The sequence below is a fragment of the Malaclemys terrapin genome, chromosome 2 (genome assembly GCF_027887155.1).
Source record: "Malaclemys terrapin pileata isolate rMalTer1 chromosome 2, rMalTer1.hap1, whole genome shotgun sequence".
Taxonomy (NCBI): Eukaryota; Metazoa; Chordata; order Testudines; family Emydidae; genus Malaclemys; species Malaclemys terrapin.
Window position 1 is genome coordinate 68,514,968 of NC_071506.1, and position 55,913 is coordinate 68,570,880.

At 40.4% G+C, this 55,913-nt stretch overlaps 1 protein-coding gene and 1 long non-coding RNA gene across 4 annotated transcripts; one reads left to right on the forward strand and one right to left on the reverse strand.

The window, feature by feature from the left end:
- Positions 1-2,663: 2,663 nt before the first annotated feature.
- On the reverse strand, positions 2,664-5,764 carry LOC128831682 (uncharacterized). Its single transcript, XR_008443841.1, has 2 exons — positions 4,035-5,764; positions 2,664-3,216 (listed from the first exon to the last, which is right to left on the reverse strand). It is a non-coding gene; the product is annotated as an uncharacterized LOC128831682 (long non-coding RNA).
- A 289-nt stretch (positions 5,765-6,053) lies between these two features.
- Positions 6,054-51,593, forward strand: TCEA1 (transcription elongation factor A1). 3 transcript variants are annotated; one of them, XM_054018338.1, is made up of 11 exons: positions 6,192-6,258; positions 8,043-8,194; positions 17,569-17,631; positions 22,871-22,976; positions 29,835-29,922; positions 35,597-35,745; positions 38,440-38,496; positions 40,035-40,189; positions 43,320-43,466; positions 45,227-45,298; positions 50,554-51,593. In XM_054018338.1, exons 3-11 carry the CDS (start codon positions 17,611-17,613, stop codon positions 50,560-50,562), a joined length of 804 nt encoding a protein of 267 aa, XP_053874313.1. In that variant the 5' UTR covers positions 6,192-6,258; positions 8,043-8,194; positions 17,569-17,610; the 3' UTR covers positions 50,563-51,593. The 3 variants fall into 3 exon arrangements, with proteins under 3 accessions (XP_053874311.1, XP_053874313.1, XP_053874312.1); XM_054018336.1 differs by lacking the exon at positions 8,043-8,194 and having other exon boundaries at positions 6,054-6,258; XM_054018337.1 differs by lacking the exons at positions 6,192-6,258; positions 8,043-8,194 and adding an exon at positions 9,113-9,195.
- Positions 51,594-55,913: the final 4,320 nt, after the last annotated feature.

A 55,913-nucleotide genomic window follows, 5' to 3' on the forward strand; every position in this document is an offset into this window, starting at 1 on the left:
TAGTCAATATTCATAACTTCAGATACAAAAATGATACATGCACATGAATAGGACAATCATATTCAGCAAATCAACTTTTCCAATGATACCTCACATGGCTCATCATAATCATATTGTATCATAATCATACCCCCATGATGAATATGGGGTGTAATGTCACAATATTTTCTCCACTGATTTCTTTTTTAAACATAAAGCTTTATAGGAAAAGCTGTTTGTAAAAATCTTGTGTTACACACTGAAGTGCTCAGAAGTGAGAAAGTGCCAAAATTGCATGTAACCATAACTAGACCACCTTCTGTATATAAATTGATATAGTCTTTCATTACAAAGCCACATACTACTCCCTTAATACAAAACATTATTGTATACAATGTAGATACCATTTGTTGTACTATGTATTTCTCTGTATGTCAGATTCTGTGATGCTCAGATGAAAAGTATACAGTAAATCATATATACCAACATTTGACAGACTAAGGCTTGATCTTGCAAAGAGCTCTCTGTCTTTTCAGGTATTTACCTTTGCAGGCATTTACCTGTGCAGAGTAAGTGGTGGGAGCAGAGTTTTAGCTTTGTATTTAAGTTTCTCATCCCATTAATTGTATCTAACAAAATCTGTTCTGCTGGGGAGAAAAAGATAGTGTAATTTCTTTTAAAAAAATACAGTGATTAATAGTAAGAAGAGAGCTTACATCAAGGCCAGATCAGTAAGCATAAAGTGGACAATTGACAGTTAAATTGTTATATGAAAAAAAAATCCCTAGATTGTTGGAAAAATGGCATAGGATAATTCTGAGATATGATCATGCAATTAGACTTATTAACATAGATGCACATGGGAGGAGAATTAGTTTCATGTGCAACCAAATTTTGGAGTTTGCCTTCAGTGCTGAACAGTTGTCCTATTAAAGTAGTTTTTCATACATACAGTCAGTCAGTCGTGAGGAAAGTGAAACTAATGGATTTAGCCATATCCATGATCATTCTTAAAGCATCTTCTGTTTGACATCCCTAGAATCAAATCTTTTACATACTGAGATGAAACTGCACTAATTCTTCAGTATGCTGTCTTTGTAGCAGCAGGGACAATTCATTGGAAGTTGGTCATAGAGTTTAAGACTAAAAATGACCATCAGATCATCTAGTCCAGGGGTGGCCAACCTGTGGCTTCGGAGCCACATGTGACTCTTCAGAAGTTAATATGCGGCTTCTTGTATAGGCACCAACTCTGGGGCTGGAACTACAGGTCCAAACTTTCAAATGTGCCGGGGGGGGGGGGGGTGCTCACTGCTCAACCCCTGGCTCTGCCACAGACCCTGCCCCCACTACACCCCTTCCCACCCTGAGCCTGCCATGCCCTGGCTCCTCCCCCTCTGGCTCAGGTTGGCCACCCCTGATCTAGTCTAACCTTCTACAGGCTATTAAATGACACCCAGACATGCTGTACCAAGCCCAGCCAAAGTAGGGAATTTTACCCTACTTGATCCTTAGTAAGTCTTCTCCTATCAGCGAAATTTGGATCTGCTAAGTCAGGAAGTTTGTCTACACTGCACTTCAAAAAACACCCTCCTGAACAACAAAAGTTTTACCAACTAGTTTATACTAGTTTTATTTTTTGTTTCTCACTAGTGCTGCATTGGTAGCCCCGGCATAGACTGGCTGCCAACATTTTAACTGTCTCATCTAATGCTGGTTGGGAAAATGGCAGCAGCTGCCAGCAGTCTGTCTACACTAGAGCTGCTGCTGGTGGAACTGCAGTGGGGGGTAAAAATGAGCCATTTTAAGTAATAAGTCTAGAACAGACACAGCTCATTAAGACAGCAAGTGGTTTCTACCTAGACTAGGTCATAGTTTCCCAAAAGGTTTGGCCCCATCCACATTCAAAGTTGAGTTAAACCTGAATCAGTCCAAAACAATGTTTTAAAGGGTTTCAGCAAACATGGTAAAAAGAAGAACAGGAGTACTTGTGGCACCTTAGAGACTAACAAATTTATTAGAGCATAAGTTTTCGTGGACTACAGCCCACTTCTTCGGATGCATCCGAAGAAGTGGGCTGTAGTCCACGAAAACTTATGCTCTAATAAATTTGTTAGTCTCTAAGGTGCCACAAGTACTCCTGTTCTTCTTTTTGCGGATACAGACTAACACGGCTGTTACTCTGAAGCAAACATGGTGTAAGCCTCAGCCATGCTTGCTTACTTTTCAAAATCTGGCCCCTTTCTCAGACAGGCCACTCGACTGTTTTTCTTAAAAATTCCCACCTTTGCTACCACTGGTGGAAAAACAAAGTCAACTATAGGCACAGCCTCAAAACTATTTCCTATTCCTGTAACTGCACAAGCAGTATCCCCACTGTAGCCTAGCTGCTGTCATTTGAACCAATGTATCATTTCACCTGTCTTAGGCCATGTCTACACTACAAACTTATGTCAACTCAAGTTACGTCTCAGTACATTGCTTGTGTGCGTGAATATTTGGCTCCTTGCATCAGTGGTGCGTGCACTCACCAGGAGTGCTTGTATCAGCGTAGTGCTATGCCCCAGGGATAGGTATCCCACTGCGTATGTTGTGACCTAACAAAGATGAATTATGTTCCAAATAATAGAACTTTATTCTGCAACAAAATCAGTGCAAAAAAGGGGACAATTTGAAAACAGATATTAAAAACTTAATTTAGCAAATTTTATTAAGAAAACAGAAATTACAACAGGGAAAACATTCATATTTATTTCAGCTATACATACACCAACCTGTGGGAGCCACGGTTGGTGTATCTGAAGCTCTGTTTGTCTTTAATTTCCCCTGGGGTGGAGGGTTAGGGGTAATGCAACAATCTCTGATGCCCCACAAAATGTGTGTGTGTGGGGGATGTAGGGAGGTCCCGATATTGAGTTCTCAATGGGCTGCAGAAGGAAGCAAGCCAAGGATCTATCGCATTTGTGTTTGCTGCCTGAGAAGCCCCATTATGTCTTGGTGCACCTCCCTCTGCTTTTCCCGCTGGGACTCCTGAGCCTTTCTTTCTCCTCTCCACTCTTTGCTTCTCCAAGCTGCCTGCAATGTTCATCCTGCAGGCCCTGTGCTCATGGTTCAATGTTGCACTGGCTTTGAAGATCTCACTGAACTTGTCATCCCAAGTCCTCTTCTTTCTCCTCATCTGACTCGGGTGTTCTGTGGGTGTGAAGGGGGAGACCTTACATGCTGCAATGGCAGCTGCTGAAGATAAAACACAGAGGTACCATTGTCAGTGTATACACTAAAGAAAGCAAAACTTAAGATGCTGATCTCATTCTTCTTGCTCCCCTAAAGTTTTAAGCACTACATTCTCACTTCTTCTTGGGATTGTTTGTGCACTGTTTCAGTCACAGCTCCAGCCAGTGTCTGTGGCCTGCCTGGAGTTGGGGAAATGAGAGGGGAATTGCTCAGTTGCATGATTCTAATAGTAAAGGGAAATGGGACTGAAAATTGGCACTGTTTGCCACAGGTAGTGGTGATTTATCTCACACCTGAGGGTAATAAAGGCAGAGAGAGCACAGACCTGTATGCTGTTAGTCTGTGTACTGCAGTGGTGCCTGCTGAACTTATTGCTGAATGGTGTGGGAAAGCATCTTACCACGGAGGAAGAAATAAGGCAGCCTCCCCTACAAACTTTTGGCAGAGGATTGCAGAGTACCTCTATGAACGTTTCATTGAGACCTCTCAGGAGGATTCAAGGGCATCCTGTGCCCTGTGTATGTAAACAAACTGCTCCGCGTGGCCACCCCCTGCCGAAACCTACAAGGGAATGAGAAGCAGATAGCAACTCTACCTCTCTTGATTGTACCACTACCTTTTCTAGCAAAATGAAAGGTCAAAAGATGTATCCTGCTACTTTGGGAATGCCATCTCTGTAGCTGAAAATCTAGCTATCTATATATTTACTCTTCCCTTACATTGGGCTTGACTGGTGAACTGGCTAGACTGCAGTGGGGTCAAAAACAGGTCCTGGATCCCCTGGACCCCCCTGGGGTCAAAAACCAGGATCCCCTGGTCACCTGTCTCCCGTTCTCCTCCTTCTCCCTGTTCACAGCAGGCGTCTGTGACTCCGGCTCCTTGAAGGTATCCATGCTGCTGTGAGGGTTGGGAGTGATGTCTCTGCTGAGTACAGCACGCAGCATGACACACGTAGTAAATGTGGCAGGTCTGTGGCTTGGTATCACATCCATTTGTTGTCCTCCCTGGCCTTCTGGTATGCCTGCTGCAGCTCCTTAGCGACATTGCTGCTAGTCCCTGTTGTACCCCTTTTCCTGCATCTGCTGAACAATCCGCTCATAGATGTTGTTGATTTGGAGCTGTGCCTTCATAGCCTCCTCTCCCCACAGGCCCAGAAAATCCAATATCGCATGTCTACTCCAGACACGAGTGTGGCTAGAGCGTGTAGCCAGCATAATCAGCTGGGCAGTTGCACTCAACAATGGAGAGCTGCTAGGTGTGCTTGCCAAGCTGGGCAATCAGGAAAAAAGGAGTTTCAAAAATTTGTGGGGCTTTAAAGAGGCAGGGGTAATTCTGGTCTCCATGACCCCTGAGCAATGGAATTCACATTGATGACCAGAGCAGTTCATGAGAGGCACTGTGGGACAGCTGTAGAGGACAGTTAGGGTCAAAATAAATAACACAGTGTCTATGCTTGCATTGCATCCACCTAAGTACGTTGATTGTGGCTTTATGCTGCTTGGGGAGATGGTGTTACTATGTTGGAGTAAGGGGGCACTTACATGGGTGGGAGACCAATTTAAGTGTACATGTACAACTAGGTTGACGTAAGATGCCTTGAGTTGACCTAACTTTGTAGTGTAGAGCAGGCCTCTGTGCAGCTATGGACAAGAGGAGAATTAAAACACCGTGTGGCCAGTCTACACAAGAGCTAAGGTTGGCAATTTCCAGACTAGTGTGGACACAAGCTCCAGTCGCAGGTTTGGTCAATACTGCAGAATTAGGTCAATGTAAGGCAGCTTACATCAACCTAATTATGTCAGTGTCTACACCATAGCCTTGCTCCCACTGATGTAAGTGCCCTACTACACCACCAAAATGACAAAATAACTCCACCTCCACGAGAGGCATAGGGTTTACGCTGCTGTAGTTAGGGCAAGGCAGTGTCCATGTATACATTAAGGGTTACTTACATCAGCTGTTGGCTGCCATTCTTGTGAATTTCATGGCTCCAGCAGGGAGCCATGAAATTGACAAAAACAAACAAACAGGCGCCCAGCTCTGGTGTCACCCTGAGGTGACTGGGGGCTCCAGCTAGAGCCCTGCTGCTCCCAGCTCCCCCCTCCGAGCCAGGCTGCTGCCCAGGCTCGCCTCTCTCCACACTACCCTTTTTAAGTAGTGAAAGCACTCCTAGCAAGGACGGGCACCAGGGACAGAAGGAGGGTAGTGTGGACACGACCGCAATGACTGCTGTGGCTGTAGCTAGACTTAAGTTTGTACTGTAGGGATGCCCTCAGTGAAGTGAAACCAACAAGGGGAGCAGAAAGTGGCTTGTTGGGAATCCTGTTCCCGACCAATCAAGAAGCAAGGCGGCGTGGGGCTTGTGGGGAGCCTCCTTCCCCTCCAGGCAGTAACAGCGCTTCAGGGAGAGACGCGGAGCAGCTGCTCGTCCTTACAAGCGGTCGGTGTGACGAGCCGTCAGGGAACCACGGTCTGGAGACTGCAGCTCCCGCACCTGTCCGGGCCCAGCAATTAGCGCACCGCAGGGGCGGGGGAACTGGCTCCCCACCGCCCTGAGGAGCGGGGTGCGGAGCTGCCGCGGTGTAGCGCGGGCCTCTGCGCGCGGCGCCGCCCGGCGGACGCACCTAGCGAGCCGGCGGCAGTCCCAGCCCCAGCTCGCTGCTTCCGGAGTCCCGGGCACCTCCCGCCCGTGGGGGCAGGGCCCGCGCCGCTAACCCCGCCTACCCCAGCTCCCCCCCCGCGCGGGTGGATGCTCTCGGGCTGCCTCAGTGAGGTCTGTCTCCCGTGGCTGGTGCTTGATGAGCGCTGCCTGGCGCCGGCGCCGCCGCTCGGGCTGCTGGGTTCATTTGTTATCCGGCGGCCTGGCTCCATTGCTGCACTGAGGGCCCTGAGCGGCTGCGTCCGCGGCCGGTCCCCTCTCGTCTCTATTGTGTGTCCCGCAGGCCCAGCCCGCGCCCCGCTCGGGCCTCAGCAGCCATGAGCACAGAAGACGAGATCATCCGCATCGCCAAGAAGATGGACAAGATGGTGCAGAAGAAGAACGCGGTGAGCGGCCGGGCGGGGGGAACAGCGCCCCGCTCTCCTCCCGCGCGGGGCCAGCTGGGGCCTCCGCCCTGTTGCCTGTCAGCGCTTGGGGTCCCGGCGCTCGTCGCGCGCCGCTCTCTGCCCCTCCCCCCTCGCAGGGTGCCTCGCGCCCAGTTGGGAGGTGTGACGACAACCGTCCCCCGAAGGTGCCCGGCGCTCGGCGGGACGCGCTGTCTGGGCCAACTCCGCCTGCTCCCGGTGCCCCTTCGGCCAGCGGAGAGCCGGGTTGGGCCGTGAGCCGGGGCGCCGCAGCGGTCCGGCACCGGGTCTCCTCTTGTCCGGGGTGGGCTTGTTCCAGTGAGTGCGCGCCGGGGTCTCTTCTCCCCTGCCCCGCGTGGGCTGTGCCCGGGACCTGCTGGGCTCGGGGAATACGAGCCCCTCGCTAGGTCCCCAGCAGCGAGCGAGTCGCCGACGTGACCGGAGCGGGAGCGAAGCAGCGGGCTCGATGGGCTTGGGGAGGGGACGCTCAGCAAGTGGCGGGTTGGCCGGGGAGCCCCGGTAACGCCCCGCAGCCCGGGCTGGCAGACAGGTCCGGTTACACACGTTGCCTTCAATCGCTAGCATGAAGTTGTGTCACGTGAGAGTTAAAACCCGAACTGAACAATGGAGAGTAGCTCCGGCGCTGGGGATTAGCTGTACCAACCCTCTGAAACGGCCCCCAGCACCGCATACGCTGTCAGCTGGGACCGTTCATAGTTGTTACTCTAGGCAAATGATCAAGCCAGGCGCATTTACTATGTTAATAAATACAAGTAGCAGCTGGTGCCGTATGAATGGAGGTGGAGTTTTACAGAACACTTGGATCCCGATGGTTGGTTAGTTCAAATAGAAAGCAAGGTTCTCTAGTGTTAAAGACCTCAATTTGTTCATGTGAAGCAACACGTAACTTGGGCAGTTAACACAGAATGCTTATCCCATCCTCTGCGTATCTCCTCCTTACAAATATGTCACTGCAAGAGTCCAGGGACAGTCTGTTAACCTGTTCAGGTGAATTATGAACCAATGAAGCTTTGAGAAACAATACCATCATTGCTATTTCATTTATTGGTATCTTCTGTATGGACTAGTAATTCAGACAACTGTATTTAAAGTTAGATTTTTCAGTGTTTTAATGAGGTTGTTAAATCCTAAATCTCATTGAGTCTTTAGGAATGAGCTGACTGGGAATCCACTCTAGAGAATTTTTCTTAACTAAATGCAGTGTGGAAAATTTTGTTTTCTGTCTAAGGTGTAATCTTTCTATGGCTGGTCTTCCTAGACTTAGGGACTGTTAGAAAAAATTACTTGTTACGGTTTGGCTGGTGCTGAACCCAGTCTAATTATGATCGTAGACCAGGACAAACTATATTGAACACTGTTTCAGAAACCTTGGTACATCTTAATCAGCCCTATCAGTTAAACCAGGTTCAGCACCAGTGTAGCTCAACCTGTTGCTGACACCCATTGGTGGCAACAGGTAGCTTTCCTACTCTACATAAGGTTCTTGGGTCTGACTGACATTTTTCTAAGAGGATGAATATTCTCAGTTTTTCTCTTTCCCCCTTGTTTATTCATTTGATGTTCTCTTTTTTTTTTCTGCTCCCTGCTTATGTCATTCTACATGCACATGTGCATACCAAGGATAGTAAGCACAGATAGATACAATACTACCCTCAATTACAGGAAGAGCACCTGAATTCAACTCAGTGGATTTTTCTTTTCTATGTTTTCTTTAATAATTTTTTGCAAATAATTTTTTGCCTTAGAGACAACCTCTGAACAGAGATCACCTGTCACGAGTGACTACTTGCAGAATCCACAGAAAACCACCATGCTCTAATGTAAAAACCTTTGAAGAGAGACCATCTCTTAGAAGAGGCCACTTTTACTAACTCCGATGAGTGGTTGCTCTTGACTGGTATTACTATATTTCTTTTCAAATCTTGCAGTACGTTCTCACTTGACCCTGCAATATAATCAGAATACTAAATTAATGACATACTATACAGACCATTCCTGAAATTTACCAAGCTATCACACACAAGATTATAATTTTATTGGAGGATGAAGCTGAATTGATAAGTGATCTCTCTCTCTCACACAAATAACAAAGTTTCTGACAGCAACTTCATATTTACCTAGTTTTCCACAGTATGAACTGCTCCTTTTGGAAAATCTTTTAGTCAGTTTTTGTTTTTTATGCTGACAAATACCCTTTTTAAAAAAACACTGCCTTGGAGCATTTGAATAAAATCTTGATGCATTGCTGCAACTGAAAATGATTTGACTGACGTATATGTCTATGTGCAAACATTTCCAAGGACACTTTTTGAGCCCTAATTTGTCAAAGAACAGATGGGAAGGGATGATTTTATTTAACCTTCCATTGAAAATCTTTCTCCATGGCTCATAACAGAACATTGAGCTGTAGTATCCCAGTTGTCTGGAATTTGACTTGTGATGAATTGAAAAGTATAACATCAACATGGACATCCATTTTTTTTCATGGGTAGACTATTGGTGCTCTGTAAATAATAAATTGGCTTGTTAAATTGCTGCTGTGCTGAACTAATATACTGAGCTTAATCAAAAGTAATAATACGTAGTTTTGTTTCAACAGGCAGCGATCACACAAGATTGTATTGAAATACTACACTTTATAACATACAACACTTGACACGTCTCAGATACGTTATATTGTTCCTCCAATAAGATTGTAATTAAATTGAAATGTACTATTCATTATTCAGTTGCACCTTACCTGTAGCCTTAGTTAAAAATGTGTACCTTTTATTTTATATTTTCATCAGTGTAATGAATGTCCTTATTGAAATGCGTAGGAGCATGTGGGCAGAGGTAATGTTGCACATATGAATTTTCAAAAACCAAGGACAGCTCAGTAAGTTTAGAGAAGAAAAGGTAAGAGGAAGTATTTAATCTTACTAGATTTAAATTTAGCTCCCCTTAATAGAACAGACCATTACTGTGTAACTGACTTTACATTTCAAGTATCAGAGGGGTAGCCGTGTTAGTCTGGATCTGTAAAAAGCAACAGAGAGTCCTGTGGCACCTTTAAGACTAACAGGTGTATTAGAGCATAAGCTTTCGTGGGTGAATACCCACTTCGTCAGACCCATGCCATTACATAGGTATTACTTTAAAAAGTTACTTTGTTTTATAACCTATAACTTTTAAATTAGTCAATGCAGACATTTTCCCTCAGATTGTGATTTGATTAATCTGGGTGAGTTGTGTGAGGATATTTTTTTGTTTTGTTTGTAAACTGCACTAGCTAGATATTGAGACTTGTTTCTCAGTTATTGAGGGTGTCAACAAATCAATTGTGAAAAGGGAGTATGGTTTTTAAGGATTTTATATAGGAATAAAGTTACTTTAAAAGTTTATTTGCCGTTTCAAGTGGATGGCTGTACATGTCTGAGATGAGATTGTAAGTGTAGGTCCTTTCACCAGTTATCAAAGCCAACTGAAATACTGAACTACTGCTTTTTTTTGTGCAGAAAATTGTGTGACTACTTCACAAAATAGTTGCTGTGACAAAGTGGTTTTTGACCTCTTTCGTATATTAGCTCTATGTTAAAACAGAAATAGTGTTGGGTTTTTCCTGTCACGGAGTCCCCGGGGTGTAACCTGGACTGTGGGACCTCTGAGCCCTCCAAACCCAACAACCTGGGGTGTCCCTATCACACTGTGATGCTGTGACACGCTACAAACCTCTGGCAGGTACTGCACTTACATAGCCATCCACAGCAGGGACACACCCAACTGAGTTATATGAATGATCTCCCAGCCACTCATGAACCATCAGTAGAGAGGCTTCAGCCAATTTCCCCCCAGCTCTAGCCCCATCCCAGAACTGAACAGTCTTTCACTGCTCAAAAGCCTGACCAATGTACACTCATTACTTAGTTCACCACTTCTTCATAGGAAAGTGGACCTGCACCAGCCATTGTAATTTGAGCTGAGATTCCCAAAACACTTCAACCAAAAGCACACTGTTTTAGGTAAAATACAAAACAGATTTATTAACTACAGATAGATTTGAAGTGTTTATAAGTAGCAGACATAGAGATTAAAGTTGGTTACCTAAGAAATAAAAATAGAAATGCAATCTAAATTCTGATTTTAGCAGACTAAGCAAAATTTGAATCCTAACAGATGTTACAGGCACTTTACAGTTCCTTAATACTCAGACTAGACTTCCTTCCAAATGATCTTCGAGGTGTTGAGATGGGGTCGAGGGGAAGAGAGACCAAGTGATTATGTCACTGTCACTCTTTTATACTTTCTTCTAGCTGCTAGAAAGATCCTTGCTGTGACATGGGTTAGTCCACCCCCATGGCATATGAGCAGAGCCAGATTAACTCTCCTGTGGGCCCGGGGCTATTAAATTTTGTGGGGCCCCTATATACAAGTCTTTTTCCTAATTTAAAACAAAATGATCACAATTATGGCATCGAGGCTATTAATGCTATACTAAACTTGCCTTTTAATTAACGTAAAGATGTTCTGTGGTTACATTTCAGTCTTAAAACATGTAGATTATAGTTAATTCAAAACAGCCAACTACTTACCTTAGAACAGCTGTTATGTTAGTTTCTGTCTGGGAGGGAGTTTGGGTGGAGGAGGGGGTGCGAGGTACAGGCTCCGTCCAGGAGGTGCTTACCACAGGCGGCTCCCGGCTGGTGGCGCAGCAGGGCTCAGGCAGGCTGCATGCCGTGGCCCCACGCCACTCCTGGAAGCAGCTGGCTGCTGGCACGTCTCTGCGTGCTCCTGGGGGGAGGGGGACAGCGTGTCTCTGTGTGCTGCCCACAAGCACCACCCCCGCAGTTTACGTTGGCCAGATCCCGGCCAATGGGAGCTGCGGGGATGGGGGTGGGGGTAGTGCTTGGAACCCGCCAGGGCCACAGAAACGTGCCAGCAGCTGGCCACTTCCAGGAGTGGCATGGGGCCACGGCATGCAGGCAGACTGCCTGAGCCCTGCTGCGCTGGGGCTCCCCTTAGCCTGGGGCCCTGGATTACAGCCCCTAAAGCCTCTGCATTAATCCAGCCCTGCGTATGTCCCTTCTCTGAGTAACCTCTGGGATACTGGATTCTTTTTGATGGGCTGCCAAGGTCTTTCTGGCTCTCCTTTGTTACAACTGAAAGGCTTGCTGTGGGTATCTCCCAACCTCACAACATTTCAGCAATATGTATAGCAATACTTCATAAATTCACATACAGTGGTAGTACATACAATCAACAGAATATTAATGTTCAAGTGATCAAGACTTAAAATGATACCTCAGAAGGTATACTTTGTACAAAACATATCATAATGATCTGACAGTGGTGAATATGGGGGTTCCACAGTGCTACTTGGAGGTACAGTGTTACAATCCCCTCTTTCCCCGACCTCCAGTCTAGCCATAAAGAAAGGAAGGGTTGTAGTGACTTCATGCTATAGTAATTTCCAAGAAATTGTTGAATAACTCTAACAGTACAGCACTAACATACATCTTAATACCAGAAGAAGATGCTGATGACTCTTACTCAGACTTTTGCCTCAAGTATAATTCAACAAATTACATTATTTTTGTGAAAACGTGTATGAAGCTAGACCTTTCAGTGCTATTTGAAATACCAACAGGCCAGGGTAGAACTTCACCTCCAATTTTGCTCATCCCCAGCCTATGAAAAATGTCTAAAGTTGGCCGGAGGTGACATACCTTGGGGGGGGGGGGGGGGGGGGAGGGAGAAGGAATTGAGTTGTGACCCTCCGTTGTGCTTCAAATCAGAAAAAAGGCCTGTAAAGATTTAAAAAAAAAAAAAAAAAAAAAAACCTAAAAGTTCAAGGATTTATACGCTACCCTGTATTTCTTGGAAGACCAGTCCTATGGGTGACTGAGCAGCAAGCTCTGTTATAGAACAGATACCAAGGCAGTGAAACCTGACAAGAATGTTTTTATTCAATTCTCAAAAGACTTTGATTTTTGTTTTCTTTTGTTAACGCTTAATACTAATCAAAGAGTTGGGGGGGGGGAGAAGGGGGATTCAACATCCCTGCCCTTTCAAAGCCCGGGTCTGAGAAAGCTCTCAATTGATATTTGTGGGCCTTTCAACTGAGACCTTCAGCAAAAAAACAGGCCCTGGCCCTGAGCCTCACCACACCCAAACTCCTGCTGTGGGGGGACGGAGACTGAGACTCCCCCAGCAGTGGCCAATGCGCCTGGCCAAGAGACTGCCCGAGCTGCTCAGGTGACCCCCAGGCCAGGTGCACTGGCCACTACAGAAGTCACGGAGGTCACGGAAAGTCACAGAATCTGTGCCCTCTGTGACAAACACGAAGCCTTAATCATCATCACTAAATAAATCGTCAGTCAGAACTTAGCTGACCATTTTGTTGATAATGGGTAGATGCAAACTAAAACCCAACTTACTCTTCTATAGTTATATTGGTTTTGCTGCACTAAGAAGTAAACTTTTACTTTTGTAAGCAAAGAGATGGTGTAAAAAGTTAAATGTTCAGTTAAACATGTCAATATTATTTTTGCAGGCATCACTGTAATAAAAGTAAACAAACTCAAAGTGGGAAAGGGAGATTTGGGCTGAGAGAAGAGTGGGATTGTGCTAATGAGCTAGGAGGAGAGCATGCTGTGGGATACAGCTCTGGATGGCTATGGTCTGGGAGCAGTGGGAAGGTGATGTACTTGGCCTTGTAGAACAGCCACTGTCTAACCACACCACACAGGAGCAGAGTAAGCTATGCTTGATAAAGGTTTGCTTAAATGCAGGGAGGAGATCTAAACAGTCTAAGGCCTACACTACAAACTTACATCAGTACAACTACGGTGCTCAGGGTGTGAAAAATGCACACTCCCCGAGCGACATAGTTATACCGACCTAACCCCAGGTGTAGAAACTACAACTACACTGACAGGAGAAGCTCTTCCATCGATATAGTGGTGTCTTCGCTACAGCATTGTACAGGTAGACAACCCCTTCTTTCTTTATTTCTTGGTGTCTAGAAAGGAGGAGACTTGCAGAAGTATATAGGATCAAAATAAATGGCCCATAATCCAAAGGGGATGAGAAATAACGAGGGTATAATGTAAAAAGTGAATTGTTATAGGGACTGGGTAGCTGTACATCCAGGTTATTAGTGACAGTTGTTAGAATCTAATAACTGTTCAGTCTTTGAAATTAATTGATCTGTCTAGTACCTAGTGGACAGGTGTCTACATCACAGACTACAAATTGCACTAATTGGCTGTTTGTCTTAGCCAAAAACAAAACTGAATAGACCCCGAACTACATAGGAAAACTCAAGTACACTTAAATTCCTGGAGATCTTTCAGGTTCAGGAAGGAGGTACAATGAGAGGGCATGGGAGACAGACTGCACTTTGCTACCTCTGCTGTGTTGTAGCCACAGAAAAAGTCTTTTGGCCTCCAAGCCAGCCAATCTGGCATTTCTTAGCAGCAAAGAGTTCATTTTAAAACACTGAATTGCTTAGAGATGGTGGTTAAGTGTATAGGTGGACAGAATCAGAAGGCTGCTTCTTTAAAGCTTCTGAATCATGAGTATAGAGGTGAGATACAGTCTGGCCTTCTCTCCCCTTCTCTCCTTTCCCTGTGCTCCCTTCCCCCCCTCAAAAAAAATGAAACACATGGAATTTAGGATAATTAGTAATAAATATAAAATCTGTATCACAAGAAGTTTGTTAGAGGATTTGTTAATGAATGTTGGCGGCTGATTATCATACTTTACATGTAAGAACAGGGATAGGCAACCTATGGCACGCGTGCCGAAGGCAGCACGCGAGCTGATTTTCAGTGGCACTCACACTGCCTGGGTTCTGGCCACCAGTCCGGGGGGCTCTGTATTTTAATTTAATTTTAAATGAAGCTTCTTAAACATTTAAAAAACTTTATTTACTTTACATACAACAATAGTTTAATTATATACTATAGACTTATAGAAAGAGACCTTCTAAAAACGTTAAAATGTATTACTGGCACACGAAACCTTAATTTAGTCACTCCGATTTAAGACTCAGCACACCACTTCTGAAAGGTTGCCGACCCCTGTGTAAGAACATAAGAACGGCCATACTGGGACAGACCAAAGGTCCATCAAGCCCAGTATCCTGTCCTCTGACAGTGGCCAATGGTAGGTGCCCCAAAGGGGATGAACAGACAGGTTATCATCAAGTGATCCACGCCCTGTCACCCAATCCCAGCTTCTGGCAAACTGAGGCTAGGGACACCATTCCTGCCCATCCTGGCTAATAGTTATTGATGGCCCTATCTGACATGAATCTATCTAGCTCCCTTTTGAACCCTGTTATAGTATTGGCCTTCACAACACCCTTTGGCAAGGAGTTTCAGAGGTTGACATTACATTGCATGAAAAAATACTTCCTTGTGTTTGTTTTAAACCTGCTACCTATTAATTTCATTTGGTGGCCCCTTGTTCTTGTATTATGAGGATTAAATAACACTTCCTTATTTACTTTCTCTATACCACTCATGATTTTATAGACCTCTATCATATCCCCCCTTAGTTGCCTCTTTTCCAAGCGGAAAAGTCCTAGTCTTATTAATCTCTCCTCATATGGAAATCGTTCTATACCCCACCAATCATTTTTGTTGCCCTTTTCTGAACCTTTTCCAATTCCAATATATCTTTTGTGAGATGAGGCGACCACATCTGCATGCAGTATTCAAGGTGTGGGTGTACCATGGATTTATATAGAGGCAATATGATATTTTCTGTCTTATTATCTATCCCTTTTTTGATGATTCCCAACATTCTGTTCGCTTTTTTGACTGCTGCTGCACACTAAGTGAATGATTTCCGAGAACTATCCACAATGACGCCAAGATCTTTCTTGAGTGATAACAGCTAATTTAGACCCCATCATTGTATATGTATAGTTAGGATTATGTTTTCCAATGTGCATTACTTTGCATTTATAAACATTAAATTTCATCTGCCATTTTGTTGCTCAGTCACCCAGTTTTGTGAGATCCTTTTGTAGCTCTTCGCAGTCTACCTGGGACTTAACTATCTTGAGTAGTTTTGTGTCATTTGCAAATTTTGCCACCTCACTGTTTACCCCTTTTTCCAGATTGTTTATGAATATGTTAAATAGGACTGGGCCCAGAACGGGACTGGGCCCTGGGGGACACCACTATTTACCTCTCTCCATTCTGAAACCTGCCCGTTTATTCCTACCCTTTGTTTCCTATCTTTTAACCAGTTACCAGTCCATGAGAGAACCTTCCCTCTTATCCCATGACTGCTTATTTTGCTTAAGAGCCTTTGGCGAGGGACCTTTTCAAAGGTTTTCTGAAAATCTAAATACACTATATCCACCGGATCTCCTTTGTCTGCATGCTTGTTGACCCCCTCAAAGAATTCTAGTAGATTGGTGAGGCATGTACGTAGCCTTTTCCATCCTGAGGAAAATGCAAGACTTTATGGAAACATTCAGGTATTTGGGGGGTTGTATCACTGGGAGATCCATTTCTATGAAGCTTCTTTTCAACAATACAGAGCTTCTAAACTTCACAGGACAGGCGTCCTCCTTTGTTAGGAACCAGGGGAGACTAGGCAGAGATACTTGCTCAGGATCCACCTTGCATGCTTTTCCTTTGCAGTGCCAATTAAGAGCTCATAAGCATACAGGGTATCGCTGGATAAAATAAATGACTTTGGTTAACCACAATTTTGGTAGCTGAAGTTTGCTTGTATATAGAATACTAGTCAAACGCAGCCATTCTGGGATGGGAGCCACCAGCACAGTGTACAGTACACTGCATTAGGGTGAGGGGGGAAGATTTTGTCCAAGATGTTTGGGCAGACACACAACCTTGATAAAACTGCAACGGGATCCTTAATGTCCATGCATCTCAGAGAACTTTTTTTTTTCTTCTCTTCCTCGGAGTGTGACTAAAAGTGACACCTTATTCAGCCAATCTTGCTTCCTGAGTGTATTCAGAATAATATCTGTTTACAGTATTGACTAAAGTTTAGGTTTTTTTTTGTTTTTGTTTTTTAATCTGTTGTTAGTTGGCCTAACCTCAGTGCAGCTTAGTTGAGTGATTCTGTTCTGGATCATGCATCAACTACAAAATTAACTAGGTGATGAAACAGGGCTTTGGAGCTGTGTTCCGATTGTGGAGTAAACTCCAGGCAAAAACCTGCAGCTCTACTGCTCCGGAGCTGCTCTGCCCTTCAGCTCTGGGCTCTGCTCCAAAGCCCTGGAATCTACATCAGTGATACATGAACCAGAAAGAACTCAGATCCCAGGTTGAGTTTACATTGTTGTCCATTAGAGAGAGAGAGTTTTCACATGTAAACTGATTAGATTTGAGTTAGTGGGATTAAGACAAGTATGGATCCATGCCCCGCAATTTATAACTTTTAGGTGCAGAACCTCATTTTAAGGTCTCATATGAAAGATCCACTTGCAGTACATGCATGGGATTCTGTGTATTAGATTGGAGATGAATGTAGTGATAAGTGGTTGCAGATAGATGTAGCTTGAAAGCCTTCATTCAACTTTTTTCACTTGCAGAACTTTTGAGTGATTTAGAAAAATAAACACCATCCCAAGGGGAAAACTACACCTGTGTGTAGTAAAATACTGTAATCTGGCTACCTGTGTAGGATACCTTTAAAGAAATATATATAATTTCATGTTCTACCCATGCCAACATAAATCCAGTTAAAAATAGTTCTGGTAGAGGAACTGGTTACCTAAGGATTGGTAATGGGATATATAGAGCCTTTCATCTTCAGGTTTCTTATTCTAATCTAGCCCAGGTCATTACGGGCTCAAACATGCTGCTGTGTGATGTCTGTCTGGTGAACTGGAGTGAAATGAGTCTGCTGTAAATCCACTTTCCAAGGTATAGGTATTGATGTGACTGTAACCACCCCCACAAATAGCATTACTTGGCAATCTTAGTAGAGAGACCAAAAACTAAATGGTGTGGGACTAAACTGCTCTCATCCCCAAGATAGTACCTCCAGATTGAGGCTGAGGCAGACCCTTGATTTTAAGAGTCTGGAAAAACTTGCAGTGTCACTTCTTGTGCTAAGCTTGTTCCATGGATAAACAGTATTTAAGTCTTCAGAGTTATCAGTCTGGAACCTTTCACAGAACTAAAACTTATACTGTGGGGTTTTAAAGAGATATCACTTGTTTTCTGCTAAATGTTCTAAAAGTTAACTGTGTAGGAAATAAAATATATTTTGAATAATACTTTTATGCATGTTTTACAGGCTGGGGCACTGGATTTGCTAAAGGAGCTTAAGAATATACCTATGACCCTTGAGTTGTTACAGGTAAATTTTTTACATTGCTGTTATATTTTAAATATGAGCTTTTAAATGGCAAAAATAAAACCTAAGAGATTCTTAGATGCAGATCTGAGGTCCACCAGACTATTCTCTGTTCCTTCATCGGAGTACAGTGGAAAGGGTTTTGTTTAGATTACAAAATCTTTGGGGTAGGGAACTGCCTCTTTGCTTGTCAAGTACTGTACACCTGTGCTGCTTTGCAAATAATAAACCAAAATATATTGTCCATTTACCTAGACTGAGTCTTTCTGTCAGTTTGCATGCACCACTATAACTGGAATTCACACAGACAAGCCATCTCAAAGAACCACAGTTACTGTGCAGTAAATAACCAGTCTTTTCCTCCACACCAACTTATGACAACTCTTTTAGATTAGCTCTTGTCCAGGAGCAAGCCCTTGCAGATGCTTTTAAAACTTTTCTGTTTTATATATGGGCTAGAAAGATTGTGCATTGAGGCACAGCCTGAGAAAAAGGCAGCTTATCAACTATGTCGGCCTATTAGGGTGTTTCAGAGACGTATATTAGAGGCACAAATCTGCTGTGCTCTTGCACTGAGGAAGGAGAGAAACCTATTACAACTCTTTACAGGTGTAGCATGCTCTCTCCCTCTTGGATCTAGTCAACTCCACTGATCAGATCATAAGTGAGTGGAGCCATAGTTCTGCCCTGCCCTGTCTACTTGTTCACAGGAGGGATATGTTGGGTATGCAGCCCCTTTCTGCTTTCCCTGTATCTTAGTCGGTGAATAGGGTAGGTCTTATACAGCCATGCAGGTAAGTATAGGGGAGCCTAATATTCCCTTGCTCCCCCTTGCATCTGGTGAGGTGAGAGTGGTGTACAATCTAGCTCTCTTTTTGAGCTTTACCTATATCCAGGTATGCCTTTAATTGAAAACTAGGCTTTAATTGGGCCACAAGTAATCTTGCATTGAGAGGGGGAAAAAATCTATGATGATGAAATTTTCCCGAATCTGCAAAGCTCTTGGCATTGTCCCATGAGGAAACGTAATGGTATTATACTTAATAATTGTAACGCTTGGTAGCAAGTGCTATAATTAAGGTTGGAGGATACTTTCAAATATTACTCTGTTTTTACTTGCTTATAACTTTAATAGAATGCTTTCGATAATCTAGTTTCGGCCAAAAAATGAATTTTTGGTGGTTGCAAGTTTAAAGGAAACCCTTCTAGCTGTGTCTGAGTTATGAAGCTGAATGGTTTTTTCCCACTCTGTTAGAAGAATTTCCACACTTTATTTGTATGATTAAAAGCAGATGGACTATGAAACTTGCATGTTACTCAGCAGTGAGTAAGCTCTTGGGCTAAAGTAATTGGATGTATAATAATTGTGAAAAACTCAATAGACAGCTAAGATTTTTACCAGAGTCTATTGAAGGCCTTTCTTCTTTGTGACATTGCAATACGCACTGCCGCTGTGACAATTTGAATTAGAGGCATTGTACGTAAAATGCAGTCTTCCCAAATGACTCTTTAACAGTAAGGCTGCACAGATATTTGCATTTCCTGATTAATTTTAAGGTTTCAGTGGCAGTGCTAGCCTTGCCACATTGTACGTCCTGTATATTTTGTGGAGTACACTTATCAATTATATTGTTACTGTTCCAGAGAAAAGACTGCATGTATCCAGTGTGGTTGAGTTAACATTGCAGGAAAAATTCCATCAATTTTTTAAAAGTTTTATATTTGCCACTTACCATACTAAATGCAAAGAATTTTATTAGCTATGGAAGTCTATGAAGGATCCAAAAGTGCTTTACAGACTGTGTATAAATTCCTCTACTGCCAAAGTCCAGCCATCTATGAGGTGGGAAGATGGCGGCCATGTAGCTAAATTGGTGCACAGCGCCATGAATGAAAGCCTGAGGTGGGATGGAGAAACTTTGACCAAAAAAGGCAGGACAAATTCCGCTCTTATTGCATGAGACCTTCAAGGTCCATGTGGATTAAGTGTGGTCTTTGTTTTAACTGCATCAAAATTGATTAAACAAATTGATGACTGGAATTCCAATTCATAGTTCCAGAGAAATATAGATTTCATACCTGATACGTACATTGCTAACCTATCTTCTTTACCTCTCTATTGCTGTACTTTGGCTTAAATTATCAAAGAAGGAAATGCCATACTTTAAGACCAAAAATGCCACTCTGTTGTGCCAAAACATAATTTATAATTCTCAGTTTCTTGTTGCTTGTAACTTTATATTAAGCTAATGTTTCAGGTTTGACTTAATCATGGATTTTTCTTATGGTTTACGTATAAGGTTAAGATACTGGAAAAACCCACCAAACAAAATAACATTGTGTTCTTTGCTCTCTGAGCTGATAGTGCCATCCTTCCCTAAGAGGGAGCTACTTGTCCAATGGATTCCGCCTCTCCTATCTTGCCTGATGCTTGTAGCAGTGTCCTGAGACAGTTATGGGATCTATAAAAGAAAGAAGCTCCTCCTTACCACATTTTTCCCCTGCCCCCCAAAAGAACTATAAAGATTGGGATATCTCTGTAAAAGGGCATGGTGGATAGTTTACTTCATAAATAAAGTGCTTAATTTGCTAAGACTTCGAGGAAACAAGCCAGATAGATTAAGATTTTCATCACTGTTCTGTATAAGCCATATCACGCTACGTTTTGACCAACACATTTCTCTGCCACGCACGCCTCTCATCTCATTTAGTTTAGAATTTAATAATCACACATTTTTTTAAGTCAGAGATTTCCCAGTTCTGAGGCCTGAGGTTATTTGATGGGTTTCCTTTACTAAAACCTTGCAAGAATCACCTGCTTAGAAATTTGAGCAGTTGTCATATTCCTTGTTGCACACACAAATGTGGTACTGAGGTTTTGATTGGGTGAAGGGCATGGGGTAGAGGAACAAATGTGTAACACTGCCAATATGAATAAAAAAAACCCTCTTAATTTTCTCTTTAAAGAAGAAAAATAGTAATACCAGGCCATTACAAAGTAAAATAGAATAAACAGTCATAGCAGCTAGATCCTAAGATGTTTGAAGGTCTCTTTTCTTTGACAAAAATACAAAAAGGAATGCAAAAAAAGTGAGCCTATTAAAAGCAATATGAGAAATACACATTGCATTAATGGCTTAAATGACTTGAAATAAGAGTAACTCAACCTTTGTTAAAATTTGGCAATAAAGACAGGCTAGCGTTATATAAGCAAGATTGCTATTTTTTTTTTTTTAGCAGAAAGTAATCTGAAATCAAATTAGAAAACTGTATTAAATTTTTTTTGGCAGATGTTTCAGTTTTGGAGCAGGAGGAAGAGGGGAAATTGGAAAAATATCCCTCTACATGGATAGACCCCTGAATAACTTGGGAGTATATTAAAGTAAGAAATAACAAATTATTGTGCTAAATTGAGATTATATCCCACCTGCTAAGTTATAAAAGGAATGGATTGTAGAAGAATCTCTTCCTAACACTGTCGGTGGCAGTTGCACTTGGAGTTTTAATTGCTGCTACTAACAAGCAGGTATCCTCAAAGTAGTAAATGAGTTTATCGTGTATACAATATATAAGACAAAAAGGATAGAATGTTAGTAAAATTCTTGCTAGTCATGTTCTATGATACTCTCCATCAATATTTTAGCTTTTCTCCGAGCTATTTGCCGAAGGGTGGGATTTTCTAAGGCAGTGGTTTTCAACCCTTTTTCATTTGCAGACCCCTAAACAATTTCAAATGAAGGTGCAGACCCCTTTGGAAATTCGACGTGTGGTCCGCAGACCCCTACCATAGAAGTCTTAGACTGAAAAGTGACTGAACAGAATTCAACTATAAATGTTGCATGTCCTTGGCACGGCATTTGATGCGGCGTGAGAAAGGACACTAAACTGGGCATATGTGATAATGACAACACTTCTGGGCTTTGACCTGTAGGTGGGGGTATTGACATACTCTTGGTTGATCAGAAAAATGGAATGCCTTTTCTGGGGCATGAAACTTTATTTTCATTAGTCACCTTTCACGGACCCCTTAGACATAGTCTGCAGACCCCCTGCGGTCCACGGACCACAGGTTGAAAGCAACTGGTCTAGGGAGTTTAAGTGAATTAGGAGCACATCTCATGGGAAGTAAATGGGATTTGTTCTTTGAAGTCACTTAAGTGCTTGTGAAAATCCCACCTAAGATCTACTGAACTAAATTGATCATAATTATGAAATTCAAAATTTCTAACACTATGCAAACATCTATAAATCATTTTAGTATTTTTAAGTTTTGGCAAGTGTTTGCTGTAATTGAGGTTGCATAATAGCTTTCATTGTAAACACTCTGAACATTTTTTAACTTTCCTCTTTTGAGGCTGAAATACTCAGTAGTCTGTCTGAAGATGAATTGTTCTGGGAAATTTGAGCAGTAGTTCTTAAGCTGTCTTTAAGGGCTAGGAAACAGACAATAAACATGGCATTTTAAAAACAGTTTTCCAGTCAAAATGGAAAACAGTGAGAATTATCTGTTGGCAGCTACAATATGCCGTTGATTGCTAACAAGTATAAATATTGAACCTTGGGGACATTATTGACATTTTAAATGTACGTTTCTTAAATTACTTGTTCCTGAGAAGTTTCTTGGCTCACTAAAATGAGAACAGCAGTCATCAGGCAGCCTCGTAGAAAAGGTGGATTTCTTTATGTTCATAGATATATCTATGCATGTTGTCCCATCTCTCGTACTCTGCCTTTACCAGTCTTCTGAATAATAAGGGGTACTGAAATATTATAGGATCCTGTGCTGAGAGAGTGGACTTCTAATACACAAACATTGCCTCAAAGGAGCTTTAAGTGTATCAGGCAACATGGCTGTTTTTTTTTTTTTTTTTTTTTTTTTTAAAGTCATGCTATAGGATAACATCAAGTGATGCAATTTCTTTTTTCCTTTTGTAGAATGGACCTCTATCTAATATATTGAATGACCCCCACTTAAACCATAAAACATGTATTTTGTTCCAAGTGAACCTTTTTTTTGATTGCATGCTCCTATCAATAAAATGTGTTTTATCAGTACAAATGTGCAGGATGTCTTGTGAAAATCAATTCAGTAAGGATTTGCAACTTCATAAAGTAATTTTAGTCAACTTTATAAGGATACAACTGACTGGATGTTTACCTTGCATTGTCAAAATGCAGCTTAGCTTTTTGTATCTGTTAAATGTCTTTCACAAATTATAATGTATATCTTTTTCTATTGCAGTCCACAAGAATTGGAATGTCAGTGAATGCAATACGCAAGCAAAGCACAGATGAAGAGGTTACATCTTTAGCAAAATCTCTCATCAAGTCTTGGAAGAAGCTATTAGGTATGACTGCAAAAAGCTTTTTAACAATCTTCCTTCTCCCTCAGGCATTTAATTATTTGTATTGTGGGCATTATAAACTATTGCCACCATTTTTATTCTTGGCTCACCAGTTCTCCCATTCAATATTGAAGCTTTTTCTGCATCACCTGTACCATTTTCATTTTCCCTATGCCCTCTATCACTGCATTACTCATGGGTACCCTTAAGGGCCATAGTCATTGTAGCTTCATTGGGATAATGAGTTGCTAAGAACAGAGCAGCGTGAAGCATGTCTCTGTGACATGACTAATATTTATTGGACAGTCTCGCTGCTTGCTACTGAACTTAATTCCCGAGTGGACTTATTGCAGCATTAAAACCTACTGACCTTTTGTTTGTCTGGATCAACTATTCTCTGCCTCCAAAGTCTTTACACTACCTTTACATCAAGGTGTTAAAGGGTTTTAATCTTAATTGTCAGTGGGTCATAAACTATAGGAAAAGAAAATACAAAATTCAAAAGTTGATTTAATGCTATTAGTATTATGACTAGTACATAGCTCCAGTCTTATTGTAAGAAAACTAAAGTCTAACTAGTTCTGTGTGTCTCTTGCTCACTCTCTGAAACCTCAGTATTCATTAAAGGCACATGAATAAAGTGGATGGAACTTAAATAGTATTCCTTTAAATATTATGTACTAATTATTAACACATCTGAGGAAATTATTCTTGCAGCATTTTTTATGCCAGGACAAATCACATCACTGTAATCTTAGTGCAGTTTTAAACACCTGAATCTGAAACTCATGAACAATGTTTATTTGGAACATTGCTGATTACTCATATGTGGCTTCATCTCCCATTCACATGAACTTAAATGTAGGGAGTTTCTTCTGGTAGCTTAATCTTTAAAATGTGAGGTCTGCTTTTGTTTTACAGAAATTACAAGAGCTGCTGGATTAATAGAAGTCTTTTCAGTTTCAGACAAGTGTGCTATGCCAGCTGTCATCCAAGTTAGCTAGCTATACATTTCAAGGCAATCTAATTTCATCACCTTCACTCTTTTCTAAATGCTTGCAGGAATGGTTTGGCATCCATTTTAGAAAAGTGTTTCAATAAAAAATGACAAATTATGGGAGTGTTCTTAATGGGGGTGTTTCTAAAGTAAAGGCTTGTAAATACTGAATTAAAGCGTAAAACAATATATAGGACTCTAATACCTGGTTGAGCAGGCATTTTCTGAAGGCAGAAGTGCAGCAAGTGTACAGGTGAACAAGCTTCTAAAATCATGTCCTGTTTTGTTATTACCAAGAGATGTACTTTACCAATAATTTGATCTGATGTCTCTGGTAAATGTAACCTAATAAACTCAAATGCATACATTTTTGTGTGCCTTTATGTCAATATGAAGTCTTCCATGTACTTTGTCTACCTGTTATGTAAAACTGGAATTTGATTCCATATAAAAACAACTGAGCAAAATGCTGATAAATGCTAAGAGAACAATACAAAATGTTTTTTTCTTATTCAAAATGTAAATTCCTGCTGTTCTGATGTAAATAAATTAAAAATATGCCCTTCTTTCCAAAACTTGTTATAAATTATCAGTAAATTATCCCAATCACTAAGGCAACAAATTATATTTTCTTTATCATTTTCAGTGCAAACCTACAGAATGTGCTAATATTTTTTAAATTTCAACCATCTTAACTTTAATCTACTTTTTCCAGTGACATGTTTCTCCTTTTTCAACAATCTCAAAATATCCTGGAAAGCCAAACTTTTTTGAGGAGAGAAACGTTTTCCAATTATTGTGAAGATTGTTTCCCCCATCTAATTCAGAATATTTTCAAATTAATTATTTGTAAGAGCTGCAGATGGCTTCCACTGGGATTTTCCTCAGGATCATAAAGCTGGAGAACTATTTTTAAAAACAAACCATGGGTAAGCAAGAGTTGTCCATATGTCTCCTGAATTTTAAATTACGTTGAGATTTTTAATTACTAGAGATCAAAATGACTACTCCAGAAGTATATAGTCAAATATCCACTAGCAAGTAGGTGTAGCAGATCTCTCTTGTTAGTGAGGTTTTTGAAGAAATGGAAAGGTCTTGGACATACTTTAGAAATTGGGGGAAGATCTTGGATAGATAATAAAAATGCTGATTAATCACCAGTTCATGGTCTGATGAATATAGCTTTAAAAATAAACTAATACATTGCAATTCTGACAGTGAAGGAAAGATTTTAACAGTAAATAGGATCAGATTTCAAATTTCAATGCAGTAAGTGATGATAAAATGTATCTGAATTTCAGATTTTGTCCACCAAACTTCTCATTCCCCTGGTCCTGTCTGAATGTATACCTTACATTTTTGTCCCATATACTTAAGAGGATCCCTAAGATAGATAAATAGTTCAGAGGACATCTATATTGTCATTTCCTGGTGTGACAAAAGACATAAATGGAAGATTAAAAATCCTCATAAATTGAAGAAAAGATTACAAAATAGTAGCAATAAGGATAAAAAGAGCTCAACTGACTGGAACATTGCTTACTATGGAGAGGCTGCAATTACCAAACATTGCAACTTTTGTCATTTAGTTTGTAGCTGTGAGACTAGCTACTTTTGCCTAAATCTGACACTGGATCAAAATCACTTATTTGAGAAGCAGTCAAAGACCCACAAAAAGACTGAATAGTGTAGATTTCAGAGTAACGACATGCCAGGCTTTAAAGTTTGGCAAAGAGCTTCTTGATTAAATTAAAGCAGAAATAATTTCCAAAACATAACAAATCTTCCTTTGGATTCAGTGTATTTGTTCTGCTTGTCTTTACCAATCCTTACCTTGACGGTGACTGATTTTTAAACATTAGAATATATTGAGACATATGAAAGTGTTTCTCTTTAGAAGAAGAATTAACCTATTTCTATGTGCACTTTGAATACAGTAGAATCTCAGAGTTACGAACTGACCAGTCAACCACACCCCTCATTTGGAACTGGAAGTACGTAATCAGGCAGCAGCAGAGACCAAAAAAAAAAGCAAATGCAGTACCAGTACTGTGTTAAATGTAAACTACTAAAAAAGGGAAAAGTTTAAAAAAAAAAAAAAAAAAAAAGAGATTTGACAAGGTAAGGAAACTGTTTCTGTGCTTGTTTCATTTAAATTAGGATGGTTAAAAGCAGCATTTTTCTTCTGCATAGTGAAGTTTCAAAGCTGTATTGTCAATGTTCAGTTGTAAACTTTTGAAAGAACAACCATAACGTTTTGTTCAGAGTTATGAACAACTTCCATTCCCAAGGTGTTGATAACTCTGAGGTTCTACTGTAAGTTCAATAAAAGATCATTCTTACTCCCATTAAAAATGCTGGTTGGCTAGAATTCTGGCATGTAACTGTACTGATATCAAGTGGCACTAAAGTTTTGAAGAACTGGAAAACTGGTAGCAAGAGTTTGTGTTGGTGGTAATTAAAACTGAATCTTTTTTCTGAGACAGAGAGATGTGACAACACTGTATCCAGAACCCCAATTATTATTATTTCAGGAGAAATGTATGTAATTGCACCTGTGTATCCTGTCGGGTCTATTAAAATCACTGCCATACATGAAAACATAGCATTGATCATGCACATAACTGACTCAATCACCAATTTCCTTGGTCACCGTTTAAATCTGTTTCTCATGCATACCAGGGTGAATGTTGGTTCACTGCTATAAACTCCAACACATTATTGGAATTTAAAATGAATTACATTGTAGTGCACTGTAGAGTTGTGCAACTGGGCCAAGAGGGTGGAAAAGTTAGGGGCTTTATTTTGTTTTGTCATTGGTTTTGACTTTCACAGAAGAATTCGGAATACTGTATGTCTGGCTGCTGTACAAATCATTTCAGTGATGTTGTTTGTAGTGCTTGTAAAACAGGGTATGGATCAAAGATGGCAACCGAGACGGACAGCTGTTAACTGTTCTGAGCTCTGAAACCTTTTGTGAGTTGTTTATAACTGAATTTTTGAACTTGACATCTTTTTACTTGACAGGTTGTGTGTACTTTGTAAATTAAACATTTTGTTGCACTTTTAAGAATGAAGAGAGAACCTAAAATAAATCAGGTGAGGTTTTGAACCTCCGAGAATAATCAAAATTTCTCTTGATGAGAACCACATGAAGTGAGAAAACAAAGACTGGTTACAATATTTTTGAAGCTGAGCTAGTAGACTCTCAGGTGGTGGCTTCCGAGCATCTTCTGAAAGGAGACTTGGTGAGAGCTATAGGACAAGATCACTTTTTACAAAGTGCAGATAATGCTTGGAAGACCTTAGAAGCTACACAGGCCAAGCGGATACAGTTCAGATGAACATGCAAACTGTATTACTGGAGGTCATAAAAAAATCTTTCAGCCATGTGATGAGAGGAGAAAAATCTTTGCAAGTAGCGACACTTACTTGATATAAAGTAATATCAATTAAGTTGGAGCATTTGGGAAATACCATGAAGTGTATATTAACCTGCAAATGTCAGGTTAGGATGCTTCTGAAAAGCTTCTGAATTCCCATAGAAAGTTTGACCTTTGAAGGGAAGGGCCTATTGTGACTATTGCTCAAGTGAATAATTATGTAACAAATAGACAAGGTGGGTGAGGTAATATCTTTTCTTGCACCAATTTCTGTGGGTGAGAGACACAACCTTTTGAGCTTACAGAGAGTTGGTTAGGTCTGGGAAACTTAATCAGTGTGTCACAAGCTAATGTTTGAACAGATTTTTAACTACTTATGCTAAACAAACATTTCAAGTGACCATTCAAGTTGAAGTGGCCGGCTAACACCTCTCCACTCATAGGGAGGAAAGGAAGAAGGGGGAAATCACTGAGGGGTTGGCGTTGTTAGTGGATTAGAGATTGTTGTAATAAGTCATAAATTCAGTGTCTCTATTCAGTCCATGATTTTTAGCGTCAAGCAGAGTTATGAATTTAAGCTCCCAGGCTCGTCTTTTAAAAGGGTTGTGCAGGCTTCCTTTGAGGAAGAGGGCTGAGAGGTCAGATGCAGAGTGTTCATTTTGTGAAAAACATTTACCGACAGGTGATAGGGTGTTTTTGTCGTCTGTCATTTTCCTGTATAAGTTCATTCAAGTACATCTGAAAACTACCCTATGTAAATTAAAACGTCTAATTAGAAAAAGAATCATTCAATAATACTGCCTGGATTTCCAATGAGGAAACATACTTTATATTCCTGGAGACAATGGGTATGTCTACACAGCAAAGAAAAACCTGCAGCTGGCTCATGCCAGCCAATTTAGGCTCACGGGGCTGCGGTGGCAGGGGTTGTTTCATTGGCCTCAGACTGGAGTCTGAGCTGTGGGACCTTCCCACGCTGCAGATGTTTTTTTTTTTTTTTTTTTGCTGTGTAGACCTACCCAATGTAGCTACTGATATCTGCACCACAAAAAAAGGGAGGTAATATGTACGATGAAAACCAGTCTTTTTATTCTTGTGTCAAAACATCTCTCCTGGTTTGTCTTTTTATAAGGAAATCTTATAAACCATGCCAGACAGACTTTCCTGACTCTCATACTTAATAATCTGGAATTTCTTGCTCTATTCCTGCTTCTCTGTGAAACTCTTCTCTCATAGTGTTGTTTCTCAAAGTGCCACTACAGTATCTTTCCTCCTTGGATGTAAATTGCTGACAAGTGGAATTACCTGTATATTGTCTGTTTCAAGATTATTTTGTTAGTGCTTGCTATTAAAATATGGAGGGCATTTTTTAAATTGTCAGCCACCACTCTCACCTCCACCCACCTTCCTTATGTAAAGTGACTGTTAAGAAAGTTTCCCAGTCTGCTGCTGATGTATCAGAGAATTATGTGTGAATCAGCAACCTGTGATATTCTAGAACTATAGCATTAGAACGAACTGTAAGGGTTGTCTAGTCTAGTCCCCGGCCAAGGAGCAGGATTTGTTGTGTCTAAACCATCCAAGACAGATGCTATCCAACCTCTTGAAAACCTGCAGTGAAGGAGCTTCCACAACTTCCCTAGGCAGTTTGTTCCATATCAGTATACCATGAGATTTCATCAAGTGAAATTGTAGGCCAGTTAGTGGAAAAAGATGACAAAGTGCTAATACAACTCTAAAATTCCTGGTGAAAATATTCATGCAGTTGACGATAGAGAATGTAAGAATGGGTGAGGTTGTCTACATATATAGAATGTTTCCTGTATTATACATCAGATAGTGTTCTTTAGTTTCTATGGTGATTACTTATCTGTTCATACATAAAAAAAGGGGAGGGGTCAGTTTTCCTTCTATATGAGAAATGCAAATGTTTTTGTGTCTCAACGGTGTACTTGTTGAACTAGTCATTCTTCTTACGGTTTTAGTTTTCTTAATACATAAATATATATTGTGGATTTTCTTTTATTTTAATCTTCAGGACTTTTAAAATACCACTTCCATTTTAATGCAGCATCTATTGTATTTGCATAATTTTATGTTTTCTTTTCTGTTGTCTTCATTCAGGGTGATGAGTTTTAACTAAGTAATTCATTTTTTTATGTGATAGTTCTTAAACCTTTGATCCCCTAGTTTTTTTGTTTGGTCTTGTCTGTGTGGACTTAACTATAGAACTATATGGTGCTTTTTATATAAGCACTGAATATGTGGTAGTTTCATCCTAATCATCAGGGCAGAGTTTTCAAATTTGGATGCCTCAATAAGTGGCTTGATTTTCACAGGTATTGAGCACACTCAAATTCCCATGCGAATTGTGGGTACTCAACCCTTATGGAAATAAACTACATTGCATTTAACTTATACTTAGCTGCCATTTCTGTCCTATCAGAGGCAATGCTTATTTCATGGTTTGTACATTTCCAGATGGACCATCAACTGATAAAGACTCTGAAGACAAGAAAAAGGAACCTGCATCTTCATCACAAAACAGTCCTGAAGCAAGAGAAGAAAGGTATTTGAACCTCTGTGTGTGTATGTGTATAATATAAAATGAACTAGCAAAACAGATGAATTATTAATGTGAAGAATCAGTTTCTTCATAGGTGCTTCCCTAAATATTTAATTTTTGTACAAGTATATCTGGGACTAGGGAGGGCTGCCATGTTCTTGTATCAAACACACAATCAATGTCCAAAAAGTGGTGATGCCTGCACTGTCGTCAAGGTTGGACAATCATTATAGATCAAAATAGTCATCCAGGTCTTTTGTGGTGGGGATGAAGGTAAGTTAATCCTGCTGTTAATAATATGAAAAAATGGCAGGTGACTAGCTACAATATGGGTTAGGTAGTCAAAATATCCATCCTGCCTGCTGAAGTCATCTATTTAACATTCTTACTCTACAGTACTAGGAGTCTTAACAATAACCAGCCTATTTTAATCAGTATCTTGCATTTTAGGTAGAAACTAGGGCTGACAAGTGATTAATCGCACTGTTCAACAATAATAGAATACCATTTATTTAAATATTTTTGGACGTTTTCTACATTTTCAAATATATTGATTTCAATTACAACACAATACAAAGTGTACAGTGCTCACTTTATATTTATTTTTATTACAAATATTCGCATTGTAAAAATGATAAAAAGAAATAGTTTTTTTCAATTCATGTCATACAAGTACTGTAGTGCAATCTCTTTATCGTAGAAGTGCACACCCTGTTTGGGTATTGGACTATGCCCTGGACTCTGGGCTTCAAATTTTGTATTCTTTGTATCCTGCCTGTATTCCTTCTTGGTCAGCGATAACCACCTATGCTGCTTATACTATCTCGGGGAAAGCCCACATTGTAGGAAGGTGCAATACCTGCCCTTTCTTCCCCTGCCATACCCGGGAAGGGTGGGAACTTCTCTTTAGGAAGCACCTAATGGAAGACCGCAATTGGACCCAGGCCCAGGGACCCTATGCCCCATAGATCAGCCTTACTCAGCAAGGAGTGCGTCTCCTGCCACAAGGTCCAATTCAAGAGTGAGGGAGTCTTCTTTCCTCTCTCTCTCCTCCCCCATCTTCCCTCCCCTTCCCCCCCCAAATCCGTCAGTGGGCCTTGTCACGAGAGCAAAGAGCATTCTCGTAAACATGAGGTTGTCTTCCTCCAAATCCTCTTTGAAGACATCTGATTCAGCCCTGCCTAAACAAGGCAAGTCTATAAGCTTCAACTCAAGAGAACATAGAACATCTTAAGTCTCAGGGGCATGTGACAAGTCTAGGGCTCCATCAGCACCAGATTGTGATCCGGCAGCACTGGGGCCTCTGGTAGTCCCAAACACAACCCTGTGGTGCACCGGCACTGATGAAAACTGATCACTGAGAGCATTGATTACCTTTGGTACTGTCTTTGCCTTAAACTGCTGTGGCATAGACTCTTTACTGCGGCTCTGTTGGTTTGGGAAAGAGTTGAGATCTATGCTCCTCTTGTGGATATCTTTGCTTTCCAGACTCAGTGTCCCACTCCATCAAGTCCTTCCTTGAGAGAATATATAACTCGGCCAGGGGAGTTGGCCTTTGGGAGGAGTGTCTCCCATTCTATCTTTGGGCTTTGACTTCGAGTGGCATGGTTGGTACTGCTGTTGAAACCAGAAATGGCTTTCTTCCCATCGGGAGAGTCTGAGCTGTCCAGTGAACTGTTATTCCCTCTTCCACAACACACCTTCCTGGTCAGAGGATCTTGACCAACTTGGCACCAACTTCCACCTCATCACATTTCTTGGAGCCTTTGGTACATCATGCCATGGGGACCTTTGCAATCCTCATTCAACCCATCCTTCTGAGGATCCAACTGAGGAGGAGTGCACACCGAATCTGGCAGTTTCACCAGAACCAACAAGATTGCTGTCACCCTGTCCAGATGAGGCAGTGACTCCAGTGTGTCTGTTCCTGGAATTGCTTATAGTTATCGGGGAGGGAGGGAACCCCACAGAATTACAGGGCAGCTGCAGATTTCTTTTGAGGAGGTTCAGGATCCTCAACACAAGCTTCTGGACGTTCTTCAGTCCTCTGGCTTCATCAAAAAGTGTTCCCTGTTAAGAAAACCATCCTGAAGCCAGGTAGAGCATACCCCAGCTACCTGCACCCCTACCTCCAGAGGACAGAAACAGAAAAATCCCACCCCTCAGTCAGAGAGGTGGAATTTCTGTTCTCTCACCCTGCTCCCAAGTCTTTAGTGGTCCAGGCCACCACAAAGAGATTTAGGCAATAATATGTCCCGATTTATCCCAACTGATAAGGAGGGCAAGTGTCTCAACTTACTGGAAGGAAGGTCTTTTCTTCTTCTAGACTCCAGTTCAGGATAGCCAAGTACTAGTGGCTAAGTACAACTTTGTGAACTGTTCAAAATTCACAGAATTTCACAGACTCCCACAGGAGGACAGAGCTTGTTTCCAGGCTCTCGTGGCAGAACACAAAATGGTTGCCAGGACTGCTCTCCACTCAGCAGTAGATGTCGCTGATGCATCTTCCAGGGCGATGACTACTACCACGGTAATGCACAGGGAGTCGTGCCTCCGTGCTTTAGGGTTTCCCAGGGAGGGCCAGAACACCATAGAGGACCAAGCTTTCAAGGAGACTATCTATATAATCAGAGGATGGATGAGTCCTTACACACTTTGAAGAACTCCAGGGCAGCCCTCCACTCCCTAAAAATATATATGCACCTGCCCCACAGAAAATTTCATTGGTAGTCCTAGAAACCTAGACTGATGATTCAACAGTTCTTCCACCAAAGACCTTATGAGCCACTCCATAAGAGGCAGAGGGTTCAAAAGGCCTGCTTCCCCACACCTTCCTCCGCAGGTTTCTCATCCCAGTCTCAGCCCTCAGCTAAACATTGTTTTTGACAGGAACTTGAGAGCTGCAAACTACTAAGGGTATGTCTACATAGCACCTGGATTCTCGCGGCTGGCCCATGTCAGCCGGCCTGGGCTGCGGGGTTGTTTCATTGTAGTGTAGACTTCAAGCCTAGAAGTCTACACTGCAATGAAACAGCCCTGCAGTTTGAGCTCTGTGAGCCTGAGTCAGCTGGCACAGACCAGATGTGGGTTTTTCATTGCTCTGTAGACATATCTTAAGTCTAATGTCTCCAGACTCCCATGCAGCCTTTGAGGATCATCTAGCACTGTTTTTCAACACCTGGAGTGCAAAAACAATGGACAAATGGGTGCAGAACGTCATCCATTCTAGCTATTCAACAGAGTTTGCATCCCTACTTACTTCCCCAGCACCCTTTCAGGGGCCACTCTCATGAGAACATTTTCAAATAAGAAGTGAAATCCCTCTTACATTGAGGTGCGACAACACAGGTTCCTCTTCAGTACCAAGGGAGAAGTTTTTACTTGACATACTTCCTAGTACCTAAAAAGAAGGGCTGTTGGAGATCCATTATTGACATCTGCCATCTGAACTTTTTTATTCTCAAACTCAAGTTTCACATGGCCATGTTGGTATCTATAATTCCATCCCTGAAAAAGGGTATGTGGTTTACAGCTCTCAACATGGACACCTGCTTTCACCTGGGCATCCACCCCGCTCACAGATGCTTTCTCAGATTCCTGGGCTCTGATCATTTTCAATACAGAATATTCACTTTTGACATTGCTCCTACTATCTCCAGTGCCTTTACCAAGGTGTGCTCCATAGTAGCGGTTTATATCAGATGTTGTGGTTTCACAGTCCTCCCCTGTGTCAACAATTGGCTCCTTGTCACCAGGTTACACTAAAAGGACCATGTGTCGACTTTGACAATGCTGCAACTTCTCTCCTCTTTGGGTATCAGTGTAAATGCCGAAAAATCCATCCTCGGCCCTATGCAGACTTTAGACTTCATTGGGGGCATTGTTAAATTCAATCATGGCAAGGGCTTCCCTGCGAAGGGACAGGTTTCAAGCTATGAACAATATCGTAGACCAGATCATAAGCAACCCCCAAGTGCCTGTCAAGACCTCTGTCTCTCTCCTAGGCCATGTCGCCTCATGTACTTGTGTCATGTCATTTGCAAGGCTCCACCTTTGTTGCCTATAAGCATGGCTTCAAACAGTGTACTCTCCATATTTACAGTCCTTGAGCATCATAGTGACTGTTCCCTCCAAAGTGACATTGTCCCTATTATTGTGGAAGAATCCCTCCCAGGTATGCATGAGCATTCCCTTCCTTGCCTCTGCACTGGACAGGGCGATTGTACCGACACATCCCTATTGGGTTGAGGAACCCATGTGGACAACCATACAGTACAAGGCACCTGGATATAACAAGAATTCAGGATGCACGTTAATTTTCTAGAGCTGTAAGCAGTTTGAAGGGCTTGCAAAGCCTTTCTCCTGTTCATTCAAAGTCACTATGCCCTCGTAATGTTGGAGAACATCACAACTGTCTTTTGCATCAATAGACAGGCAGGAGCGAGATCCTTCCCCTTGTGTGCAGAAGCAGTCAGTTTGTGGAACTGATGGTGTTAGCCATCAGATTACCCTGTTGGCAGTCTACCTCCCACAAAACCAGAATGTACTAACAGATTCAGCAGACTCTTGGCTGTCAGTGTGGAGCAGGGTGTCGTGGGGTGTATGTACCCCACCTTGCCCCGGCAACAAAAGGGGTAATACAGACATTGCTGGCCACTGCTGATTGGTATCCTCACAGCAGCTGGGAGGATAAAAAGGCTGGGAAGCAGAGGGGTGTGCAGCTACCAGGAGAGTGAACAGGCCGTAGAAAGGAACTTCTGTCAGTAAAGTGCTAAAGAGCCGCCCAGGGACAACACCCCAAAAAGGGATGAATGGACCAACAGACTGAAGAGCCTGCAGAGGCCCAGGGAATGGTAGGAAGCAGCTCAGGGCACTGTCAGAATTGGTGAACCCTGATCCTGTTTGTCTATCTTGAGGGCCATGAGCTGGAACCTAGTTGAGTGAGTGGGCCAGGATTTCCCTACCAATCACTTGACGGACCTGAAATCCGAGAGGATTTTCCAGATTCTGGAGTACCAGGAATAGACTGACAGCCACGCTGAGCTGAGTGAGCCAGTGACCACACCCTGCTTGGCCAGGAGGGGCACCATTGCATTGACATACCGCCTCACCCAGGGTCTCCCTTGGCCCCCCAAGTTGGGCTGTAGCTGGGCTTAGGACCCTGGGGGAGACCCCATACCCTATAGACTGGGCCCACTCCCTGTGCTATGCTGGACTTGGACATGCTGAGAGGCCACCACTTCGGGGCAGGGGAAAACATCCTGGTGGGGGCTAGTTCCCTTACAATGCAAATACTGTGGGGGACTGATCTGCATTTCTGCCCCTACATGTCATTCCTTGTAAACTGCATATGTTTGGGGGCTGGAGGCATAAGTGGGGGCTGGAGTGGCTACTACAGCACAAGGGAGCCCAGAGGATCACTTGACCTGGGCACCCTCTTCAGTAAAATTCTTGTTGTACTCCATATCACATAGAAGCAAGTATTTCAAAGATCCTTTTTACTGAAGTTTAACAATGTCTATAGCTCTAAATAATTGCATAAATGTTATCTTTGCTCTGTTATGGGAATCTTGTTAATGAGATATAAAGATCAAACAAAAAATTTGTTTTGATCTAGGGTGAAACACGTTGGAGAAGAGACATTTCATACCACTTTTCTGTTTTTAACCTACTTTAGCAGTTCCAGTAGCAACTCCAGCATCAGGAAAGAGGAGGCTAATGCTTCGTCAGATTCCTTCATCCCTTCTTTTCCTCGGGCTCCAAGTACTTCAGATTCTGTACGAGTGAAATGTAGAGAAATGCTGGCTGCTGCTCTCAAAACAGGAGGTGAGCTTTGTAGAACTTATTTACAGTATTGGATTTTGTTCTGTTTCTTCTTCCCGTGTATCCTAGCACTGATTGTCAGACCAGTCTGAATTCTGTACAACCAGGCCAGCTAGTCAGGTATAGGTTCATCCAGATTAGCATAACCCTGGCAACCTGGAAACATGCTGAGGTGCATTTCCTGCTCCAGCCCATCTGACTACTACTTTCCAACAGCAGAGAATCCTCTTCATGATACTAGCTAGCCGTTACCTCCTTGTATCATCAATTTAATCTGTTTCCATGAAAGGTATTGTTTCAGTGGGGTTTTTTTGGAGGGGGGTGCGGGGGCGGGTGTACCACAGTGTCCCCCAGGGTCCTGTGACCTTTCAAATTCTGGTAGCCAGAAGCTCCGTTTCCATTTCAGTTGCAACTTAATTTTGTTACAGTACATCTGGCACTGGTGTTTTGATAATTTTAAATATGTCAAATTCTTTAAGTATCCAATCCATGACTGCTGTATTCTCTTCTTGTCCAGTTTCAGGCGTATTAGCTTCTGTGTCTTTTGAGAGTTATAAAATTTGGAGGTGGACAAGACCTATGAATTGATCTATTCCATCTTGGTTTTAGTGCCAGGAGTTTTCTTACACCTTGGTGTTTTATACTGAAAAATAAGAATTTCATTAGTTCCTTTGGGAGATTATTCTGTAATCCAGTAGATCTCTCTGTCAAGGCTTTTGTTTTCCTGAGGTTCCTACATTTACCCTTAACTTCACCCCATTGCTCCTTTTTATTTATTATTTTCAAAATACAGAAATAACCTATACATTTTGTGCAAATTAATCTGTACATCTCCATGAGATCCTCACAAAAAAGCTTCTCCTATTACTGCTCATATTTACACCCTTCAAATAACTGTACAGTTTCATGCTCCCATCCTTCTAAAGCTATCCTTTAGCCAAATTATATATATTTAACTCTGTTTTAAACTAAATTCAAAATTTATTCCAGAAATGTACATAGTCCCTTATCAGTGGGAATCAAATCTGTTAATCAGTAACCTTCTCTTTGGTTCAAACTGGCTTGTGTAGTGAAAAGGACAATAAACTTTTTATTTTATTTTATTTATTTTTTTATTTTTTTTTAGGGATTTTTGAGCATGACCGTTTTTGTATGACGTTTGTTACTAAAGCACTACAAAGTGTAAGTGAGTGAAAATAGCAAATGGGATAATATTGAGAATATGTACAAAAAGATCAGTGTGCTAAAAGCAACATATGTATAGGTAGCTTGGATCCTTCCTGCTACTTTCTCTCTCCCTTCAGAAAATGGAGCCTGGGTCCCCTTTTCTTTGAGCCCTAGAGCAATGTTATATGTAGGCCGAAGTCCTGCCCTCAGGTTAACACTATCTCTCCCATAGTAGGGCTCACTTTTCTAAATACCAAGTCATCCACTTTTTATACAGACTTACTTGCAGAGAGCAGCCAGAAGCAGTTAGACAAGGAGTAATGTTTTTCAGAAGTGTCTAAGTCCAGCTGGCAGTTAATGAAAGTTAAGATGCCTAGGTAAATGTAATTTAGTCTCCAAAACACTTAGGTAACTTTGCAAATTTTATGCAATGTCAATTTAAATCACACTTGTCTTTGGAAACTTACCTAAAATTATTGCTACACTAATAGACTAATGAGTTATTTCTTCTCTTCAGTTTTCTTATGTTGAGCATTTTGACAGCATTTTGAGTGTAGGCATTTTCATTGTTTTTTCCCCATCAGTAATCAGTCATGTTCTGCTGTTTTTGTTGGCCTTTCACACAGCAAAAGGGGAGAACATTTTTTTTTTAAGTAGGAATATATGATTGTAAAACACAAAAATTGACATGGGCATTTGATAGATGTGGTACCTGAAACTATTTTTTTTTTAACTTATTTTATGAAATTGACTTAATTTCTAGTTGATGGTGTTCTTTGATCTTTTTAAAATGCAAATGAAAGTGCGGAGAAGGAAGGTGGGAAACTTTGATAGTGTGCTTGCACTGTCTAGCCTGTCCTCTGTCAAATTGGGAAGTAAATGTTTCTTTTACTTTTTCTCTCAAATCTCTACTTAGAGATTTCTAAAATTGGGCATTTCAGGCTAAACTTTTCATGCTGTCTTTAGAGTTTAAGTATTTTACCCGTTTTATTTACCACTTTAAATTTCCTGTTTTATTGCACTTCAGTTTGTCTGCTTTCCTTATATTTTTAATGTCCATTAAGCAAATTTCTACAACTTAATTACTGATTCTGTTGTCGTTAACACTAATTGAATGTACCCATGCTATCTTGAGAGTGAATTTTATCACAGATGTTGAAGTGATAGTTCAGTCTTTTCTTTCAGAGTAGAGATTGGCAGTTGTCAAACAGAGTAGAATCTTCAAGACTTAACTGATAACACAAAAGCTCTTTGTACAGTACCTGCATCTACAGTTTAGCTCCTGATTAAATAAGATTTTAGGCCATTGCTTTTCTATCAATCTTGTCTTCTTTACCTTTTGTGTACTGTGCAAAATAATGAGCTAACAAGGTTTTGCTACCATAAAAGTATATAGTGCACTATTTTCTGAAAATGCATATTATGGTTGTGGCATAACTTACGCTTTCCAGGATTCCCAATGGGTACTTGAGCTGCTAAGGAAATTTGATGTCCACTTAATGTTAATAATCAAACTTTTCTTTTGTTCAGATGACTACATTGCTATTGGTGCTGATGAGGAAGAGCTGGGATCTCAGATTGAAGAAGATATCCTTTGTGGTATATCTAAGTGCTCTAGAATTAGTATTTGCTGATGGATTTATATTGTTGTTTAAATAAAAAAAAAATGGTTTGGTCCATATAATGAACATTGATTTTTATTCAGTAGGAAAATACTCATTTTGTTCAATACAGCAGTGTGAAAGTTTTTAGTGTGAGAAGCGATTCTCACAATTTATGAGCATTAAATTACACACAGAACTCTTTTTAATACAAGCACTGGCAGCCGTTGCTAAGAAAGGTATTGATCAACAGCGTAAAGAGTAGGTTTAGCAGAATTTTGTTGTCAGATGCTACCGGTGTGGTGCTTCTGCTTTCTCCTGTTGATATCACTTGGCTGCGTGCGTGTGTTCCCTCTGTGTGCTGCCCCAGCTCTGCGCAGATAGCTGACACAGCAAACCCGACGAGAACCCCCAATAACCACAGAGTCTAGTAAGATGCAAAGTCACTTCGACTAGGTTTATTGCGATCTCGGACACAATGGCAGTTCCCCGTAGGTTACTTAGTCTACCGGGCATACTACGAGAAAGTGCCTCTTGGCAAGGACCTGGCTCAGTGGCGGGACTTTCCACTGCCCCCATGGCCGGACAAAGACACCATCCCAGGGATAGATTTTTATACACGGGTACAAACAAGTTACACACCACTCCTGAAGTATTAAGGTGCAACCCCTTCACGTAGTAAGGTACAACCCCTCTACGTAGTAAGGTGCCGCCTCTCACCTTGTACGTATTGGTTCGATCAAAACAACTCTATTCATCATTTTACCCTTTTGCCCCTGTCATTGGGATGGGTCGGCCTGTTCCATGTTATCTGTGGAATGTTCCCGTATGGTATGTCTTGGTACCATGTTTATACTTTAACTTTGCTAGGTGAATATATATTTATGCAACATCAGCCCTTTCCTTGCCAGCTTCTGTGAGCAGGGCCTGCCTCTGGCTCACAGCTTAACTTTGCTTTATGTTAGCAAAGTCTTGACCATTACTTTAGTTCAGGCCTCAGGCCTCATACTGGGCCTCTGATACCAAGGTTTATATCTCAAGGCCTCCTCTTACTACAAATTTTATTTCTATTTTTTGTAATTTCAGTAGATAGTATAGATGTTTGCTTGTAAGTATTTTTATCTATTTAAATTTTCACAGTTGTGGGAAATTGGGGAAGGTAAGATAATTATTTAATGACCATAGACATTGAGATTCAAACTTTAGTTTTATAACGATTAAAACACAAATTGTCAACATCACATGTTAAAATACACAAAGTAAATATCTTTAAATAAAACTAATACATTCTCAAGCGGTATTTTTTATCACCGTGCTGATCTGTATGTTTCTGTTATTATTGATGGAAATATTTTTCGTCTGTCTGTGTGTATATGGTAAAATCGATGTTTACTGACATTTACTGATAAAAATCTAATCCTGCCAGGCCTGTGTAAACTTGGGCAAACATTTGCAAAGCAATGAAGTACTATATTGTGTTCTGCATATTACTTGTTGATGATGTGTTCCTTAAGTCCTAAGCACCTATATATCAAGAATTGAAAAACACTGACATGAAATACAAAAATAGGGTACGAAGTAGAATAGCAAATCTCAAGGACACAAAGAACCCTAATCTAAGAAAAAATGTATTATGTGGGAACATACCTCCAGACAGGTTTGCCAAAATGACAGCAGAGGTAAGTAAATATTAGGTCTTGTAACTTTTATTATTCTGTTTGACTTAACTATAGAAACCATCAACATTCTTATACTTTGTATCTTCACACTCTCATAAGCATAGACACTTAAGACAAACCACAATTATCAGCAGTATGGCGGCTTACAGATTCAGATATAGTGTGGTAATTCTAAAAGTTGTGATGCCTGAATAAGGCAAGAGGCAGATAGAATGTCCCTGAGGGTGCTTCAGGGAGAAAGCTTAGAAATAGAATGTGCTGCATTTTTAAAAAAAAAATGCAGTCTGTACCAGCAACAACCTTCAAATTAGGGGAGGTGAACTGGGGTTCTGCCAGTGACCCCAGGCTAACAAGTTGTGGCCCTTTTGGGTACACTGTATCATCAGTATTAAACAGTACTGCCTTTGTATTTGGCAAGTGCTAGCTTAGCATTTTGACTACTTCTAAGCTAGGTATATCATCCCGATTTTTATAGGTCAGTCTCCTTTCTTTGTGGCAGTGAGACCCTTTGGAGGTATTTTTAGTACTATTTAAAATTTCTGTTAATTTTAAAATTTGTGGTTAGTTTATCATACTGCAAACACTTCGTAGTACCCAAGTATATTTATTTTTTTAACAAAAAGACAAAATAAGAGGGTAAGAATAAGCTAGCTAAATGGACTAATTAAGATAATAAAATGAGATCCTGCTATTAAAGAAAAGCAAACTAAATTTAAACTATAACAATGGATATTTAAAACGAGGATTAAGCACTGATGACTGTTTTTAAATGTTTTTAAAAATGCCTTTGAAAGAAACTTGACTAGGTATGCTCTGTGTTTTACTACAAAGAAGGAGGAACGCAGGATGTACAGATCACTAAAATGTCACTGGCACAATATTTAGGGAAAACTTTTAAAACTGACTAAATTCATACTTGTATTTGACAAAATACTAAAAATCTTATTAGAAAAAGGAATTGGGATGGCTTACCATCTGAAGACAAAGTTAAAACTTGGTAAAAGTGGAATTTACTGCAGAATTGTTAATAGGATGGACAGAACCTCTCTAGCTAACTTCCCAAGTTAACTTTTGATACTGAAAGGCTTAAAAAGGGAAATGTGCATTGGAAATTTGACTGAAAACAAACAGAAAACAAAGTGTACCCCTGTCCAGTCTAATAACTGCTAAGTGCAGTAGCTTAAACAATCCTACTTAACAACCCTATTTTGTACCTTTTTTAATAAGGTTCAGGGAAATGACCATAGAAGTTGATGCAACAATTTATGCTGACTTAAAATGTTTGAGTTACATAGCACAGGGTTTTATGAAAAATGTTGGTGATCCAAAATAGATTTAGGAAGTGAATATGAAAATAATTGGAGAGGAGAATATGCGGCTTGTGCCTGAGGAAGATTAAACGAAATTTCCTAGGGTCAGTGCCTTTGTGTAGTTTCTACAGAGGCAGCAACAATGAACTTGATTACACAAAATTAGAGGTAACGATAAAAACAAAAACAGAATTAATAAGAGCTTAGACCTGCTTTGTAATTGTGTCGGCATTTTTAAATTCTTGTTGTGCTCAAACAGGCAAAGAAAAAAAGATTGGAACTAGATCAGAAGCTAAGCTATTTATACAGGTCATAAGTAATGGTGAGCTTTGTTCTTCAAGAGAAAAATGGTCTGGGCATATAGACAAGTATACTTGGGGTGGCAGACCAGTACATGTGTATAAAGAGAATCAGGTGGCATTTTGATTCTATGGGGTTCTATTTTGTTCTGATAATTGTATTTATATAAAAGTAACGCTTCAGGGTCAATCATTATTTGGATTTTAAATTCATTTCAGACTAAAAAGATTTTGAGTGGCTAAATATCTGTAAAGAGAGCTGATGTAGAGGAGATAGGTATTTAATCTAGAGCAGTGTTAAGTGAACTGCTACATCCCATGCAGATAATGGGACAGTGGAAAAATTAGGAATGCTCATTCCTGCATACAAAACATTAAGAAAGTATGGAGCACCCAACTGATCAAGTAAACTGAAGTGAAAACAATTAACTGGTATCCAGAGTAGAATATTTTTAAAGAAACAGCATAAATTACGTGCTTAAAATCTTTAACATCTCATCTTTTAAAGCTTGAGCTAGCAAGTGTGAAGTTTTGGACTTATTTTACGAAATGCTTTACATAAAGGGCAGTTTGTATAAAACAGGAACATACATAATTAAAACTGATTTTGAAGCCCTATTGTGCAATATCTGGCGAGACTTTCCTTAGAGAGAGCTGCCTCGCTTAGGCCCTGTTACAGTTTAAAAACCCTGTCTGGTGTCTAGAACCCTGAAAAAGCTTTAAAAAAATTAACAGAAGTTAGAAATGAAAGCCAATGAACAAGCATCAGATAATTTTTGATCATTACAATACTAAGCTAAATTTGAATCATGAACTGGAGGCAGAAGGTTTCAGTTCTCATTATCAAACAATGCTATGTTATAAGAGTAAATTAGAATTATGCAGATATTCATTTCTTGTTAAGAGAGGACAGCTGTGCAAAACTGTTTGCACTGTGAGTGTTTCATGGTGGAAATAAACTTTTGGTTATGCAAAAACAAAAATAGTGAGTTTAAATTTTTCACAACCAGAAAATTGCACAAGGTTACATTCCTGGGGACCTTTCTCTACTGCCGTTTCTTCTTTACCCCTACACTAACTAGTGTCTTCACTTAGCCTTTCTGATAGTCACTGGTCAGACATGTTTTGCATGCAAATATTTTTGCAAGTTTGGTAGTTATGTAACTTCTGACGTTTCACCAACAGTATAAAGGAATGAAGAAATGTTTTAACTTTAGGTAGCATCTTTGGCAAACTTAGTGGAATTTGTGCTAACTAAAATTGAAGCTTATTCAGTGTGAGTTTAGCAAAGATAAAAGATCCAAGATTCATAGAATGATTTTGCTGCTTGATAGGATAGGTATTCCTGGATTTAAAAACAAAACCCTATCTTCAATACGATTATATACATTTTCAAAATGAAATTTGCTAGGTTGATATATACAGTGGTCATACTAGCAATAGTGTATCAAAACTGTAAGAGGAGACATCCCAACGGCAAATTGAGAATGTTATGGTAGACAGTCTCTTTGTCCATAACAGGAGATGGCAAGTGATGAGCTGAAAGAGATGCGCAAAAATCTGACCAAAGAAGCTATCAGAGAGCATCAGATGGCTAAGACAGGAGGCACCCAGACTGACCTGTTTACATGTGGCAAATGTAAAAAGAAGAATTGCACTTACACACAGGTACATAATCATTCTTGTTGTTCCCTTTTGTCTTGTCAAGACTGAATCTCAATTTTAAGGAAATTTTTTTTTTTTTTTTTTTAAAGAATTTTTGTTTCAGCATTTTGTAACTTGATAATTGAAGAAAATCGTCATTTATAATATAGCAGTATTTGAGTTGCTTTTAAACATTTCTTGGTTCATTAGCCTAAAGCAAATTAATATTCTGCTCTTAGAGAAATAGCGGTTAAACATTGGCGCAAAAAAAAGCCTCTTTTTACAACCGATTATGAACAGTGAATTTGTATTTCCAAAGATTCTTATTTCTGTTGGTATTTCATAGATTTGTATATGCTTCTATGGAGAAAATAATCATCTTATTACTTTGATACTCTTTCCTCTATCCTTCAACTTGATGTAACTAGAAGTACTCTTCCTAGAAATCAGCAGTTAAGTCCAACATTAATTAAACTCTTTCCAAGGATGTATTAGAAATTCCTTAACATTGACCAGTATTTTTTTTCCCCATTTCAGCAATTCTTTGCTAGACTTTCTTTTCTAGCTATTTTTTAAATTGTGATGTGTGGGAGATTAACTGATATAACTAGTGTTTCAGTGTGTTTTGAAATATCTGTGTATTTGGGTGGCGATGGCAAATGTAATATGTTGAAAACCTCTGAATATTAACATGAATGTTAACATTAATTATGATTTTATTAAAATAGGGCCTGATTTTACAAGCCTTCTGTTCACGCAACTCCCACTAATTTAATTAGGAGTTGTATGCAAAAAGCTTGCAAATCAAGTCCATATTGATTTCAGTAATGCTGCAGTGCATACCTTTGAGCTTAATAAGCTAAGTTTATGCTTCTAGTATCTAAAATGTTTTGATGTAAACACTTACAGTCAAAATGTCTGAATCTTTATACCACCTCATCATAAGTATATTTATGTAAATCTGTGCAGAATGTGCAATTGCTACTTCCATAAAAACAAAACTCAAAAATATTTGCACAGTTCTACATTGATCTTCATTATTGAAATGGATACTTTTAGTTCTTAAATCAGCCAAACAAAGGGGTTTCCCTATGGGTGTGTTGGCACAGATGTTTTATTACCTTTTTTCTGTAAATGCAAAATGAAATAGTCATGATTATTTTGTAAAAAATCTGGTAATTCCAATTTGTTAGCTGTTTGTCTAGTTTGTACTCTCGCGTGTTCACAATTGACTTGGTGCTTAGATTTTAACTCATCTAGGTTCATTTCACATGTGAGGGTGTAACCATTTTGTGGGCTGGAGTAGGTTGTGGGGGCTGAGAATCTGCATTTTTAAGAAGCAACCAAGGGTCCTGTGGCACCTTTAAGACTAACAGAAGTATTGGGAGCATAAGGTTTCGTGGGTAAGAACCTCACTTCTTCAGATGCAAGTGAGGTGAGGTTCTTACCCACGAAAGCTTATGCTCCCAATACTTCTGTTAGTCTTAAAGGTGCCACAGGACCCTCTGTTGCTTTTTACAGATTCAGACTAACACGGCTACCCCTCTGATACTTGCATTCTTAAGCTTTATAAAGACACTTAAAATGGAATGTTGAAGCATTCTTATACAATGGATTTCAAATATGGTAACTTCTTAAATCACATATTTGGATAGATCTTGTGGTAATTTTATTTAGGATATACGGATTTTAATTTAGCATTGAGTAACTTTACATTGAACAGAAGTGAAATAATTGAACAGGATCATGGTGATAACACTTTTCTTTCCTTCCCTTTACTGTAGGTTCAAACCCGCAGTGCTGATGAACCTATGACAACATTTGTTGTCTGTAACGAATGTGGAAACCGATGGAAGGTAAAGCTTTTGTTCTCTTCTGTATATTGTGTAGCAGATGATCAAATTTCAAGTTTACTTTTTTGATTACAGAAAACCTATTGAGTTGTTAATCTTTTATTTTTCTTCTCAAACCAGTTTGATAAATTGTAGATATTGCCAAATACTTTTAAGTGAGAAATAGATTTGGAGGAGAAACTTTTATAGTTTGCAATTTTCAAGCCATCCAGTTATCTATGTCCATTAAATCAGTTTTCATATTTCCCTGTAGTCTTGTTTTGTCTTTCAGGTTTTGTTAAGGCTTACTGTAGTGTAAAATGAAGTGTACAGGATTTGTAAGCACTTAGAACAGGTAGAATTTTAATCCAGAAGGATGTGGAGGAAAGCAAGATGAAACTATTTGATCTAGACAGTCATTTGTGTAACTCAGGATAGATTCTCAAATAGGATTCAGTAATATCACTTCTAAACCAGAAGTTCAGCTAGAGTCCAAAATGTTGCTGTACTGTGCAATGAATACTGTTATTCATTTATTTTAATTTTTTTATGTTTATATTTAATATAAAAAATCACAGTGGACCAAGCTCTGCAATTTACTATAATGTCCTGGATCAGTGCCAAAAAAGCACTGCTGGTCTTAGGAGCCGGTGACTGTTCGGGTCAAACACGTTATGAACAAATAGGATTAGAAATAAATACACTGGAAAGCAAAGGTCCCAAGCTTTCCAACAGTGTGTAGCATTCATTTTTCAAGTATGTGTCAGTGTGGATCCCGCTGTAGGTGTGCATGAACCTCTGCACATTAGACTGGATTTTTCTGAAAATCCATGTCCCTCAGGGTTGCACATACACTCTGTGGCTCCTCATGGTCCTGTATGAGGGCATAAAAGGTGAGGTGGCTGCGTCCCTCCTTCAATTACTTATTGCCACCTGTGGCAACAAGATGGAACCTAGCTGGTGTTCAACCTGCTAGACTTCTCAAAACATTCCTTCAGATCTTCTGAGATTCTTCAAAACCATCTTCATTTTCTTACGCTAGTCTGTTTTTAGTGCTTGTCAAATAGAAAGCTGCTTGCAACCCCTTTCCCCCCACCTGCACGTGTGAACGCACACTCCCTGACCCCCACTGAACAATAACTTGGTATAGTGGACTCAGACCCTACAATCTTCAAGTCTGGTCCATTCTGTGACGGTCTAATTCCTCTGAAAGTTTGACCAAGCAGATGTGTGCTCTACTTGGGAGAGTCTTGCTGTCTACGCAGGTGCTCAGTCTGCCTCTCCTCTGAAAGAGCCTACAAATCAAGGGGTGCAAGGCTGAAGCTTCATATTCCAGATCAAAGATGTCAGAAGGCAAATCATACCTTGCATCAAAGATGTGCAGAAAGGAGCTGACTGTGGTGCAGTATGGCTCTGGTACCGGACATACCCCACCCCCATTATATTAATTCTAGCATCGATAATACAGGCTTAGAGCACACACAAGCCTTGAGAGAGACATTTGCACTGACATAGTCCTCAGAGCAGATAACTCTGAATCAGTGCTGCCTGTGGAAGTGTACTCCTCACGATCCCCAGGTGTTGCCTTTTCTCTGACATCCAGCAGAGATGATTTGTTGCTGAGGTCTATGAGCAGTAACATCATTTAGAAACCAGAGGCTCTCTACAGACCCCAATCATAGGCATGCTGGGATTGGCACTAGCACAACCAGCAACCAGCCAGCCCTCTGTGCACATACAAAATATTACTGTGGCCCTATTGGGGCTTTTGGGGCCCACCTTCTCAGGCCTGTAAGAGTCAGTTACTGTCTTTGCAGAAGAAGGAGGAGGTGCCTTTCTCCTGCAGCTTCACTAGCAAGACCCCGGTCACATGCAGAGACATGACAGCGGGAGGCCAAATGACCCCTTTTGCTATCGAACAGGGCCTTATTGTTGTCCCGGGAAAGACAGTAGCTTTGGTGCTGATACAGGCACTGGACAACTTCAAGAGCTGGGTGCAGGTCATGGACACTTTGGAGATTGAGATGCTTGATCATCCCCACTCTGCCTAGAGGTGGTTGAGTCCTGGGAATGGTGCCATCACCACCAAGTGACTCCTACTACCAAGAAAATGCCTACTAGAGGTCAGGAACAACCTGGTAGACTTCTAAGCAAGAACATGGTAACCAGTCACAAGTGGTCAATGGAAATCCATCCTAGACCCAATATTTCACCAGTGTGTTATTCTCATCTGTTTGCCATAGCAGACAGTGTCAAATGAGGACGTCTGTTCTAAGGGAGGTACAGGCCCCAGTTCCCTTCTGGACACCTTTCTGCTTGGTGGTTCTCAAGTACTTTTTGCGTGTCTTTGCACCAATCCCCAGGATCATATCCAAGATTCGACAAGACAAAACTACATTCACTGATTTCCCCTACTGGCCAAGGCAGTTTTGGCCATCTGATCTGTAGATGTCCAGTCAGCCACCCCACCCTCCCCATTTTCCTTCCCCCCCACGCACACATGCACATCTTCCCATGGGTTTGGACATAGTATCACAGAACCAGGGTCAAACTTAGACCCACAGTCACTGCATCAGATGGTCTGGATGTAGGCTGTTTGAACAAGGACTGACAGACTGCTTCCTGCAGGCCCAGGAGATCCTTTTACGGGGTCAGAAACTCTCCAATAGGAAGACTTACTCCTTGATGTGGAAAAGACTTTTCTTATGGGCAGTTGAGGCCTTAAGACCAAGGATTCTAGTCTTAGTGCTCCTCCTGAAGAAAGCATGACTAGCTAGTAGCTCCTTCAAAGTCCACCTTGTAGCAATATCAGTATGCCGCACTCAGATATAGGCATGCTTGGTCTTTTCACATCCTTTGGAATTGAGATCTCTCCAGAACCTTCTCCATACTTGCCCTCCAGTTAAAGACCCTGCTGTCATGTGGAAGCTTAATGAGGTTCTCTTATAGCTGGAGCTCTATCAAATTCACAGCTATGAAAAACACATCATGGACCATGAAATCTGGTCTCCCCCCCATGAAATCTGGTGTTTTGTTTGCTTTTACCCTATACTATACAGATTTCATAGGGGAGACCAGCGTTTCTTAAATTGGGGGCCCTGACCGAAAAGGGAGTTTCAGGGTGGTCACAAAGTTATTTGGGGGGGCGGGGGGGGGGGAGGGTCAACCGTATTGCCACCCTTACTTCTGTGCTGCCTTCAGAGCTGAGCAGCCAAAGAGCGGCGGCTATTGGCCGGGCGCCCAGATCTGAAGGCACTGCCCTGCCAGCAGCAGCGCAGATGTAAAGGTGGCAATACTGTACCATTCTGGGTGGCCAAATAGTGGCAGCTGCTGCCTGAGGGCAAGCAACAGCACAGAAGTAAGGGTGGCAATACCATACTGCCTTCAAAGCTGGGCTCCTGGCCAGCAGCCACCACTGGCCTGCTTCAGAAATATACTGATCTCTGAGATCTGTAAGACAGCCTTGTGGAGCAAGCCCGCTGACCTTTTTTGAAACATATGCACTTGACGTGGCTGCCAGGGCAGATGCCAAGTTCAGAAGAGCAGTACGCCAATACCTGTTTGACTGATACAGCCGAGATTCTTCACTTCCAGAATCTGGAGAAAATACTCCTCCCAGTCACCTACAGTGGGATCCACATTGACACATACTCAAAGAAGAAAGCAAGTTTACTGTCCCTACAGTAACTGTAGTTCTTTGAGAAATTGTAGCCAGTGTGGATCCCACATCCCACCCTTTATCACCAATTTTTCAGAGTCCTCAGCTACACAAACTTTGAATTGTGAGGGGAATGAAGGAGGGTCACCGCCTCCCTGTTCTGTATGCCCTCCTATGGGAGCCCAAGGAAGCCAAGGGTGCATACGTGACCCTGATGGACACTGCTATTCCAAAAAATTCTAGTCTTACGTACATGAGACACATGCACACTTAGAGTGGGATCACACTGACTACAAAATTGCAAAACTGAAGTTGATCTGTAGGAGTTGAGAGTGTGGGGGAGCACAACTCCTCTTCCTCTGCTTAGTATCCTCTAAATGGCTTGTGGGAGCCCCATACCCATACGCTTTCCCCTCCTCCTTTTCTGGCCATGTGAGGGCTTGCACCAGGTAGTGCAAGAAAAAAGATGCTCCAGAGTTTAGGGCATTATCTTGGGACTCTGGAGACCAAGGTTCAATACTTCCCTCTGCCACAGACTTCCTCTGTGATCTTTGGCAAGTCACTTAGCCTGTCTGTGCCTCAGTTCCCCTTCTGCAAAATGGGGATAACACCACTTCCCTACCTTGCAAGGGGTGCTGTGAAGATAAATTCATTAAAAATTGTGAGACAGTCAGATACTACAGTAATGGGGGCCATAAAAGTACCTTACCTAAACTGATGGATATGAAATGGGAACAGAGGAGGAGCTGGTGCCCACCAGTGGGGAGTTTTGCAAAGCTCCCAAACTTCCTAGCAGTAGGTGTAGCCGCTGAAGGAGGAAGAGGAGAGACATAGCCAGGAGCTCCCTTTAATTGCACTCCTGTGCAGAGACCTGATCACCTTTTAGATTTTTCTCCATTTCAGTGGGGAGGGCAAGAAGACCTGTTGCTGCAAGATCACGGGTGGGTAGTGGGGGAAGGGTTGGTGAGAGAGCTCTGGAATTGACTTACACAAATTCTTGTATTTTGGAAGATTATTTCAAAAATTTCTGATGAGCTACAATGGCCCAGTATAGTGAAGACAATACTATAATTAGGAGGAAAAAAAGATCTTTCTTTACATAATTGGGCCATTGTACAGTGAATTGTGAATATCAGACTTCTGTTTTTCCCCTAATTCTTATATTTTCTTCACCATATTAGGCTGTTGTAGTACCCCAGAAGTGTATATTTTTTCCATGCTAAAAATGTCAGCAGAAGAAAATTGGGAAAATGCCAGGGAAAAGCTTCCTTTGTTTTGTGCACCTTTCTGAAGTTTTATAAAGTAAACCTATATTTTTGCCCTTTTATTTAATGTTAGGTCAAACCCATACTTCAAGGTATTTAATAACCTGTCACATCTAGAAATTCTTTCATACCAATACAAATGACTTCAAGACCAAATACACTTTTCTCTGCACTCACTGTGGGCAAGTGAACAGAAAAAGGATTTTCAAACCCTGTAAAGATTCTTGAATGTAAGCAAATGCTGTGACTAATAATTACCACATCTTAGAGCAGTGCCGTCTTCTCTTCCTTCTTGCAAAGAATTAGAAATAAGCTGTATGCAGATACCTCATAAAATATTTCTTTTCTTTTGACAGTTCTGTTAGAAGAAACAACTGTCAAGACACCTGGACCAGTATGAAAGAGGATTTTGTAATTAGCTTTAAGAACTAGGCCAGGCATGTAGGTTCCTGCAAACAAGAAACTTTTTTTTTTTTTTTTTAAAGCAGCATACATCCCTGGAGTTAACCTTTGGTTTTTGACACAACTTCCTTAAATGCTTTCCTATAGTTAATAGTCAGTAGGGCCCGGATGCTCAATTGTACGGTGTATGTTTAAAATATTTTTTCATTTTTATAAGTAAGTTGACATTAAACTTTTATCAATAAACTTTTGGTAACTGAATTGTTTTTCTTAACTATGTGAACAATGTACTGTATATTTTTTTACAGTCTCAAACATACCCACCAGACATATTTTACCTCTGAACTATCTTAAAAATGTATGAATGAAATTTGTATTTGTTTCTTATTGGCATATTCCCACTAATTTTGTGGGGAGGAAGGACAACTAACTTCATTTTAATTATACCAAATCTGCAGTGGTATCTAAATTGCAACTTGTTGGCTCTGTCTGGTTTGTACATACCATTTATGAATTAATGCTTAAATTCTGATCATGAAGTTTGGAACTTTGTTAATGGATCTATTGACCTGTTCTGTTACAATGCTTGGATAAGTTTGCTTATGTAACCAGCATTGATCAGTCCGATTTATTGTATTGCCCTAAAGCCTGTATATTACTACCACTAGATTTTATTTCTGGAGAAATGACTTAAATAGTTTGTTTAAATTTGATTTAATTGGTTTGTTTTGCTTATGTGTTTGATACCAGAGCTCATTTTAGACTTTGTAAATGAGCAAAGACATTTTGTGGCAGGCTGTTTAAATGGCGGTCAGTAACCGGTTGATAAAAAGATAAACTGGTTGGGGAATTAATATTAATTTACATCAATTCATATAAATGGCATTAGTTTCCTGTGAACTGCTAATGAACTTTATTTTGATATGTAGAATCATTGATGCCAATGATCAAACCAGAGACCAGAATAAATCATTAAAATTATGGTCTTTCACCATCCAGGATGATAGAAAGATTTGTTTTATTAGAATCTGTTTTTTGACAGGGCACCTTTTAAAACACTTTGCAAATGCTATTTAGCAAAGAGCCAGCATGGTTAGAGGACTTAAGATTCTTGCATTTTTGGCAACCTCTATATTTATATTTATCTAAGCTCTGGGGTGGGGAAGGTCTGTCCAATCAGTTCGTGAGGAATTTGTGGGTAGCTGTAGTATGTAAATCCATTTAGTTTCTGGAGAATAAACTCCTTAACTGGAATAGTCAGACAGAATTTTTCTTTTGCTGATTTGCTCTGTAATGGTAGAGACATGGTTTCAAATGAGGCAGGGTTAAAATTCTGAAAACACTTAAGCTGTGAGACCCAAAAAAGAGTTTGCTAAATACTTTAATTTTGCATTACAAATCAAACTATTTCCTATTGAAAGAGAAAAATAGTCTATTCTTTTGGAAGGGAAAATAAATGTGGATAAGAATTTAGCTTGTTATAGACACATCTGCTTTTAAAAAAGGAGGAAATTATTCAAATGTTTCAAAGGTTATTGCATAATTTTATGGAAAGAATTTGGATTCTACTTGTTAGATATTTCTGCTCTAATTCAGAAAGATATTTTTAAAATTAAACTGACTTGAAAAGTGAACAGAATAATCTACAATTTAAAATTTAGCAGGACTGTTTTAATTATGTATCTGAAAATAACTTGAAAATTGTAAGTTGCCTTAGACAACAGCAAAATGACTTTAATTATAGATGTTTAGTGTCCGTGTGTCTGTCCTTTGTTTTTGGGCATTTCTGAAAGGACAAGTCTAACAAATTGTAGTCTTTGTGACTTTGGTGCCAGCTGGACTTTGACAGCAGTGGAAATCTCAGTTAGTTACAGAACAGGCACAGCGTGGTGTGTACGAAGTTCCTCACGTTCTGTCTACCCTCAACCTATCTCTACCCTTACATGAAAGGATAGCTTCCCTTGATACAATAATAATTCACTTTCCGTGCCTGCTCATTTTTTGTGACACTTTCCACAGGAAATCCGCAAATCACTAAAGCCTGTATCACAGTTCAGAGTCTTGTAAGAACTGGAATGAGATATTCTTCATCTAAAGCCACAGCCAGTAGGTAGTAACAGTTTCCGGTACAAGATCCTACAGCTACTTGGGCAAAACTCCCATTGGCTACAATGGGACAAGTTAAGGGCCTTAGTCCCTACTGACCGAGATAGGTTGCTGAATTAAATTGAGTCATCCAGTCCCCATAAAGTTATTGTAGTGTGTTTTAGTATGAAAAGTGTTCTCTTTAACAAGTTTGAGACTGATGCTTACTAATAGTTTAAAACTTGGCTATGTCTTTAGATGAAGAAGTTAAACACAATTTCTCAGGGTGAATTATTAGTTTTTAAATTTCATATTAAGAAGGCTTTAATGGTCATTCTTTGTGTCTCAAAGTGCTCTCTCGTGTTAGAAAGGATACCTAGATATACCATGCTACTGGAACAAATTTTTATGTGATTTAAAATGTATAACCTACAGACGTTTGCTATATTGTACTTCATTATATTGTACTAATGAATTTGGAATTTAAAGTTCAATCTAAAGCACAATGTGGATTGCATCAATTGATGTGTTGGCTGAAGGGGGTCCATGCAATTTTAATATTGCTTAGCAGGTTCATGAAAAGAACACTCTTTAACAGTATGAATGTTCTGTGGGAGTTATTGGTATATAAAGTGCAGACATTTAAAAGCTAGTACCAGTGGAATAGAAGGTTAGTGCAGCTTAATGATGTCCTGCTGCTAGATAAATGCCAACGCAAACCAGCAATGTTTATTTTCAAGCCAGGATATATTGATCCTGTGATAATGGTTTTGACTTCATTTGTTCTGTATAACTTGTGTAGATATGATCACTTTGTCCTCATATTTCTGTAACAATCTAATTAGTATTTCCTAACTCAATGGGACCTAAACTTGGCCCTTGGAAGAGGTTAGTATATTTCACCTGAGATGAGTTTATGCATAGTTACAAATAGTGAAACAAAATGCAGGGAATAAGCTGTCTTTTATGTGTGATTTAATTAATCTTATTTAATCATATATAAAATTCAGTTAAAATGAAGAAATGCTAAAATGTAATACTTAAGGGATGCTGTCAAGAGGCTTAGATCCAATATCTTGAAATTGTGTGACAGGAGGGTATGTTTTAATCACACCGGAAATGAATGGAAAGTTTCCATTAACTTTTCATTTCCCAAGAAATTGACCAGTCTAGCTTAATTGTCCAAGTGAAGTGAAATGCAGAAAGTAAAAACGAGCAGTAGAAATGAGCAAATTAGATTTTTAAAATACTTTCACTGTTAATAGTCTGATACATTTTAAAAAAACTCTGGACAGTATCTCTCTAATTTCAGTAAGTCTCTTCCATCGAGTATAATAGGCTAGAACCCATTGCATTTTATATGATGCACATTTGCTCTGTTTGTCTCCTAGCTCTTAATGAGGCATCTTTAAAAAGATGGGGGAAACATTGAACAAAACTAAATTGTCAGTTTCATGAAATGACACAGCTTTGAACTTTTCTGATGAATATATCTGATCTCTCTAGCAAGCTGAAAGTGACCTAGTTTAACTTCTTTTGTCAGCTTGGTGCTTCTGAAAGGCCTGACACAACCAAATTAATATGTAAGTACAGCATAATCAATGATAGTCCAAGTTCTCCCAGTGCTACCTCACCAACATGCCTATTTTGATCTTTGGCTAGCGCTGAGAGTACTAGCCAGCATGCCAGTTAATATCTGGTGTAAACTGAAACTATTAATTTGAATATTGTCTTATGCTGTGGATATGTCAATGAACTGGACTAAGACCTCTAATTTGACATAACCAGCCGCTAAATGTATTCTAGTAACAACTGGCAGTCACTACTGACTTGGACCAGATTTTAACCAGTGACCTAGAAGAGCTCTTTTCTTTTTAACTGAGTCATCCAACCCCGCAAGGCAGCTGGCAGCACTGTTTTGCAGTGTTACTTGTTAAATGTTGCTTAAATCATTTTTTTCAAACTGACATGTTAAATGTTGTGTTTTTTATAGAAATAGATGATGGAAACTATTTGGCCACAGCTGTTGCTTACAACTTACCTTGTATCAGGTCTTCTCCCTTGATATTGTGTGGTGACAAAGCTCATTATTATTTTTTTTTAATGGGATTAACACTGAAAGACCAAAATGTATCTCCTGCATGGTGCATTGAACAAGCAAGGAAATTAGCACATGCCTGAATTTTCCCCCAGTGAGAAGGAGTTTAGTGTTTGTATCATAGTGCACAGATGGGAGAACTGCTGATAGGCTGGAGAAAGATTGCAATAGCTTCCCAGAAAAAGCAATGCAAAACTACCTGTATGAATCCCTTTTAAAGCAATGATTTTTCAGTCTCCACCCTTCTCTCCACGTACCTTGTGCTTCACATCTCACTGCATTCATTCAAATCAATACACAGGAAACTACCACTGAAGGGAATTCTACAGTAAACTAAAATGTATGTAGTGGAATTATATTAAACTGCAGTGTATTTTGGCTTAATTACTATAGATTAAGCAACTCTGTAAAAAATGGAACTATAAATTGGTACTTAAAGGCAGTTTGTTTAACTTCTTCCTAGATTTAGCTATGATGATTAATTCTGGGGTGTGTTGAAATGCCATATGGTAATAGGTATGAGGCTTGGCAAAAAGCACTAATCAGCATATACAAGTGCAATATATTAGAGATACCAGAAATACAAGTAGGAAGCTTGTGAAGCTTGTGGAAGAATACTGCTTTACTTTGAGGTCTTCTGAGCCTGAATTAATGCCATATCCCTGGAAGCTTGATTTAACTTGCTTTTGTATGAAGTATATGAATACCACCTCTGAAATAAGCAACCCCCAAACAATCTGGCCTGTAATTTAGGATTTTCAACGTCTGTGAACACATCAAATGGCTGCTACTGCAGAGCTCTAGGGACTAAATACTGAAATATTAATTACCATTTTTTGCATCTGCCTTTGCAGTGAGGAGAACAACACATGAGAATTCTTGTGCTTTATTTGATTATAAATGCCCAGGTTCTTCCCTCTCCTATATTCTTCAGCTTTTATAAACATTAACAGTTTGAACTTACAAATGTTTTCAGCAGACTCTGATAGTAAAATAACACTTTTCAATAAGAGAATTTTATAGGCAGTATTATTCCAAACCACTAGCTTCCATAAACTTGAGGTTGTTCTATTTCATTGTCATGAGCACATTGCTTATATGTATCAGGTAGCCACTCCAAGACAAGTACCA

Excerpts from the sequence above, each read along its gene's own strand:
- TCEA1 (XM_054018336.1), top strand. The coding sequence starts at position 6,190 with ATGAGCACAGAAGACGAGATCATCCGCATCGCCAAGAAGATGGACAAG. Across the intron at positions 17,632-22,870 it reads TGACCCTTGAGTTGTTACAG|TCCACAAGAATTGGAATGTC; the intron begins GTAAATTTTTTA and ends TTTCTATTGCAG. Across the intron at positions 35,746-38,439 it reads TGCTGCTCTCAAAACAGGAG|ATGACTACATTGCTATTGGT; the intron begins GTGAGCTTTGTA and ends TCTTTTGTTCAG.